The sequence below is a fragment of the Taudactylus pleione genome, unplaced genomic scaffold (genome assembly GCF_031769625.1).
Source record: "Taudactylus pleione unplaced genomic scaffold, aTauple2 ptg000707l, whole genome shotgun sequence".
In the NCBI taxonomy this organism is placed as follows: Eukaryota; Metazoa; Chordata; class Amphibia; order Anura; family Myobatrachidae; genus Taudactylus; species Taudactylus pleione.
The window spans coordinates 13,074,377-13,146,465 of NW_028285109.1; the positions used below are offsets into that span (position 1 = coordinate 13,074,377).

The following is a 72,089-nucleotide window of genomic DNA, read 5'->3' on the forward strand; positions in this document are numbered from 1 at the left end:
GAAAAAAACATATAAAATATATAGAATTAATAAAATACATTAATATACAATATAATTGCTATGCAATAAAAACTTATTAGTAATTTGAAATTTTTTATTCATCTTTTAATGAATTTTAAGGAGCCTCTTCTGTTTTTCTCTCTTTATTATCCTTAGTATTTCTTCTCATTATCCTGGTATATTTTTAATGGTATTTTAAAATGATTTTTTTATTGCATATCAATTATATTGTATATTAATGTATTTTTATTAATGATCTTATCCCCAAGCGCCAGCTCTGCCTATGCAGAGAACGGGACCCGGGTCGCATCAATCCAGGTTACCCATTCACACTGCTTCACAAGCCGGTTTGAACCCGTGTTCAACCCTGCTTGTGACTAGGGTTGAAATGCCGGCTTATTTCAACCCTGCCCTTTAACATAGCAAAATATCCCGGGTTGCGGCACGCTCACGTGCAAAGACCCGGGTTATTGCTGGCAGTGGAAAAGGGGTATTATGCAGTGCCCACAGGAGTGGTGCCTCTTATGCAGTGCTCCATTAGTAGTGCTCCCCAGTACTGTTGCCTTTTGTAGTGTTGCCCCCAGTAGTAGTGCCTCCAGTAGTAATGCCCCCAGTAGTAGTGCCCCTTACAAAAGGAATACACAATATTTACCTTAAGCCCCGCTCCTGAGTCCGCTGCCGCCCGAGTCTGACTGCTCCTCGGAACTATGGGAGAGACGTCATGATAGTCTCTCCCTTTAACCACTGCGGGAGCCAGAAGGCAGAGCTCAGGAGTGAACTCCACCCTCTGACTGGCGCTGTAGGGAAGGAGCCGGGCATCCGCTGGTAACAAAACCTCAGCGGGCGCCAGGCAAATGGAGTAGGCAGCGGCGGCACCTCTCCAGCATGGCACTGGGCTGGCTGAGAGATTGTCAGGGTTAGGTGGGCTGGAGGAAGCGGTACTCGTTCCACCTCCAAATAGATTTGACGAAATGCAGTTCCGCTCCACTTTAACCCCTGGGCACAGGTACAAATTGTATTGATATCAATAAGTATAGTGTTCCCGTTAGGCTGTTTAAGCAGAGCATGGCACCCTGCCTGATATTAAAAGGACAAAACTGCCCTTTTAGCGCTAAAACAGCCTGCCGCAAGTCTTCCCCACCCATTGATCGCAGAGTCCTAGGGATGGGAAAAGTTGAGGTGAACGATCACCGCTGGGTGTGCATGGCATCTATCCACCATGATGGGAGAGCTTGGGGGAAGCCCAGCACGCCCCAAGTGTGACAAATTGGAGGCATGTCAAAAGTACATGCCCCAGTTAGGGGGCATGACCGATCGTAGCGTGCTCAGCACTTGGGCAATCATAGTGTAGCCAGGTGCTGGGCTTCCTCCAAGCTCTCCGCTCATAGTAAATAGAGGTGTGCGCATACGCACGGCATCTATTCACCGGGTGGAGATTGGTCACCGCCAATTTTCCCACCCATGAGACACTACGGTACGTGTGTGGGGAAGGCTCACTATTAAAATTTAAAAAATTGTACCTATGCCCAGTTTTCCAGCCTATTTCATGCCCAAATCCCTGTTGGATCAGGCAAGATACAGTGGGTCACATGTAACTGATCCCCCTCTGTTGGTTGGAAGTGTCAAATTTGTGGACCAAAGCTATTTAACCCTTGTAACACTACAGCTACTTATTAAAAATGGTATAATTTGGTGCCTATGCCCACTTCGACAGCTTATTTCATGCCCAAAACCTTGTTGGGCCAGGCAAAATTCAAGTGGGTCATATGTAAGTGCCCCCCCTCTGTTGGTTGAAATTGTCAAATTTGTGGCCCAGGGTATTTAACCCTTGCAGAACTACAGCTACTTATTCAAAATGGTATAATTTGGTGCCTGTGCCCAGTTTGCTAGACTAATTCATTCCCAAAACCTTGCTGAGCCAGGCAAAATACAAATGGGTCATATGTAAGTGCCCCCCCCTCTGTTTGTTGAAATTGTCAAATTTGTGGCCCAAGGCTATTTAACCCCTGCATCAGTACAACTACTTTTTCTAAATGGTATAATTTGGTGCCTGTGCCCACTTTGCCAGCCTATTTCATGCCCAACCTTGAAAAAGCTGCCAGAGGGGCAGTGAAACGCGTTGGTGTACCACCAGGATTCAGGCAATACCAGCACCTGCACCTACACATCCCTGCACTTCATTTGGAAGTTCAACATCCGTGGATTTTTCTTCATTGGAAGTTCCTATGACCACCAGCTTAGCACCAGGAAACTGTGGATATTGACTTGTGACTTTGAGTACTCCTTCCCAGACCACCGCCACTACATATTGGACCACTCCTCAGAGACTCACAGAGGTAATATTTGTCCTAGCGGTGAGGACTATATGTGCTCAGTCCCTTATTGGATTTCCATCCTTGGTTGATCGATTCATCTGGGTCTACCAACAGAACTATTCTCATGTTTATCCATGGTGCAGTATATTGTGTAGTGCCTGAAATGGGTATTCATTGAGGCTATCCAGTTATTACGATTTTTGACATACATGTCGATTTTTTAACTCATTATTGCCTTTTTTTCAATTTTTAGTATATATTTTTTCATTTTTTATTTCATTATATTTTTTTCATTACTTGCAAGTATTGTTTATAGATTGATTGACATTTAATGTCATTTCATCTTTTATGTATTAATGTGTTTTTGGTATTATCCAATAAATTAGTTTAAGTTTTAGCGCTGCTTTTTTACATTTAGTTTTTTGGTATTTCATGCCCAAAACCTTGTTGGGCCAGGCAAAATACAAGTGGGTCATATGTAAGTGACCTCCCTCTGTATGTCGCAAAGGTCAAGTTTGTGGCCCAAGGCTATTTAACCCTTGCATCACTACAGCTACTTATTCAAATCAATACAATTTGTACCTGTGCCCACTTTGCCTGCCTATTTCATGCCCAAATCCTTGTTGGGCCAGGCAAAATACAAGTGGGTCATATATAAGTGACCCCCATCTGTTGGTTTGAAGTGTCAAGTTTATGGCCCAATGCTATTTAACTCTTTTAACACTACAGCTACTTATTCAAAGCAATACAATTTGAACCTTTGCCCAGTTTGCCAGCCTATTTCATGCCCAAATCCCTGTTGGGTCAGGCAAGATACAAGTTGGTCATATGTAAGTGACCCCCCGGTTTTGTTTGTAATTGTCAAATTTGTGGCCCAAGACTATTTACACTTGCAGCACTACAGCTACTTATTCAAAATGGTATAATTTTCTGCCTGTGCCCAGTTTGCCAGCCTATTTCATGCCCAAATCCCTGTTGAGTCAGGCAAGATACAGTGGGTCACATGTAATTGACCCCCCTCTGTTGGTTGGAAGTGTCAAATTTGTTGCCCAGGGCTATTTAACCCTTGCAACACTACAGCTACTTATTCAAATCAATACAATTTGTACCTGTGCCCACTTTGCCTGCCTATTTCATGCCCAAATCCTTGTTGGGCCAGGCAAAATACAAGTGGGTCATATGTAAGTGACCCCCATCTGTTGGTTGGAAGTGTCAAATTTATGGCGCAAGGCTATTTAACTCTTTTAACACTACAGCTACTTATTCAAAGCAATACAATTTGAACCTTTGCCCAGTTTGCCAGCCTATTTCATGCCCAAATCCCTGTTGGGTCAGGCAAGATACAAGTTGGTCATATGTAAGTGACCCCCCGGTTTTGTTTGTAATTGTCAAATTTGTGGCCCAAGGCTATTTACACTTGCAGCACTACAGCTACTTATTCAAAATGGTATAATTTTCTGCCTGTGCCCAGTTTGCCAGCCTATTTCATGCCCAAATCCCTGTTGAGTCAGGCAAGATACAGTGGGTCACATGTAATTGACCCCCCTCTGTTGGTTGGAAGTGTCAAATTTGTTGCCCAGGGCTATTTAACCCTTGCAACACTACAGCTACTTATTCAAATCAATACAATTTGTACCTGTGCCCACTTTGCCTGCCTATTTCATGCCCAAATCCTTGTTGGGCCAGGCAAAATACAAGTGGGTCATATGTAAGTGACCCCCATCTGTTGGTTGGAAGTGTCAAATTTATGGCCCAAGGCTATTTAACTCTTTTAACACTACAGCTACTTATTCAAAGCAATACAATTTGAACCTTTGCCCAGTTTGCCAGCCTATTTCATGCCCAAATCCCTGCTGGGTCAGACAAGATACAAGTTGGTCATATGTAAGTGACCCCCCGGTTTTGTTTGTAATTGTCAAATTTTTGGCCCAAGGCTATTTACACTTGCAGCACTACAGCTACTTATTCAAAATGGTATAATTTGCTGCCTGTGCCCAGTTTGCCAGCCTATTTCATGCCCAAAACCTTGTTGGGCCAGGCAATATACAAGTGGGTCATATGTAAGTGTCCCCCCTCTGTTGGTTGAAATTGTCAAATGTGTGGCACAATGCTATTTAACCCTTGCAGCACTACAGCTACTTATTCTAAATGGTATAATTTGGTGCATGTGCCCACTTTGCTAGCCTATTTCATGCCCAAATCCCTGTTGGGTTAGGCAAAATACAGTGGGTCACATGTAATTGACCCCCCTCTGTTGGTTGGAAGTGTCAAATTTGTGGACCAAGGCTATTTAACCTTGTAACACTACAGCTACGTATTAAAAATGGTATAATTTGCTGCCTGTGCCCACTTCGACAGCTTATTTCATACCCAAAACCTTGTTGGGCCAGGCAAAATACAAGTGGATCTTATATAAGTGACCTCCCTCTTTAGGTTACAAAGGTCAAATTTGTGGCCCAAGGCCATTTAACTCTCTTAACACTACAGCTACTTATTCAAATCAATACAATTTGTACCTGTGTTCATTTTGCCTGCCTATGTCATGCCCAAATCCTTGTTGGGCCAGGCAAAATACAAGTGGGTCATATGTAAGTGACCCCATCTGTTGGTTTGAAGTGTCAAATTTGTGGCCCAAGGCTATTTAACCCTTACAGCTACTTATTCAAAATGGTATAATTTGGTGCCTGTGCCCAGTTTGCTAGTCTATTTCATTCCCAAATCCTTGTTGGGCCAGGCAAAATACAAGTGGGTCATATGTAAGTACCCCCCGACCCCCTGTTGGTTGAAATTGTCAAATTTGTGGCCCAAGGCTATTTAACCCTTAAAATACAAGTGGGTCATATATAAGTGACCTCCCTCTGTATGTTGCAAAGGTCAAATTTGTTGTGTCCATCTAGGGGTTGTTGTGTCCATCTAGGGCAGAGGCTGCTGTGTCCATCCAGGGACTGCTGTGTCCATCTAGCGGTTGTTGTGTCCATCTAGGGCAGGGGCTGCTGTGTCCATCCAGGGGCTGATGTGTCCAACCAGGGGTGCACTGTCCATCCAAGTGTGCCCAGTGTATAAAAAAATAAAAGCTAATAATATAATAAAACAATTATATATATATTTTTTGTGCTGTTCCCCAGTGTACTATATATATATATATATATATATATATATATATATATATATATATATATATATAGATATATATTTAAATTTATTTTTTTTTTTTTTTACTTTGACGCTGCCTGTCAGACCACAGTGTAATATTCATACACATATTGTTTGTGACACTGTAAGTGGTAGCGCAGTGTATAATAAATATTCGGACACTGGTCCTGATTCAGAGCTGGACTCTCTTCCAGAGCGCTCGCTCTGAATCAGGGCGGCATTTTTTTTTTATGTGAGCTGGCCTCCTGGCTGCTCGCTAAGCTGTGGGTGACCACCCACAGCTTTTGCGAGCGGTCAGGCGATGGTCGCGACCATCACGACCATCGGGCTTGTGATGAGACCCTTGTGGTAGGGTCTCGTCCATCGCAAGCCCCAGTGAGCTTCCTGCTCTAATAGGCCGCCCCTACTGAGGCCGCCCCCAAATGGCAGGCGTTCCTTCGGGAACGCCTCCGTTTGGCCAGCCACCCCCCTGCCCGCCTCCAAAACAGGGCAAGCTGTCAATCAAAATCGACAGCCGTCCCCTTTTGGTGCGAGACCCGTAGCGGTGGAGCACCCATCGCTGTCCGAGTCTCGCGCATGCGCACGCTGGAGCCGGCTCCGGCGTGCGCATGCACAGTGAGGGACCTTCGACCCGCTTGCGAGCACTGTGCGCTTGTGAGCGGGTCTGTATCAGGCCCACTGTTAGTGGAAAACACTGTATTTAGTAAAAATATTGTGACACTGTAAGTGGAAACACAGTGTATTCGTAAAAAATATTGTGACACTAAGTGGAAAATGCAGTGTATTTGTAAATAATATTGTCACTGTTAGTGGAAACGCAGTGTATTCATAAAAAATATTGTGACACTGTAAGTGGAAAACGCAGTGTATTCGGAAAAAAAAATTGTGACACTAAGTGGAAAACAGAGTATTCGTAAAAAAAATTTACACTGTTAGTGGAAACACAGTGTATTTGTAAACAATCTTGTGACACTGTAAGTGGAACCGCAGTGTAATATTCAACACATATTAAATTAATTTGTGGCACTGTAAGTGGAAATTTCACAATTTTACAATTTAATAACACAAAGTTAGCAATAAAAAAATGCAACTTTTCACTTCTTTCCTCAATCATGAATAAATTATTAGTCTACACGCCGACTACAAGACCACAACAAAGTGCTAAATAACGTGCATAATATATTAAACATAATGACATCACAAACACCTCAGCTGAGATTCACATAAACATATTTTCAAAAGGTGAAAATAGAGGATATGGTTTAAACCAGGGGTGGGGAACCTTTTTTCTGCTGAGGACCATTTTGATATATATAACATAATTTGCGGGCCCGGTGCAGGCCACGCCCCCTCCGTGTGATGTCACACGGGCGGAGCCACAATCGTCGGTGATTACAGCAATGCCCGGCAGCTGTGATGGCAGCGCTGTGACTGTCTGAAGTGTCCTAAGAAAACTGCAGGCAGCACTGCTGCATAGATTCTGGCTGCAGGGTGCCAATCTAGGCACCTTGCTAGCCAGATGAGGCTAGCAGAAGAAAATCCCCGAGGGCCAGACCAAATGATTCCAGGGGCCTTATACGGCCCCCGGGCCTGAGGTTCCCCATCCCTGGTTTAAACAATGAAATAGAGCAGATAAAACTGCATTCTCTGATATAGTATCCCTACTCCCTACCCATGGCCCCTCTACCTGAATTTCAGTGAGGCAGAGGGGCAACTCCATGCAACCGTATTCCAGAGTGCCCAGGTCAGAAGATGTGTAGGGGGTGTGGTGATATGGACTAAAATGGAGCTCACATCCACTAAACTGGACAATGAATCCCCAATCAAACAGGGAGCGCAGCTGTAATTTCTACACAACACAGGATGGGATGATGATATAGACTTGGGTGCTGATATAATCTAGGGTAACGATATAAACTGGGGTTATAGGCTAGCGTGACAGCTGGGTATAAGACCAGATATCATAATGTCATCCATATTGGCGACAACAAATTCATCTAGTAGATCCCTTAAGACTTCATTGATGAAATGCTGTAAAGTTGCAGGGGCATTACATAGCCCGAAAGGCATGACCATTGACTCAAAATGTCCATACATTGTCCTAAGAGTGGCCTTCCACTCATCCCCAGGTTGACTACAAACAAGATTATATGCCTCATGCAAATCAAGCTTGGTAAAGATTTTTGCAATTATCATACTTACTCTCCTGGAAGTTGCTTGAGGCTCCAAATTATTCGGGAAGTCCCCCGCACCCGTGGAAGAGTGGTTGGATCTCCCGCATCCTGCCCAATTCCTAGTAAAGTGCTCATGATGCTGGTTCTAGCAAATTGGAAGCTTTTATATATACCCCTATGTCAAACTATCAACGCAGCCTTCTTAAAACTAGCAATCTCCATGGAACAGCAGTGTTCACTATGGGTCTGATACAGAGTTGGACGTAAGTCCTTTTATTGGATGAATCTTTTGATTTTACATGCTGTGCATGAGCCCGAGCTGAGCATACACATACATGAGCATCTATGGGCAATTCAGAGCAGTATGTATCTCAGCGTATCTCCATTTAGAACTAAATGGCTGTAACTAGGCATCAGCTGGACATTGCTCTAGGGCAGTGTTGGCTAACTTTGACACTCCAGCTGTTGTGGAGCTAAATATCCCAGCATGCCCTGCCACAGTTTTAGCTCGCCCTAATAGCAAAACTGTAGCAGTACATGCTGGGTTATGTAGTTCCATAACAGCTGGAGTGTCAAGGTTAGCCAACACTGCTCTAGGGGTATGGAATTTCGGGGTATGAGGAATTGAGCATACACAGAGATTACAGGTATAATCAAGAAATGTAAGTTCACAATCTCTTCACTACAAGCAACTGCTGTCTGTATAACCTGGACATTCATCACTGGACTCTGTTTGCTCACTATAAGAACTTAAACTTTACTTGCTAATATTTGTGCTGGCTCTCTGGTTTCACAAGTACCTCATAGCATACTGTATTATGTGCCAATTTCAGTTTATTTCTTAGAAATAATGTCTTCCTATTTTAGTTCATTGCCTAGCTTGTCATCTGTCTTCTATTACAGTTTACTTTAATATTCCATTTCTTCCACATTAAATCTCCACTTTTCCTTTGCTCATTAATAAAGTTTGGTAATTGTGCAGGCACCTTTTCCTCCACTGTACTTTTACTTGCTTCTCTGCAAATCTCCTGTACTTTCTCTCACATTCATGCTGTAATTTATTCCTACATCTAGTTTTCATCCCCCTTTTCAACTCATCCACACCATTATCATGTGTTCTTCCACTTCCCCCTCCACTCAGTGTCTACCTAATCCTCTGCTCTGCCCGCTTTTTCCACCTTTATAATTTCCCCCTTGTCTCCTCCACCTCCTCCTTCCTTTATCTCCTCTCCACTGTCTGCCTTCCTCTCTCTCCTCTCTCATTACTCCACTTTCCTTCTCTTCTACACCTCCTGGGTCCTACTACTCCACTGCTAATACCTTCTCCAAACCTCCTCTCCATATCACCCCACTCCACCTCTATCCACATTGTATTACACTCCTTCTCTGCCAACTACCTAGAGGTTCCCTTCCCAGCACTGGTCACCGCACAACCTCTCCAATACATTCATCTTGGTCACCCAAATTAAACTCACCTTCTCGTTACAGCAACCCTGATAATCTCATTCACATCTCTCTCACAAACACTGTCCCTCTATCCTGTACCCTCTGGAATGCCAGATCAGTCTGTAATAAACTCGTTCCCACCCATGACCTATTCATCTCCAAAAACTTGCATCTCCAAGCCATTACTGAAACCTGGATTTCCCCCTCTGACACCACTTCCCCTGCAGCTCTCTCCTCTGGGAACCTCACCTTCTCTCACACCCCTCGGCCCGGGGGTCGCCATGGTGGTTGTGTAGGGGCTCTTCTATCCCCTGGTTACTCCCACCAACTCCCACCCTCTGAACCATCCCTTACCTTCTCTACATTTGAGGTTCATGCCATACGCCTCTTTCAACCAGTACACCTGAGAGTAGCTGTCATTTACCGTCCCCCTGGCCCTCCTTCCAAATTCCTTGACAACTTCCCTCATTTTCTATCCTCTGAACTTCCCTCTATTATCCTAGGTGACTTCAATATTCCAGTTGATATCCCCAGAGAAGTCTCTACCTCCAAACTCCTTCTCCTCATGTCTTCATTTGGTCTCTCCCAATGGACATCCTCACCCTCCCATGTGTGTGGGCATTCACTTGACTTGGTCTTCACTCACCGTTGTGATATTTATGATTACTCCAATTCTCCTTTTTCTCCTCTCTGACCATCACCTTCTCTCTTTTAACATATCCCTCTCTCCTTCCCTTCCTCTACCTCCTAAGGCCACCATCACTAAGCGTAACATTGAAGCTATTGACACCATTTATTTTTCTTCCCAGCTTGACTCACTTCTCTCCCCTATCCTGTCTCTCTCCTGCCCTGAACAAGCCACTTCCCTATACAATGCCTCCCTTACTTCTGCTCTGGACTGTGTTGCTCCGGCGATCACTATTCACCCTCGCAGATCCACACCTCAACCCTGGCATTCTAATTGCACCAGATACCTGCAAAAGTATTCACGAACCACCGAGTGACAGTGGAGAAGATCACCCTCTAAGGCAGATTTTCTCCATTTCAAATTTATGCTCTCATCCTACAGTGCTGCGCTTTCCCTCTCTCAACAATCATATTTCAAAAATCTCATCTAGTCTCAGTGCTCAAATCCCCAGTCTCTTCACCACCTTCAACTCCCTCCTACGACCACCCCCTCCTTACCTCCCCTCCTCGCTCTCTGCCCTTGACTTTGCTACCTACTTTACATTTAAAATTTACTCCATATGTCTGGATATCATATCCCACCAGTCCCCCAGCTCGCCACCTCCTCATTTCCTGGATCACCCCTCCCCATCCATTTTACAAACTCTGACATCCTTCTCCCCTGTATCTGGAGAGGAAGTCATGTTCCTCATCCAGTCCCCTCCCCCTTCCATCTACCCCCTTGACCCCATCCCTTCACATCTCCTCCACTACCTCTCTCCTTCTGCCTGCTCCCATCTTGCCCACCTCATTAATCTTTCCCCATCATCAGGCACTGTCCCTTCTCCATTCAAACATGCCCTTGTCTCCCCATTCTTAAAAAACCTACCCTTGATCCTAACACTCTCTCCAACTACTGTCCCATCTCTCTCCTCCCTTTTGCCTCCAAGCTCCTTAAGCGTGTTGTTTACAACCGCCTTTATTTCCTCCCACTCCCTCCTTGACCTGTTTCAGTCTGGCTTCCATTCTCTCCACTCCACTAAAACTGCCCTCACGAAAGTCAGCAACAACCTCCTTTCAGCTAAATCCAAGGGCCACTACTCTCTGCTCATTCTCCTTGACCTCTCTGCTGCTTTTGACATTGTAGACCACCCTCTCCTTTTGCAAATCCTTCACTCCTTTGGTCTATGTGACTGCCCTCTCCTGGCTATCCTCCTACCTCTCTGACCAATCCTTCTCTGTCTCCTCTCATGACTCCTCTTCCCCCCCACAGCCTCTTACAGTAGGTGTTCTCCAAGGTTCTGTTCTTGGACCTCTCCTATTCTCACTCTATACGTCCTCACTAGGTGAACTCATCAGCTCTTTTTACCTCCAATATCATCTCTATGCTGATGAAACTCAGATCTACCTTTCCTCCCGACCTCTCCCCCTCACTCCTCACTCGTATATCTAACTGTCTCTCTGCTATCTCTTCCTGGATGTCCCAGCGATTTCTTAAACTTAATATGTCTAAGACTGAGCTGATCATTTTCCCACCCCCCAAAATAACCGCACTTCCCACCATTTCTTTATCAATTGATGGCACAACTATCTCCTCTAGCCCCAAAGTGCACTGTCTTGGAGTTATCCTGGACTCCTCCCTCTCCTTCAAATCACATATCAAGAATCTCTCGCAGTCCTGTCGTTTTCATCTTAAAAATATTTCCAAGATTAGACCCTTTCTCACCCCAGATTGCCACTAAAATCCTCATACACTCATTGGTCATCTCCAGATTGGACTACTGTAACCTCCTCCTATCTGGCCTCCCTGACTCCCTTCTCTCCCCTCTCCAGTCTGTCCTCAATGCTGCTGCTCAGCTCATCTTCCTCTCCAAACACTCTGCATCTGTCTCCCTTCTCCTATAAGCTCTTCACTTGCTCCCCTTCCATTTCAGAACCCAATTCAAGGTTCTCACACTCACTTACAAAGCCCTCAACCATTTACATCACGGACCACATCTCCCTTCACTCTCCTGTCTGCCCTCTTTGTTCAACAAGTGCACACTGTCTCTCATGCCAATTACTTCCTCTCACTCCCGCCTCCAAGATTTTGCCCGCGCTACTCCACACCTTTGGAACTCTCCCTCTTCCCATCACACTCTCCACCTCTCTACAATCCTTCAAATGGGTTCTCAAGACCCACTATTTAATTAAAGCCTTCCAGCTCTCATCTTAACTTGCTGTTACATACTCCTTCCTGCCTGCCTACCCCATCTGTTTGTCTGTCCCTCCCCTTTAGAATGTAAGCTCTTACGAGCAGGGCCCTCTACCCTCTTGTGCTTCTCCTTTCATCTACTTCATATTCCCCACTAAGGCACCTAACACTCGGTTGCTATGCTCTGCTGCTTATGTGGGTGTTATTGTCGCTAATGTACCAATGTATATTATTCATGTTCCTTGTCCTGTATTGTATTGTACTTAAGTCACTGGTCAACTTATTTGTTTATGTACTTTGTAAGGCGCTGCAGAACACTTGTGGCGCCATATAAATGGTAATAATAATATATGGTTAGTGCAAATGTATGCTGATCGTGATGGCGACATTCACAAAATGATTGGATGGATCTCTGAATATTAGTAAGGATACGCATTTATTTCCATGTGTACAATTGGCAGGATACTGACGCTGTCGGGATTCTGGCATCGGTATTTTGATGTTGGCACCTCGCACGCTGGGTATTGAAGAGAGTAATGGTGCGTACACACTGGGCGATTAAAGTGGACGACTGAACGATAACGATATCGTTATCGTTCAGTCGTCCACTTTATCGTCCATTTTTAACACAAAAAAGATGAACGATGACGACGACGCGCGTTCCCGCGGGTCGTTCGTCATCCTCGTTCATCGGGCTGACATGCAGGCCAACCTGACGACCTCGTCAGGTTGCTGCATGTCAGGGAATGGGTGAGAGAGCCCGGCGCTGAACGATATCGCTAATGATATCGTTCAGCGGCTGTGCTCAATGTCATGAACGACATTGAGCACAGCCTGCCGGGGACACACTAGACGATATCGCTCAGGGAGCATATCGTCTAGTGTGTATGCACCTTAAGTGATATGGGGGCTCTGTATTTGGACAGTGAATGAAGAGGGCAATGTGTATTGGGAAGAGTGAAGAGGGGGCATGTATTGGTGACAGTGAGTGAAGAGGATGGGCTGCGTATAGCAGCTGCTATGCTATTTTGGTGTCACCCCCTCAGACAGTGTTACCGAATAGCGCAGCGTCGCTGAGGGATGGCCCACTGATGGCCATCCCTAGTCATTGTACAAGACCCGGGCAGGACTGGCAGCATCCGGACAGAACATGGTAGCCCTGGGAGGTGTGATATGTATTACCGCCAGCCGCATGGCCGGCGGTTCAATTCCCGACAGCGGCTGCCCGACAAAGGAGGAAATCCTGATCGTCCTAAAGGTAAGTATTTACTAACCTAACCCTCCCTTAGGGGTGCCTTACCCTAACCTCCCCCCCCTCTAAGTGCCTAAACCTATCCCCCCTTCCCCGCTGCCTAAACTTAAATCCCCCGGGGGGGGTGCCTAACCCTAAGTCCCCCCCGGAGGTGCCTAACCGTCCCTCCCCCTAACCTTCCCGGGGTGTGCCTAACCCTTAATCCCCCCGGGAGCCCTAAACCTAACCCTCCCCCCCCCCACAGCTGTCTGCTGCGGCGCCCAGCATCCGCTCGATTGGGATGCCGGGCGCCGGTCTCCAGACGTCGGGGAAATGACAGGCGTCTAGATTTAGACGCCTGTCATTCATCCATCCCTAGTCGGGATAAAGCAGTCTGGAAGCCGGCAGTCGGCATTCAGACCGTCGGGTTCCAGACTACATCCCGCCCTGGGAGCATGGCCCTGTAAAGCTGATCCACATACCCATCTTTTAATAAAGATAAACAAATCTGGAAATAGGGAATTGCTGGGCCACATTAGGGAACTTTCACAGGCTTCCAAGTCATATCACATTGCATTTTTAGAGACTTTATTATTCCATGAGGTGGCATCTGCAGCCCCCTGCATCTGATCTCAGCATTGTGTGTGTGACTGTGCCCCAGTCCATCTTGGTGACTGGTCTCATGCCATCGCCAGTTCCTTGTAATACACATGCAGCGTGCAGCCATGTTTCATGAATATGTGTAGACCAGTAGCACAGCCGCAGGACTAGTAGTGCTGTGTAATATGCGGGAGAGGACCGATGTGGCGCTATACGGCGGGGGGAACATACTGCGGACACCGTGTAACAGAACGGAACCCTTTTCTTGTTGCACAGGAAGCCGCCGCCGGTAATAGAGCAGTAACAGGAGCGTTGTTGCTGTCGCTGTACCTGGAGAGAGCCTCCGGCTACCTGGATGATGGAGGGGGACCTACTGGACACGTTAGAGGCTTTAGGGTGAGGTACCCCCGTGACCCGGCGCTGTGTATGGAGGTGCCCGCAGGAGGGTTTCGTTACCGGGTGCACACAATGCGCACCAGCATCTACATGGTAGACGGTCATCATGGCACTTGTAGTTCTGCCTCGGGCGCAGCGCTTGCACCTTGCTGCTGGATAAATTCTGAATGACATTGTGACATTTAGTCATCAGCTGTTATGCCATGGTGTTAGAGTAATAAAACAGTTTTATCATATAAGTATAAATCCCAGATGAGCACAAATTATATTTTCGTTACATCGTTACATTAGGGCATTGCACTTTATAGCACTCATTTCTGTAGGCCGAGTGGATACACATAATAGCCCTACATTTAGTTTGTAGTCCTCGTAATTTTTTCATAATGACATTGGCATAGTGCCATATGGGAAAGGGGGAGGGGGCTTGGACACCCTCATTTTAAACATAAGAGGTGCTACCATGCTGAGACTTGTAGTACAATGCAAAGGACAGAGAATGCAGGTGCACAAATACTAAGAACAATGATAGTCAAAATAACCCTGATAAACGCTACAATTAACATGGAGTATAAGTGAAGTTCCTAGTATATGTTTGGCCAAAGATGTTTGCCCATCCACCATGTCAAGGTGAACCCCATCAGATGGGTCCCTAACATCCCTAATACTAACACATTAAGTCAAATTGTCTAGTACTTACCTGTAACATTCCCCTTTCTAATATAGGGGTCTATGTACTAAGCAGTGTTAGGAGACAGAGTGAAAAGTGATAAGGTACCAGCCAATCAGCTCCCAACTGTCATCTCACAGGCTGTGTTTGAAAAATGACAGTTGGGAGCTGATTGGCTGGCACCTTATCACTTTTCACTCTGTCTCCTAACACTGCTTAGTACATAGATCCCATAGAAATAGAATTTGACGGCAGATAAGAACCACTTGGCCCATCTGGTCTGCCCTTTTTTACCTTTTGGTCACCTCAACCCTATGTGATCCTCAGTTCCTACAGCAATGTAGGAACCTGTGCTGATTAGAAACACTTAGAGGGTTATTGAATATGGGAGCGAAAAGTCCATGCTGGATTTTTCGCTCCACATCGGAGCTTTTCCAGGGATAAAGTATTGGGCGTGCGCCCGCTTTATCCCCGTATTCAATTAAAAAGCTACAAAAACGGGAGCCGGCAAAATAAGATCGGCGGAAAAAAATGGGATTTACCTGGAATAAATTGTAGGACCCCCCTAAAGCTGTCAAAACATGGGGGATCACTATGGGTACCCCGTTTTAGCCTGCAAATGAAAGTTGGGGTTTTAAATAGCCGCAGCAAGTGATGCAGAAGAGCACTTAGGTTGTTTTTTGCATTTTTTTTAAATGATCCCATCAAATTTGGGGTACATGAAAATGGGTACTAGCATATTTTTAAGTCCCTAAAAGTGTTTTTTTTTTTTTCTTTTAATTCTGCAAAAATGCACCTGCCGCTAATAGCCTATTCTAGAATACACCTGCCGCATACTTACAGAATACCCCTGAACCTATTTCCCTATTTTGAAACACTTTTTTTTCCTTATTTTTTTTTGGTGTGTCCCTATTTTTTTAAAAAAACTTTTTTTTTTTACACCGTTATTTTTTAAATGTCATTCCCAGGGGTGCAGGCTATGTTTTTTAAGCCTGCACCCCTAAACCCCAATTCTGCACTTTTTTCGCCACCTATTCAGTGGTGAAAAGTTATCCCCGTTTTTTTTTCAAAGACTTTTCAAACCTGCGAAAAGTCTTTGAAATTGAATAAGGGGATAATTGAAATCGGTGAAAATTACGTCATCGACGATAATTTATCACCGATTCCGAAATTTCAGCTCCAAATTGAATACCCCTGTTAATGCAGGTATGTACAGAAGTTGGGGATGGGGGCTTGGACTGCACACCCTGATTTTAAACATAGGTGCTACCATGCTGAGACTTTTAGTGCAATATGGGGGCTGATACGGAGTCGGACACACCTGCGCTGAGGTAGCCTGCTTACTACCACATACTGTTTTTGTGTCCGCAACAATCCTCATTGATATTAAGAATCAATCTGTCAGAAATAGGCATCCCTACTCTATATAAATAACAAGTATGAAGAAAATGGTGCTGCCACCCAGAGAAGCCCATTTCACAGAAAGTGGTCTGTCAACAGACAGCTCAATCTCTCAGCTTTTGCTGTCTCTATGTGCATATTCATGGTCTGGGGCATGCACAGTCGGCAGTCACTTTCAAAGATGTATTCGCAGCTTGCATTTCCCCTTGCTGTCTTCCAGAGAGGACAAAGATCAGCCCCAGACACACGACACTTGTAGTTTTCTGAAATAATGTGTATCTTTTCCTAGGTACCATGGTCCCTTACTGGAGGAGGACAGTCTAAGTCCAGCTTTGGAAGGTGGATTGTCATCTCCTGAGTATTTGCAGCTCTTGTGCTGGCTCAGTTCTCAAATTAAGCTGTTGGATAACTTAGAAGAAAGTTTAATCTCTAAAGGTAAGTGACACCACACACAAGCTAATAATCGTGTTGTCAGTGTAAACTTGATATTGAATAGAAAACCTTTGTGAAGAAAGGTTTTGCATTCAATTACAAGTGCAGCGCAACTTATTGGCCGTGTCACAGTGTAGCTCATTGCTAGGAGCAGCCCCCTCTACCTGGCCCACCCTGCACTGGAGGCAGACATGGCATCCTCAACCTTCCCCCTCTCATTCCCGGTGCCCGTCCAATAGTAAGTGAGATGCCAGATGGAAGGGTGTGAGGGTGCTTAATGGTCCTCTACTTACATGCTGTGATAGGGTTCGGTCCGTATGCACCCTCCCCTCCCTCCTCCTCCTCCGGCTGCATCATAATGGCATCTGGCAAAAATAAAATTCCCGGGGGAACGCTGAGAATGTAAAGGGCAATCTTCACAAATCAATAGATGTACTGTATTTTGATCAAGAATAATGTTTCAAAGTATCTTACTGGTCCATCATCTCCCTCTATTGCCAACCAGAGTCAGGGAGAGTGAACTCCAAACTAAAGATGTTCTGCAGATCTGGTTACGCTAATATTTTCCGCCATTTGAAATGTGGGGAGATAGTGAATGCAATACATTGCCACCTATGCCGCTACTGATACGTATGATTATAGTAGAGAATGTTTGTATCCATTGTCTATATTTATTGTAATAGATGGAGATGTGGAGAGCTTGCAGTTGGAGGTCAGTGGTTTCTTGAAGGAGATCTTTTGCCCTTATGCTACGCTGGTATCTGGAGACATCAAGGGCAGACTGAAAAACAAGGACGACTGTCTGAAACTGCTCTGTAAGTACAGGATTACAAATTAGGTAGTTCAAAATAATGTATTTTTATTTTACATGACACAGATTTCTGTAATAATCACTGTGTTACTTAGCAGTATGTTAGAAAAAAAGTTCAGTACAAATTTGCTCAACTTAATGAATTAAGAGTCCTGCAGCTTTAGAACAACATTAGGTTTGTGAACATACATAAGTTCAGGATTTTTGCCAGTTAGAATATGCAGACCATGTTACATGGCTACACGGCACGAAAGCCATAAATACAACATTATATGCTTTATTAATTGAGTCCTTGCCTGATGGCTATTGTCCAGTTCATTCTTAAAATCCTTGATATGTGTAATCTATCTGCCTGCTGCATGCCCTACCTTATGAATAACATTATATTTGGGTAATTTAGCACAAATGGTGATTGGAAAGGGTCTGAGCTTGTTGCCAGTACAATGTGAAGTAACAGCAGAAAATCTTCTGCCTTTGATACGGTTACACATGTGCAACGTAACATAGCCCATTCATTGCTTTCCTACTGTAATACTATTGTAACAATCACGTAGCCATCTGAGCCACAGATTACGTAACTGTAGATATAGCCGGGACTAAACATGCTGTGGAGTAACGATAAGCGTTCAAATGGAATCTTGACCATCATTTGGTGTGAGCAACTGCATTTACTACTCTGCTGTACCACCAATGCAGTCAATTAGTACATCAAGGTTTTTTTTCCATAAAATTACAGTACATAGAAACTGTAGTTTTGCATAAATTTTTATGTATCCCCACTATGTATTAACAAGCAAATGTGAAATCTCATGTAAAGACCTCTATGTACCAGACTCTGAAAAGCGTAGCTTTTCAAAATTTGGCCTTGTTGGTTAAAACCACTTTATGCCTATGGAGGCATTATCACAGAAGAGGGATGTACGATCTCTCTCCCGCTGCCTCCGTCTGGCTCTGGTAACTGACACTGCGCGTGTGGGCAGTGTCACATTCTTAGGAGGAGTCATTTGAAAATGGGAAAGACTCCTCCGTTGCGCCTGGGATGTAACTAGCAGGGACAGCGGTTGTCACTACCACAGTCTTTGCAAGCTGCATTTAGTACATAGAAGTAGAATTTTTGTTAATGAAAATTCCTTTGCGATACAGACTGTTAATAATGGTGGCACTGCTGCTGTGATTATTAATGCATAGCCCTCTGTGTTGTATTGTATTGTGTTGTATTATCACTAATACAGTGATGCACATAAGCTATTGAGTTCCTTTTTCCTATGGCCACAAGTATATATTATATTTCAATTTGTGTTTTTATATAGTATGAGTTCTTATATTTATTTTTGCTATTGACCTTTCTATTGTTAATGGTATCTTGTTTTCTACTTCAGGGTCCATAGGGTATCCACAGGATACCTTGGGTATAGGCGATGGCGGCAGACATCCAGGCACCACAGAGTTAAATTTTCAGCCTCCCAGGATGCACTGGGGTCCCTCTCCTATACCCCGCCCCCGAGCCTCAGGCCACTTAGTTTTCGTCGGTTCCTGGCCGGACCAGTCGCACCGTACAGAGGGGGGTCTTTTCAAGGCCCCTGAATATTTCTTCGCAGCTGTGGCTGCACAACTAGAGTGCTCCAGCATAGGACAGTCAGTATTGACGACCATGCTGTCACTCCTACACCCCGCCGGTACCAGAACGCCGGTACCGATCCGGGGATGCTGGTAGGTAGCTGGGGTCACAGCTAGCGGTGACCCCGGCTACCTGGACTGTGGCCGGATGTACGGGGGACAAGGTACGCGGCGGGGTCCTGCGGTGGGCACCCGCCGGTAACACAGTCCTTTTTGGTCCCCAGGCAGGGGGCTCCCTGGGGACCGGCTGCGCGTGGGGCCAGGTACTGATCCTTCGCCTTCCACTAGACCACCAGGGACAGCGGACCGCAGCATGTGCGGTACAGCACGGTGTTCCAGGGGTTAATAGCAGGCCAGGGGAGAACGCCTTCCCTGTCTCACAGCCGGCGTCTCCCCCGCTGCACAGTGCCATTCCACAGCGGTCTGAGCGGGCCGTGTCAGCGCTCCTCCCCCGGGCCCCGCCTTCTCTCTGCTCCTCGGTGGCCATTTTCTCACTACATGTGCTGGGGATGGCCAAACGCTGCTGAAAGCTGATAAAGATGCCATTGCGGTCCGGGTCCCCCGCATACCTCTCCTTCAATTAAGGTCAGTATATGCAGCACTGTTTTCTACCAGGCTCTGGTCTGTGTAGTTGATTGCAGTGCTTGTAATGCAGGGTATTATCTGTGCATTGTATGTGACTTAAATGCTAGCGCTGTTTGCCTGTACTTTCATTTCTGACTGTCAGCCATTTTCCTATCCCTGTTCTTCTTCTGCTACAGCCCTTGCGGTGCAGTGTTGCAGGGTGTTTATTACCTTACAGTAAACGTGGTTTTTCTGTGTGGGAGGTCACATATGCTCCGTTCACACTCCTCATGTCTGAAAGTGAACGAGGATATCCTCTTCCAGCTATAATGTACTGATATAATGTGCAGTTAGCGGAGGGATATGTAGACGCTGAGGGTTTATGGAGGGCATGCTGTATTTTATATCACGCCCCATTTCTGTCACTGCGCCTGCACAAAAAGGGACCGCCCTCGGCGGGCTAAGATGCTTACAGCCCTTGTGGGCAACGCCCCCTGCGTTTCCCCATAGGGGTTATCGCAGCGAGTGGTGGTCTCATCACATGCAGGGGTCCCTGGGCAGTTGATTGTACCCCAGTGTATCATGTTTTTCGCCCCCCCAGGTCTCGCAGGAGCCTGTGTGGTTGAATTTATTGTCCAAATGGTATAGCACCTGATGGACGTTTTACAGGGGGAGTCACCATTTCGGCCTTCTAAACGGCCTTTCGGGTCTCAGACGGCTAAAGACATGACGTTTGATGACGTTGACATTATTGACTTTTTCAGACACGAGCCCCTTAGTGCAAAGCAGGGTAGTCTGGGTCTAAAGTCTATATACCTGGCCTTATACGGGCAGTCCGTTCGGCTTTGGTTATTACATATCCCCCGTGGCTAAATCCAAATATGCCTTCTTTAAGGATAAGGGTGTTGCCACTGTAATTCCTCTATCTGGTCAGGTGGATCATTTAGAGGAGGTGTGGAAAATCCGGGTAAGCGATTCCAACCTCAAAAACAGTTGACCTTTTGCATACCCCTTTGCGGATAATTACTTTTCCGAATGGGAGTTACCTTTACGGGTAGATTCTCATGTTACACGCCTAGTGAGGAGTGCTACGTTGCCCATACCCTCCAGTCCTCCTTGAAGGAGGTTACAGATTGCAAGGTGCAAAAAAATCCAATTATTCCCTTGCTAGCGGGGCTTCCAGGCCGGCTATGGCCGTGTGCTGGGGGGCCAGAGCCATGGAGCGCTGGGTAGGTAACTGGATCTCTGCACACTGACTCTCCAGCAGAGCAGGTGGATAGTGGCAAATTCTCAGAGACTTAGCCACGTTCATAATGAGACAGTCTTACATATAGCCTACTCCTTTCCAGAATCTCCTCGGCAACAGTAGCGGCTCGGCAGCAGTAGCGGCTCGGCAGCAGTAGCGGCTCGCCGCTCCCTGTGGTTGCGCTCTTGGAAAGCGGACGCATATTCCATTTGGAATGCTTTGCCTTTTACGGGACAGGTCCTGTTTGGCCCTCATCTGGACACAATTGTGGCCCCGCAGGCAGCAGCTACGTCTGCGTGTCTGCCATCGGCTACAGTCCCATCGCGGTCTGGGTCTTCGTCTTTTCGGCCCTGTGAGGCCAGGGTAAGTCTAAAATACAGCTTTCCAAGACAGTCAGTAGCCAGGAAATCTGCTCAGCCATAAGAACAGGCTTGGAGTACAAGACGTCCTACTCCCAAGTTGGACTATAAGTCTTCAGCCTCACGGGACGGGCCTCCTCTCGGGGGACCCCAGAGTTGGAGGCCGGTTTCTCCAGTTCGCCCAGTGCTGGTGTCTGACCACCACGGACACTGGGGTAAGAGAAGTATTTTCTTGAAGGTATGTCCTCTCCTCCCGGTAAAAGCCTCCCAGACGGTTTTTCGTTACAGGTTTACTGTCAATTCAAGACAAGGCCCTGTAATTTTTGAGGGTGTTACACTCTATGCTCCAGGCAGGAGTTTTAGTACCTATTCCGTTTACCCAAAGGGGAACGAGGTATTACTCCATCCTCTTTCTGGTACAGAAACCCAATGGGTCTTACCAGGACATCCCCAACCTCGAATCCTTCAACAAATTCTTAAGGGTTCCTCGGTTCAGGAGGGGGACCCTGCATTCCATCATTCAATGGAGCCTGGGATTTTTGTGGTGTCATTAGATATATTCAGGGTGACTACCTGAATATCCCTATTTTCTTAGCACACCAGTGTTTTCCTCAGGTTTGCAGTGGTCGATAAGCATTTCCAGTTTCTGGCATTGCCCCTTGGTCTGGCCTCCGCGCCTCACGGTTTACCAGGGTTATGGCAGCCCACCTGCGGATACAGGGGGTCCGCTTGTTACAATATCCGGGCGACCTCCTGTTGTTACCAGGGTCTCCAGAGATACTTCAGTGCCATCTGCAACAGACAATATCTGTGTTGCTGCGTTAGGGCTGACTGATGAACTGGAAATGGTCCTCTCTGATTCTTCACAGAGGATGCTCCATATCCCAACATCTGAGGATCTTTGTGATTGAGGAAAAGATCTCTGCATTACAGGCAAAGGTTAGTGCTTTCCCCGGAGGTTTGTCTCTCTCTGGCCTGGTGGCTACGGAAAGCTCACCTAAACAAGGGGCACCCCCTTTGGGATTGCGGATAGGGTCCTTCTGACGACGGACGCCCGTATCCGTGGCTGGGAAGCAGTGACTGGTCCACACTTGTTCCAGGGCAGGTGGACACCAGCAGTTTATGCGCTTCCCATAAACATCTGAGAACTCTGAGCGGTATTCAAGGTTCTCCAGCATGCAGGACAGGTCCTACACGGACATACCGTGCAGGTACAGTCTGACAACGCCATCATGATGGCTTATGTAAACCACCTAGGAGGTTCCCGAAGTCAGGCGACACTAACAGTGGTGTCCCGAATTCTGGCTTGGGTGGAAGGCTATATCCCTGCCTATCATTGGCAGTGTTCATTCAGGAATCCTCAGATGGAAAGCAGGCTTTCTCAGCCGTCAAGACGTGCATTCAGGGAAATGTCCTCTTCATCAGGAGGTGTTCAATCTTCTGGTGAACAAGTGGAGCCTTCAGAGATGAGACTCTTCTGGTAGACGTATGTAGGTCCAGTGGTCCTTCCAAGTTGTGTACCTCGTCCCTCCATTATCCCTTCTTCCTCCAGTAGTAGCAAAAAGGAGGCACGCTCCTGCTGATAGATCCAGCGTGGGCCAGACGGCACTATTACTCAGATCTTCGGAGCCTCTCAGTTAACACTCCGAAGCTGTTGCCTCTATGCCCGGACCTGTTGTCTCAGGATCCTGGCTGACACCCAGACCTGGGTTGTCTGTCCTTGACGGTGTGGCGGTGGAGACTGCCCTCTTAAGGTCTAGGAGTTTTTCCAGCTCTATAGTTAACAGGGGCTCTGTCAATGCTAAGAGCTTGGAAGCTTTTATCTGCAAGAATTTACCATCAGGGATGGCATACTTTCTTTCAGTTGTGTCGCCCTAGAGGCTATGCTCCTTGGGTATTCCGGATATCCAGAGTGTTGGCTTTCCTACAGGTGGGCTTAGATAACGGTCTTCGCCTTGCTTACCTGAAGGTGCAGGTTTCTGCCCTGTTAGTATGGTTTCATCGTAGGATTGCTACTCTTCCTGATATCAGCACCTTTGTGCAGGGTGTACGTTATATTCAGCATCCCTTTGTTCCACCTGTGGCTTCTTGGGATTTGGCTGTGGTCCTTGGGCTCTCTGAGGACCGCCATTTGATCCACTGGACTCAGTGGATTTCAAATGGCTTACGGCTAGGACTGTAGGATCTCAGAATGGGGGGCTCTGTCATGTAGACCTCCCTTTTTCTCATCTTTCCTAGGAACAGGGCAGTGCTTCGCACTTGCCCTGGTTTTTTTACCAACAGTGGTGTCTAGTTTTCACATCAATGAGGAAATTATAGTGCCGGCCTTTACTTCCCCAGTCCTGTCTGCTGGTGAGGCCTCTTTGGATGTGGTACGGGCTCTAAGAATTTAAGTTGACCGTACCAGTCCATTTAGGAAATCAGACTCTCGGTTTTGTACTTTCTGGTTTCCATAAAAAGGGTTGGCCTGCCACTACGCTAACTTTGGCAGGATGGATTCACAGGTCTTCCTGTTCCATCCTCTATTAAAGCTCTTCCACTAGGTCTGTGGGTCCTTTGTGGGCAGCTCGACGTGGCGCCTTAGCGGTTCAGCGGTGATTGGCAGCTACGTGGTCATCTGTCCATATTGTTGTACGGTATTATGCTTTTGATACCTTCGCCTCTCAGGATGCTTCCTTCGGGCGGCAGATTATCCTTACAGCACAGGAGCGTCCCCACCCTTAAAGGATACTGCTTTGGGACATCCCCCAGGTATCCTGTGGATACCCTATGGACCCTGAAGTAGAAAATATGAGATATGGTAAGAACTTACCCTTGTTATCTCTATTTCTACGAAGTCCATAGGGTTCCACAGGACTCCCGCCCTGTCGCACCTGTACTGCAGATGGGCTTTGATCTGGTCACCGGTTTCTCCGTCTCCTTCTGGTGAGAATGTGATTCTTGTGTGTTCCAGACTGTCTTCTCTCTCTTTTTTTGCTCCGGCCTATGGCTTGTTACGAAACTGAGTGGCCTGAGGCTCGGGGGCGGAGTATAGGAGAGGAACCCCAGTGCATCCTGGGAGGCTGAAAATTTAACTCTGTGGCGCCTGGATATCTGCCGCCATCGCCTATACCCAAGGTATCCTGTGGAACCCTATGGACTTCGTAGAAATAGAGATAACAAGGGTAAGTTCTTACCATATCTCATATTTTATTACATTTTATTATAGACTTGTCATACATCTGTTTCTCGGCTGTTATATAGTATAATGAGTGCTGACAACACTGGCAGAAGCTTTCCAATCACCGTTTTCTAGTAGAAGGGGTGATTTCATCCCCTCACTGCATCTGTTGCTGTTCCCAGTATTATTTAATTATACATCCGAAGTACTCTATCACCTTGCCCATTGAGTAGCTCTCCTTTTTTAATTTAATACAAATATGTATTTTTAGGTGATTAATATCAGTAAAGCTGATGATCTGCTTATTGTAATGCTGCTATATTATTTGTTTCAGTGTTTTTAGGCTCAGAGCTTCAGGCTTTGCAAATCCTACATAGTAAGAAGCAGAAGCTTTCATGTCCAGGTGATACAGCGCATATGGAAGTGAAAACAATCTGTGAAGCACTTCGACTTCCTGAACAATCTTTTTCCAATGTTGCATCTATGTTAAAAAGTGTGGAGGAGAAGGTAGGAAGCTTCTAAGTATCTTGCCGTCCTTTTCAGCTCTTGTCCACCACTACTTGGCCTCTAGATAGTTCCAGACATACAATAGCTAGCAGGGGCACAAATAGGGGTGTGCGACTGGTGCAGCCGCACAGAGTGCAGGGCTCTGTGGGCAGCACAGGCCCATGCTCTGGCTAGCAGGGTACCTGGAACTGCATCCTGCATCCAGTAACGCTGCGGCAGCATGCCCGCAGGATCCTATGGGCACTACAGACACGCATCCAGCCATGTGTACAGCTGCTTAGGCAGTCTTGAAGATGCTCCGGGCACTGGTGCGCTCCCGGTTGCCGGCGTCCCCGCCTTTTACGCCATAAGCAATGGGAGTGGGCCAGCACAGGGCGCTGTTAAGCCCTGTTACGGCCCTTATAGCTAGAACACATAGATTGAATCTGGAGCAAACTAGAGCAACTGTTTCATAGTTATTCAGGGGAAGAAAAAAATTAGCTTTTTATCTTTGAAGCACAAATATAGCGAGTTCTCCTCTCATGGGAACAATATATTCCTGTGCACATGTAGCTGAAGACATTGGGTGCTGAGGCCTTAGAGTAATGTGCTTAAATAAATGGCTAGGATGGCGAGGCTTCTCTCTAGTGCATCACTCTTTAAGGAAGAGGAGATGTTGGCAGAGTAAAGGTCCTACATTTATTGGATTAACTTTTGGTCTCATAGATCATTTTAGACCTTTAGAGATTTTTGGTTTGGCATAAGGACATTATCAGTGATGAAACAGCAGATATGACTGACATGCTGTGATTTGTCATTTGAACTTTTTGTCCTGTATCAGTACAGTCGCCATTTACCCACTGATTGTGATGGGCAGAAAGGCAATGTCCTTATCATTTGCCCTTTTTAACATGGCCACAGAGGGAAGCTATAGTTTAGCTAACAGGCGATTTACTTAAAAAGCTGTTTTTGTGATTTTATTTTGTATACATTCATTATAACCTAAGCATGTTACTCTGCAAATTTTTGGGTAACTACTTTCTCTGTCCTCTTGCAAGTAGTACATGACTCCAGACTGTGTATTCCCCTGCAGGTTACAGAGCTCTTACCCAACATGAAGACTAATATCATTGACTCAGCCCTGCTCAGTGTGGAAATGAATTCACAACAGCTGGTGAGAATTTTGCAGAATTTGTAGCTTGTTTGTTATATATTTTATGGTCAATATGACCAAATAAGCATAAAATGGTACATTAGCCTACATGTAAATAGATAAGCTACATTCATCTTCATTTGGTAAGGCACAGCAATAGTGCCTTTTACATTTCAAGCTGTAGCAAGATCCAAACAGGCTTTATTGCTGGGCGATTCTGATGTTCTTGCAGAGCTCATACAGAGTGATTTCTCCACTCTTAGTGTTAACATTAAACACCAAGCGATTGATAAGTTGTACTTGTAATACCACAGCTAATAGCAATGACAAGTGCTAGTGTTAATACATAGTTCTGTTGGATTGTGGGATATCTGGGCAGGAAAATCTTCCTTTTTTTTAATCTTACACCTATAGAGGTGTCGGCAAACACAAGCAATATTTCTGTACCGTAATGGCTGGAAATTGCTGCAGCCGCAGATTGCAGGAGGTTCTGTTGTTTAATTGAATCGGAATCGGACCCTTCCTTTCATTTTAAGTTAATGAATCATCAACATCTGTGTTCTGAGTGGAATCAATTGTCAGTTACTTGCAGAAAAGTCTCACGTCTGAATAGTGTGCAAGTGAATCGTTACTTCCTGCTCAGGTCACAGTTACTGCAGTGTGTAATGCAGACTACATATAACATAAAGTACACACCTTCCCCTACACAATTTAGGTTGGTTTCCACAATAACTATGAGGCTAGAAGCATATGGATAGACTGCTATAGTGAAAACCACCCTGAGGCTGATCAGTACGAGACTGTTCCCCTAGGAGAGAGGCATACCCTTCACTTCTTGGGTATAATGGCAAGTGATTTTACGGACTCTCTTGTCTATTTTGCATATACTACCACGGAGGCCACTAAGTGATTACTATTCAGTCATCAACTGGATCCCCAGTGCTCAATGAGGTCTGGAACTGCCACAGAGCTTTCAGGGAAACACTAATAATGTCTAGGTGAAGCATACCTTAATTGTAGCACCATCCCTGCACTTACTTGTCTGGTTGTTGGTTATCAACACCATAGGAGACCTGATGCTGCTTATCTCCCCATTAGAGTTAAGGTGGGTACACACCAGGCAGATCTCTTTGCCGTCGCACAGACAGAGCGGCCAGTCAGGTGAGTTATATACACTAAACCGATCAGCCTCTCAATGTGTCAGCGCTGACATCACAACTGTGCGGGATTTGACTTTGCACACCTAGCATTAGATGTCAATCACCGGCAGCCCCTGCAGCAAGTGTACCGCCCATACACACAGCAAGATGCGCCAATATGTCTGCAGATATATCGGCTGTTCGCTGACCCGCTCTCGCTGTATCTGCCGCCGGATTACACAGCCGATATATTGCCCAGTGTGTACCCAGCTTTATAGTCTGTACAGGTGGGCTAGCAGTTGGGAAAGGAATGACATTTGTTTATTTTTATTCACAGAGCTTGCCTTGTGTCAGTAGGGAGAGATGGTCTTCTTATTGTGACAGTGTTATGGGCAGCATAATCCCCGCACGCATGCAAGATTACCTCCAAAGTATAGGGCCTGATGCAGTGCTAGACAGTAATGGGACGTATGTTGCTACATAACTGTGTTCACAGGAAAATGCAGAACAGTATGCATTTTGCAGTGTAGCAGTCACCTGTGTGTACACTGGATTTTCATCATCATCGGTAGAAAAGATGAAAAGTGCCTGGAATATGGTTGTCTTGGTCTACATAGCCCACAGGGCAGTCATTGCGTCCTCACTGTTGAAAAGTTTACTAGTACACAATATGAGGCGCTACCTAAAGTCAACTCATCACGCAATAGAAGTCCATATTTAGAAAGAAAGACTCAGGCGGTAGTATATACAGATATATATGTACAAAAAGATGCTGCCGTATATCTGTGAAGTCATCCCAGGGTGTATTATCGTAAAAAAAACTATAAGAATAGATGAAACAGCGCATATATTTTATGTCTAGACACTATATTTCAATTTATGTATTATAAATCACCCTCATTTGGGATGCATACTGTATCATAAGAAAGAGAAGGACTGTGTGAGTATTCTTTAAAAGTAAAAAAAGCTTTTCTACTTCAGGGTGCATAGGGTATCCACAGGATACCTTGGGGTATAGGTGTGACGTCAGTCGCTGGGCACCATAGAGTTAAGCTTTTCAGCCTCCCAGGATGCACTAGGGTCCCCCTCCTATACCCCGCCCCCGAGCCAAGGCACCTCAGTTTAGTTTGGTGCCCGGCCGGAGTCGGGTGCACCTGTCGGAGTGGGGGCTAGAAGAGCCCCTGAAGCTTTCTTCAGTGCAGCTGTGGCTGCACACCTGGATGTACAGCATGGACAGTCAGTCCTGACGTCCATGCTGTCTTCCCTACACCCCCGCCGGTACCAGAACGCCGGTACCGATCCGGGGATGCTGGTGAGCATCTGGGGTCACAGCTAGCGGTGACCCCAGATGTTCCGGACCATGGCCGGATCCAAGGGGGACAAAGGTAAGCAGCGGGGTCCCGCGGTGGGTCTCCGCTGGTCACATGGTCCTAAGTCCCCAGGCAGGGGGCTCCCTGGGGACTGGCTGCAGCGTGGAGCCAGGCGACCAACCTGCGCTTTCCACTACCCCCTGGGACAGCGGACCGCAGCAGTGCGGTAGCGCTGCGGCGTCCCAGGGGTTAAATGCATGCCAGGGGAGCGCGCCTTCCCTGTCTCACAGCCGGCGCCTCCCCCGCTGCACACAGCCCTCTCTGCACGCTGCCGACTGGTCCTGTGGCAGCGCTCCTCCCCCAGGCCAGCCTCCTCTCTGCTCCTCGGCGGCCATCTTCTCCAGAACGCATGGTGAACGCTGCTGGAAGCGCTGGACGGAAGCATCGTGGTCTGGGTCCCCCCGCATACCTCTCCTCCGCTGTGGTCAGGTCTGTGTATGCAGCGCTGTGTCCTACCAGGCCCTGTGTCTGCGTAGTTGAGTGATCAGCGCTGTTAGTGCAGGAATTGATTTTCTTTGCATTGTATGTGACTGTGCTAGCGCTGCTGCCTGTAACTTTTCTCTAAACTGTCAGCTTTATTACTGTCCCTGTTCTTTCTGCTAAGCCCTTGCGGTGCGGTGCTGCAGGGTGGTCTCTCGCCTATTTAAGTTATAATTGGTGAGAGAGGTCACATACGTGGTGCCATCATGTCCGAAAGTGATTTTCCCCTCTGGCTACAGTGTACTACGTGTAAAGTACCGTTAGCGGAGGGGGAGGGTAGCGCGGAGGGCCTTTGCCGGCAGTGTTTGTCCATGGCGCGGCCTCTTACGGTTACAGCACCGGTACAGGAGCCGCCCTGGGCTTGTTTCGCTCAGGCGCTTACAGCCTTAGTGGGCCAGTTAGCTCCGCAGCCCGCGTTTACACCGATGGGTTTATCCCAGCAGTCAGTGGTGTCGTCACCCATGCAGGGTTTCCCACGACAATTGGTGGTACCCCACAGTCTCCCTATTTCCCCGCTCCCGGTTTCTCAGGAGCCAGCGTGGGTTAACTCCCTGACGAGTTCTGTACAGCACTTGTCGGATGTGTTGCAGGGGGAGTCTGTGATGCGGCCGCATAAACGGCCGGTGGCGTCTCTGTCGGCTCCTTATGAGGATGACGAGGGGACGTCTGATGATGGAGAGATTCTGGATCCTTACAATCAGGAACCTCTCCATACTAAGGACGCTGATGCTAAGTCCAAAGTATATATTCCTGGACTTATTCGGGCGGTCCGCACAGCCTTGGTGATTGAGGACGAAGTTCCCCCAGCGGCTAAATCTAAGTATACCTTTTTCAAAGATGTGAAGGGCGATGCCACAGTCTTTCCTCTTTCGGGTCAGTTGGTGGACCATTTAGAGGAGGCGTGGAAACAGCCTGGCAAAAGATTACCAGCCACAGAGACGCCTGGCGGTGGCTTATCCGTTCGCGGATAATTATTTTGCAAAGTGGGAATCCCCTCCACAGGTGGATTCTCGCGTGACCCATCTTGTCCGTAGTGCCACATTGCCGATGCCATCTATGTCCTCCCTTAAGGATGCTACGGACCGCAAGGTGGAGATCTGCCTGAAGTCCGCTTATTCCCTTGCGGGGGGGGGCAGCACGGCCGGCTATGGCCGTTTGCTGGGTTGCCAGAGCGATGGAGCGCTGGGCGGATTCATTAGAGGCTTCTTTTGATTCCGACTGTCCGGCCGAACAGGCGGAGTTGATTGGTAATCTCCGTGATTCGGCCACTTATATCAACGAGGCGGCCCTAGACATTAGTACTCTGGTCTCTAGAATTTCTTCAGCAGTGGTGGCTGCTCGTCGCACCTTGTGGCTGCGATCCTGGAAGGCGGACGCAGATTCCAAAAAGGGTCTGGAGGCGTTGCCGTTTACCGGAGAAGTTCTCTTCGGTCCGGATCTGGATAAGATTGTGGCCACGCTGGCGGCAGCCAAATCGGCTTGTCTCCCGTCGGCCGCTGCTCCTTCTGGTTCTGGACCATCGTCCTTTCGGTCATCTAGGGCCCAGGGCAGGCCCAAACCACAGTCGTTTCCTCGACAGGCTGGCCCTAAGAAATCGGCCAAGCCCCGGAAGCAGGCATGGAGTACCAGACGTCCGGCCCCCAAGCCAGATGACAAGCATGCGGCCTGACGGTCCGGGCCTCCCTTTGGGGGATCCCAGGGTGGGAGGCCGCCTGCTGCAGTTCGCCCAGTGTTGGTCGGCCACTACGACAGACACTTGGGTTCTGGGGGTGATTTCCCACGGATACGCCCTCTCCTTCCGGCACAGACCCCCGGCTCGATTCTTAACCACGGGTCTACCATCAGACCGGAACAAGGCTACGGAGCTGCGGAAGGTATTGCACACTATGCTCCAGGCTGGAGTTATAGTGCCTGTTCCATTCTATTTTTGGTACAGAAACCCAATGGGTCGTATCGTCCGATCTCAACCTCAAAGCACTCAACAAGTCTTTGCGGGTTCCGAAGTTTCGGATGGAGACCCTACGGTCCATCATTCTGGCGCTGGAACCTGGGGACTACATGGTGTCATTGGACATACAGGACGCTTACCTGCATGTCCCTATTCTTTTGCGCCATCAACAGTTCCTCAGATTTGCAATCCGCAGCGACCACTTCCAGTTTCGGGCGTTACCTTTTGGCCTGGCGACAGCACCGCGTGTGTTCACCAAGGTGATGGCGGTCATGGCGGCTTCTCTGCGGCTGCAGGGAGTCCGCATGTTGCCGTACTTGGACGACCTGTTATTGGTGGCAGGATCTCCAGAGCTCCTGTTACGCCACTTGGACCTGACCATTGCACTGCTGCAACGGCACGGCTGGTTAATCAACTGGCAGAAGTCCACTCTAATCCCGTCTCGGAGGATTCTGCATCTTGGAGCCTTATTGGACTCGGGACAGCAAAGGATCTTCATGACGGAGGACAAGATCTCTGCTTTACAGTCAAGGGTGCGCAGTTGTCTGCACAGCCGCCGGGTGTCCCTACACTCGGCGATGAGGTTACTGGGCTCCATGGTGTCGGTGTTCGACATGGTGGAATACGCCCATTTTCACTCCAGACCTCTACAGCACCTGATCCTGTACAAGTGGAACGGGCTGCCTCAGTCTCTGAAGTCCCAGACGATTGTGATCACCCCGGAGGTTCGCCTGTCCCTTGCGTGGTGGTTACAGACGACCCACCTCAACAAGGGACGTCCGTTCTGGGTTCCAAATTGGGTCCTGTTGACAACGGACGCCAGTCTTCGGGGCTGGGGAGCAGTTTCGGGTCCACACTTGTTCCAGGGCAGGTGGACGCCGACAGAAGCGGAGCTTCCAATAAATATCTTGGAACTCTGTGCGGTCTTCATGCTCTCCAGCAGGCACATCGGTTTCTCCAGGGTCACCCGGTGCAGGTCCAGTCGGACAACGCTACCACCGTGGCCTACATAAACAGGCAAGGAGGAACTCGCAGTCGGGCGGCTCTCGTAGAGGTCTCTCGCATCCTGGTTTGGGCGGAGCGCAATCTTCCGGCCATATCAGCGGTCTTCATCCCGGGAGTGCTAAATTGGGAGGCGGACTTTCTAAGTTGCCAGGACGTTCATCCGGGGGAATGGTCCCTGCACCCGGACGTTTTTCAACTGCGGCTGGACAGGTGGGGTCTTCCAGAGATCGACCTCATGGCGTCCCGGCACAACAACAAGTTGCCGGTGTACGGGTCTCGCACAAGAGACGAACGGGCGTCTCTGGTGGATGCTCTGTCCGTCCGGTGGACGTTCCGGTTCGCATACCTGTTCCCTCCGGTCTCCCTTCTTCTACGGGTAATCCGTAAATCCAAACAGGAAGGAGGGACGCTCCTGTTGATAGCTCCCGCGTGGCCCAGACGGCACTGGTTCTCAGACCTTCAGGGTCTGTCCGTGGACAGTCCTCTGCGGTTGCCGCCACGACCGGACCTTCTGTCTCAGGGTCCTTGTCTTCACCCGGACCTGACTCGGCTGTCTTTGACGGCGTGGCTGTTGAGACGGCCATGCTGAGGTCCCGGGGGTTTTCCAGCTCTGTGGTGCGTACCATGTTGCGAGCTCGGAAACCGTCTTCCGCGAGGATATACCATCGAGTGTGGCATACGTTCTTCCATTGGTGTCGACCGCGAGGTTATGCACCGCGGGAGTTTCGTCTGTCTCGGATTCTCGCCTTCCTGCAAGCGGGACTAGATCATGGGCTTCGCCTTGCTTCTTTGAAGGTACAGTTTTCGGCCCTATCTGTCTGGTTTCACCGTAGGATTGCTACAATCCCGGATGTGCGCACCTTTATGCAAGGTGTTCTCCGCATTCAGCCGCCCTTTGTTCCACCTGTGGCGCCTTGGGATTTGGCTGTGGTCCTGAGGACCGCCGTTTGAACCACTGGGCTCAGTGGATCTTAAATGGCTAACAGCTAAGACTGTTTTCCTTCTGGCCATTGCTTCGGCCAGACGTGTTTCTGAGTTAGGGGCTCTTTCTTGTAGACCCCCTTTCTTGGTTTTTCATAGGAACAGGGCAGTGCTCCGCACTCGACCCGAGTTTCTTCCCAAAGTTGTTTCCCAGTTTCATGTTAACGAGGAAATCGTTGTTCCGGCCTTTAACTCACCGGGTCTTTCCGTGGGTGAGGCCTCTTTGGATGTTGTGCGGGCCTTAAGGACTTATGTTGACCGCACTTCTTCATTTAGGAAGTCGGACGCTTTGTTTGTCCTCTATGGCATCCGTAAAAAGGGTTGGCCTGCTTCAAAGCAAACTTTGGCAGCCTGGATCCGTATGGCTATTTCTGAAGCTTATCTTCATGAAGATTGTCTGAAGGCTCATTCCACTAGGTCTGTGGGTCCTTCGTGGGCAGCTTGACGTGGTGCCTCGGCAGTTCAGATCTGCAAGGCTGCTACGTGGTCCTCTGTCCATACCTTCGTGAGGTATTACAGGTTTGACACCTTCGCCTCTCAGGATGCTTCCTTCGGGCGGCGGATTCTCCTTTCTGCACAGGAGCGTCCCCACCCTTAAAGGATACTGCTTTGGGACATCCCCAAGGTATCCTGTGGATACCCTATGGACCCTGAAGTAGAAAATATGAGATATGGTAAGAACTTACCCTTGTTATCTCTATTTCTACGAAGTCCATAGGGTTCCACAGGACTCCCGCCCTGTCGTACCTGTGCTGCAGATGGGCTTTGCTCTGGTCACCGGTTTTCCGTCTCCCTCTGGTGAGAATGTGATTCTTGTATGTGTCCAGATCTTTTTTTCTCTCTCTTCCTTCTCCTCCTCCGGCCTATGGCTTGATAACTAACTGAGGTGCCTTGGCTCGGGGGCGGGGTGTAGGAGGGGGACCCCAGTGCATCCTGGGAGGCTGAAAAGCTTAACTCTATGGTGCCCAGCGACTGACGTCACACCTATACCCCAAGGTATCCTGTGGAACCCTATGGACTTCGTAGAAATAGAGATAACAAGGGAAAGTTCTTACCATATCTCATATTATTTAACATGCACTCTGCGCAATCTATAAAATGATCATAAGACGGGAACGTGTCCTGCCCCGCACCAGAGGACACTCCATCTATTTCTGGACTTTTCATTGTACAAACATTCCTGAGGAAAGGATCTATATTATTAAAGAGCTGGATTATTCAGGAGAAAGCCACTTTGGATACAATTGTTCATGGGAATATATTGCATCCAAGGGACTGCACAGGCTGCAGGTTATTATTAACCCTGCTGGACACTGATAATATCTTACCATTGAACCTAGTGGTACCGGTAATTCTATGTATTTCATGGAATCATATTGTACATCATACAGTAATCCTTCTTTTTTTGGGAACTGATTTCTCCTCTGGTGGACTAAAACATACCCCTACACATGAATTATAAGGTGTAATATTTTGGTTTTATTATTGATTGCATATGTCTTACGATTTCTAGATTGCGTAGAGGGTATGCAGTCGGGAAGCCGGCGGACATAATCCCGACAGCCGGCCTCCCAACTGTCATATCCCGGCGAGGGGTTAAATGTTTTACTGACGCCAGGAGACTGGTGCCCGGCATCCCGATCAAAGGGATGCCGGGCGCCGCTGTGGACAGCCGCGCGCGGGGGGGGGGGCGGGGGAGCATTAGGTTTAGGGCTACCGGGGGGGGACTTTTGGTTAGGAACCCCCCCCTGGGAAGTTAGGGTTAGGCTAGGGGGAGGAAGGGTTAGGGTTACGCACCTCTGGGGGGACTTAGGGTTAGGTGGCGAGGAAGGGGGGGTTAGGGTTAGGCACTGGGGGGGAAGGTTAGGGTTAGGCATCCTAAAGGAGGGTTAGGGGGGTTAGAATTAGGTTAGTATATACTTACCTTCGATGATCGGGATTTCCTCTTCTGCCAGCCTCCTGCTGTCGGGATTCCAACCGCCGGGCACGAGTATGTAAATCATACCGATTCCGCGTAGAGTGCCTATTAAATAAGCTTTTTTACTTTTAAAGGATACTCACACAGTCCTTCTTTTCTTTCTTATGATACAGTATGTATCCAAATGAGGGTGATTAATAAAATATAAATTGAAATAGTGTCTATATATAAACCTATCCTATGCGCCGTTTCATCTATTTTTTATAGTTTTTTATGATTGCGTCCTCACTGAACTTACATTAGAACACTCTGTTATCACCCAGTTACATCTCTTCAGTCATAGGTGTATAGGTGATTGATTTGGCTACAACTCAGATGCAGAGCATGCACAGTGCGAAAACACCTTCACCTCGGCATCAGACTCATAGGGGTATATTTACTAAAGTGTGGGTTTTTAGAAGTGGAGATGTTGCCTATATCAAACAATCAGATTCTACTTAACATCTATCTAGCCCCTTCTTGAAGATAATAGCTAGAATCTGGTTGCTATAGGCAACATCTACACTTCTAAAAACCTGCACTGTAGTAAATATACCCCATAGAGTTCACTATAACATAAATAGTCAGTACAGACAATTGGCTCAGATGCACTATTCATTCACTAAATCTATGCAACAAAAATAACCTATATATATCAATTCTATCATAACATTAATAACGATAGATAATGAACCACACAGTAGATATGCATGAGTAGGGAAGTAAGCTCACTGTATAATTGCATACGTAAAATCAGAAACCTCAGACGGAATTGTATTGTCATGTAATGGAACGGGGATGCAGTCAATATCCCGGTGTGCAGGATCCCTGCGCTTAGAATACCGGCACTGGAATCTTGACACCTGTCAGAATACCGGCGCTGGCATCCCGAAGATAATTAGCAGGGTTAGGGCTAGGTACTAAGGGGAGGGTTAGGGTTAGGCAATAAGGGGGGAGGGTTAGGTTTAGGCACCGGGTAGGGAGAGGGCTAGGGTACCGACCGACAGGTGTCTGTATCTTAAACCCTGTTGGGATGCCAGCGCCGGAATTTTTACCACCGGGATCCTGAGTATATGTATATGTTGATAAAATGTCTAAGGCTACCACTTACTATTCCAAATGCATCCCTTGCCTTGTTTGTATAGAAAATTCATGACCATTCTTAAGTCTGTTTATTAATCATGGAATGGGTTGATAAGGCAATGGAAAATTGACCAGATAAACTCTTATGCTGGGTACACACCGGCCGATATATAGTGTTTGTACAGTCAACGAACAATATAACGCCCCGCTCATAAAGTCAGTGTGTACACACAATATATCTGTGAACAATGTCATCCACAGATATTGCATCTGCCATGCTGCACGGTAGATGTGATATATTGTGCAGATACTGTATATCATTCACATTGTTCGGTTTGTACACACGATCGAACAATATATTGGGCGCACAAACCATTGAACATGACGTCACATGTGGGCGGGCATATTCAAACGGAGTCTGCTGGGCCGACATAGCGGGTGGATGATTGGGTAGTGTATATGCACAAAATCGTTGGATCAGTCGTTGGTATGGCCGACCCATTGGCCCAGTGTGTACCCCAGATTATGCCGGGTACACACTGGACGATATATCATTCATACAGCCAAAGAATTATATATTGTCTCAACCATCGGCCAGTAGGTACACACAATTTATCTGTAAAGCACATTGTCACAGATGTATTGTGTCGGCTGTGCTGCACGGCAGATGCAATATATTTGAATGACATGTACACATCTACCTGTGTGTACCACCGGCCATCCAATATGCTGGTCACAGGAACCAACGACAATGACATCACAGCTGCATTCTGTGGCCAGACATATCAGGCGGACAAATGGTAAATGTGTATGCACATATTGTTTGTGCAGAACACTTACCAAATCGTAGGATCGGAACGAACACATCCGGGACGTGTTTATATCTGGGCTCAAGTTTGGGGACAAATTTTCAGCTTTATGAGCCCTCTGGTTCAAGACTTTGGAGGCAGTTCCAGCCCAGAGTCTAAGAAGAATATAAAGTCTTTGCCTTTTTCAGGTGATGTGTTATTTGGCCCCGATTTGGATAATATCATTAGTCAGATGCGCGCCGGATAGAGTTCTTTCCTGCCAGTGAACTTGACAAAATTGCAGGACTACAGAAAAAAGAAAAATTTCTTTCCAGTACACTGCAAAAAAACAGCAAAATGGCTTGAATACTACATGATAATAGATATCCAGAAGACTTTGTTGCATACATTTGCAAATACATGGTTAAGCGGGCCGGCCGCGTCAAGGCTCCTCTGTATCGGCGTCCCTATAGCTACATAATAATAGCACCCACTCTGGATCATAATAACATATTGTTGTGCCACATAACAGCACATACATACAAATATATTTAAGTTGCGTGCCAACTCACCTTGGAGGTACCCCAGAAACCTCCAAATAGCACTACAGGAACCAGCACACCCTCCCGATGCTGGTCCCATCCATGCCTCTCAGAACAGCAATAGAAATAGTGGTTGCTCATATCAGCTTAATAGTTTTTCACAGGTGCATTACACAAGTGCAGATCTGCCAGTTGGTTGCTGGTCTTAGCACCTAAATAGATGCTTCTCCTAACTCCGATCATCCCATGACCTAAAATACAAGCACAGACATCAGAGCTTTATCTACGATTAAGTGACCAATATCGACATAACCCAGTCTGAGAAAGCGGGCTACGAAACACATAACACTTTTATGCCACTAGCCTACATGCCAGTTTCAAGTTTAATATATATAATGTACTATAAATATTTGGACCATTTGTATATATCTTTGATGAACTCCCAATAATTTAGAATTTATTTCATACCATGGGCCTGACTGTTTTTTGGTAGAACCTGTGCCAAAAGTTTATATATTTCTTCTGAGTGTTCTCCTCAGAAAATTTTGCCAGCTGCTTGGCATTATGAAATGGCCAGGTGGGGGCAGTGTAATCTGGCTGGACGCATTATTTTTTATCTTGCAGATGTTGCCAATTTGATGACTGTCCAGCAATGCACGCTGAGACACAGTACATGCCTGTATTCTCCGTCTACCCTCTCTGCAATGATTCCACCGTCCAAATTGCACCCTGCCCCTTAAAGATGTGTGCCTGTCAGTGACATAACCGCATCTCTGATTTTGCCTGTCAGACCCCTGTAGCAGGATAGTTATGGGTGACCTAAAAAAAAAAGCCAGGTGGAGCACCCGTGATATTGATCCTGAGGAGAGCACTGCTTCTGAATACCTTAGCAGGCAAAATCCTGCACCTTGGAGTGTGGTTCACCCACCAGGACATCTTCCAACACCTGTTAAACCAGGGACCTTTTCACCATCAGTGATTGTCGGGGCCATACTACAGAATTATCATGTTTAGTACACGGTGTTTTCACCTTCTTTCACTTCCTGTAGACACATGGGAAATACATAAAAGTGTGCAATTATTCCTATTAGACCCATAATTTCTCAAGAACAAGCATCAGAGCAACACACATCTTCTTTCCAGTTAGATTACTTACACCTGTTGTTACATAGGTAACGGATAAAATGGAGTTCCTTACAGATTCACGCTGTTGTCTCCCAGAAGGGGTAGGCTCTTTACCACCCTTAAGATCTACACTAGCCCTTTTGGATCTGATTTTAATATTGGTAACCATTCCCCCTCCCCCTTTATAATGCCTACAAAAGAGGTTGGCCTGTGTCAAAACAAACTATAGCCAGCTGGATCACATCTATGATTCACCAGGTAGCTTGTGAAAGAGCTCAGTCTCTTTCATAAACATACAATAACTATCAAAAGCATAAGTCATAATGGCAATAGGTTGCAATAAAATTTGCCTCTTTGGAATGTAGTACCTTTACAGTGGTGCTTAAGATCGACTAAATATTTTTCAACCGTTTTCTAAATTACTCTATTTTTCAGCAATTGACTCAGATTCATTATTTTACCTAACTGTTGGAACAGACACTTTTTTTTTCAGTTTTTATCCCGAGATACACTCAATCCAATTAGGGTGAGGGAATTTTTTATAGCAGGCGACTTGGGAGAGGGGCATGAAAAAGTGGGGAAACCATCCTGGAACCTAAAAAAGTGGCCATTTCATTAGCAGCATCATACAGAAGATTGTTAGTGGGCATAAGGAAAGTACTGGAGATTTTTGAAATGGTGTGAAATGGCTGATTTGTGCTTGTGCTAAAATTTAAAAAAATTATAAAAAGCTAACTTTTTCACTTAATCTCAAATTAAACAAAAATTGCAAAAAAATAGTAGAAAAAAAGGTGATTTTGTGGTAATTTGAGGCCACTTTAATTAAAAAAAAATATATATCATTTTTTTTTCATTTTAAAAAAACTACTTTAAATATCAGGTGCCTAAACAAACTAAAAAATTGATTTGGGGGGTAATTTTTAACACCCAAGCATGACATGTTAATAATAGGGCCTCTATGCCTAATTAGTCATTAGGGGGCTCTATAACTGGTTCTGCACTGTGTCCTGACATTTTTACCTTGAAATGAAGATTTTCCCTACCATCTCACACCCTCCGGGAGGTGTGCACAACAGAAATGCGAGTTTTCTCAGAAAAAAAAAAAGTGAGTATGGAATTGGGTTGCACAGCGAGTTTGCGGTGAAAACGGCTCGCACAAGCCAGCTCGCACCTAGTTAGATTGACCCCTATGACTTTCAGATGTTACTGCTAATTGGTGGCCTGAAGCTAGGACATGATACGGTGGTCCCAGCATCATGCTTCACTCCTTTGTGTTGGATTAGGCAAATTGCTAATTTTGTATAAAAAAAATAATAACTAATAGTCACATTGGTGTATACTTGTGATATGTGAAATGGAATAGTGATGTATGTCTTTAGTAACTTATTCAGCTTCTTTATAAATGTCTTGCATAGGAACGCCTGGAGGAAATAAACAAGGCTCTCTGTAAAGAGTATGAGTGTCGGCGTAGAATGTTAATAAAACGCCTGGATGTAACTGTGCAGTCGTTTGGTTGGTCAGACAGAGCAAAGGTGAGTGATGTGTAACCCCTTCATGACTGTAGGTAGTCCCACCTTGTGACCAGTGAAAACGGTTAACAAAAACAAATTCTGTCTCTAAATGAATACATTTCCCAATGCTTGTTTCCGAATAGGCAGGCCTCTCATGCTGTAGCGTACTGAAATGAGTAACTGCATTACACAGGGAAAAACAGGCAAAATTAGCAAAGAGTGCCTATGTTCATGTTACCCAATTAGTGTAGACCTATACATTTACCCCAGAAATTGTCAAGTTCTGTTGAGCACAGAGACATCAATATGTGTGTGTGCTATAGCTCCTACAAATGCATCAATGCTGACTACACTGTATCAGTGTTGGGAGGCAAGGCACATCCTGTTTATAGAGTTGCATTATCTTTTGATTTGCAGTGAGCATATACAAATGTGTTTGTCTAAAATATTTTATGTCTTAGGCAAAAACAGATGAAATCGCACAAGTCTATCAGCCAATCCGATACTCCCTGCACCCGAAATCAGGAATCACCGTTTCGCATGTCTTGGCTGCCCGAGAGGATCTCTCCAGAATAGTGCGTACAAGTAGTGGCTCGGTCCGGGAGAAGATGGTGTGTCCCGTGAATAAGGTCTGTTCACACATTTTATATTTTTAGTTGCCTGTGTGATAGTGTTAGTTCAGTTATTTTTAGATTTACTATGAGACTGCCATTCTATAACTACAGCAATTGCTCTCTGCTCTTCCGTCTGAACACTATTGTTCTGTAACGTCTGGGAATCTTGAGCCAGATAGGTTTGTCACTGTGTTTTTTTGCGCTTTTAAACTATGCAGCATATTACATGGGGTTACCTCTAGTACGTATGTTCGGGTCCCATCCATTGAGCATGATTGTCTGTGTAACAGGAACTGGTACTCCCTGTGACAAGGGGATCTCTGTTATATTCTGTTGTACCACTACAGCAGAGCTGAGGTCTATCCGTTTGATCCCTCCTATAGCTTACATACATTGATATAGGAACAATTGGGCAGAGATCACCACTAAATGTAAATGTAAGTGCTGAATTAAGCAAATTGCTATGATTTAGTAGAATCAGGGGGTGTAGTAACACTCAAACACAAAGCAAAATTATACCAATTATGTAGGAAAACAAATGTTTCACTGGTTGTCCTGGGTTTCTCCACATTTTCTTATTTGTGATATGAACTCAGAAAAATATAATACTTATCCTGAGATCTTCAATTAGGTAGATTGGTACGGAGATAGCGAAGCTATTACAAAACAAACCCTTAAAACTGTCACTGTTGGTTCTGTCCTCCTCCTGTAATAGAACATCTTTATTTTTAAGACTAACTCTGGCCATAGACTGTACAATAGTCAAATTGCTTCCATATACTGCACAGTTTATGGAGGCGATCTCCAGTCACTACCTGGAGGCGGCTGATTGACGGTCAAGTGATCGGACAGGTTTTTGGTAACTAAAACAATAGACATGGGGTGGCCATTCAGTCAGAGTCAAAGAGCCCAAAAATATCTGTAGGTATGTCAAAGAGCCGAGATCATGTGCATGCCGAAGGCACACATGCAAAAATGGGTATGGTATTGTGCCAGCTAGGCCTCGTCCCTGTTATGATTTTTGTAGGATCATGTAAAACCACATGTACACAATCACCGTGGAGGTAACTATTAAAGGGAAACAAGAAGTCAGAACAATATAAAAACATCGAAATAAACAGATCCACATAAAATACACTACAAAAGCCACATCCACAAATAATACACTGAAAAGCCAGATCCACATAAAATACACAAAACCCCCCCCCCAAAAAAACAGATTCACATAATACAATCAAACCCCCCCCCCTGGTGTCACTCCAGCACCCCCACATGCCCCCTGGTGTCACTCCAGCAGACCCTCATGTGCCACTCCAGCCCCCCTCTCTCCCCAGGCCACTCCAGCAAAGCCATCTTCCCCCACACCATGGGCCACTCCAACCCCCACATGTCACAAATAATATGAAAAAACAAATTAAAAACCCTCACAGCACTTACCTTGTAGCAGACAGTCTGTGTCACGTAGGTAGGCTCTGGTGCCTGCAATTGTGTCCTTGTGGCAGCAGGTTCAGTCACAAGTTGAGCTCCGCCTCCTGTTTGCGGCATAATACCAACATGTCGCCCATACATGCCTCCGGAGCGGAGCAGAATGCTGCAACAAAGGACAAGTCTCCTCTGAACAGCTGCGCACCTATCCAGAGGAGGGAGCCAGCAAGGGAGCCGCATCAGGACAATGGAAGAGCCTCATGTGGCCACAGGTTGGCCACCGCTGCAATAGACTGTTTTTCAGCTGCTTTCAAGCAGTGAACGATTATCATTTAGGCCCATACACTTAACGATAATCGTTTATACCAGTCACTTCAATGAGTCAAGAACTTACTATCGATGAAATGGGGCAATAGTTTGTAAATATAATGTGTACAAAAATCCAGAAGTCTGAGACGAGATTGGGCCAACAGGGGGCTGAGTAGAGGGGTATTTTTACACCGTTACAATGGTAACTTGCCCCCCCTCGTGGCTAGTTGAATTGATCTCTTAATATGGTACAATAAAAAAAACACATGTAGCATCAGTGCAAGTTAGAACCTTTAGAAACCGCTTGTACAGCAAAGAAAATATCCCGTAGACTAGTGATGTAATTACAAATGTCTATTTGCTGCTCTCAGACACATAGGGATCAGTTCAATTAGAGTGCGCTATACAGGGTGCGCCTATATTTGCAATATACGGTACTTCCGTAATCACAGCAGAATCACAGATTTTTGTGCACTACTCTGTTGGGGGCGATCTTGGTGCAATGTGGAATCCTGTTCCAGAACACTTGATTGAATCAAACCCATAAACAGCTGCTTCAAAACACAGGTGTGACACCAGCATTAGTTGTCTTCAGCTCCTCTTCTGTAGCGAGTGGCTAATTGAGACCTATATATCAACCTGAGAATGGATGTGTCCTTGGTATCTGCTCCTTTCTTGCAGAGTGCTACGGTCACTGTTATCAGCATTACATTGACCATTTTATTTATTGACAACATGTGCATTATGCGTGATGATCGCTCCTTTCAAATATTCACGTTTTACTGTTTTTGCTTTAATTGCACATCCCAGTATAACGTGTCCCTTTTTTCAGATTCTGATGGGCAGGGTGCCTGATCGGGGTGGAAGACCATCGGAGATTGAGCGACCGCCACCAGAAATGCCACCTTGGAAGAAACGGCAGGATGATGGAGGAAGGGGAGGCTGGAGAGGAGGTGGGCGAGGAGGAGGACAAGGTAGAGGTGGCGGTGGATATGGAAGAGGAGGCTATAATGCAGGTGGAAAGGATTTCAGCAGAGGTGGAAAAGGAGGATACCAAAGCAGAGGAGGATACGGTGACAGCTATGGAGGAAGAGGGAATTATAGGAGATTCTAAACACTTTGTTGCCATGCTGGAAGCTTAGAAGATTATTTTGTGACATACAAAGACTACATTTTCATCCTCTAGAAATGAACTATTTGTGTCTGTCAATGCGTTTTTAAATAAACTGCCCCACTGGGCATCTGATGTTCATTATAACCTACCAGAATGTACTATTCATGGTATAAAACCAACTAATGCCAGGTAATGGATATTGCAGCGAGTATGGAATAGTTGTATCCTGTTGGCCTGAGCTCTGTATCTTTAATTCTGGACAGAAGTTAAATTCCATTCATGCTCCTTGGCCAATTTCGACAGAAATTTGGAATATTTACATCTTTTCCCGGAATTAAATTTATTTTTTTTATCAAATTATATGAAGATTTTGCAATGTAAGTGGTATAAGTAATAGTGTTTGTGTTTACTTGTGTCATATATACAGGTATCATCTGATTATTCCATGTCCAGTAGGTTTTTAATCCTATAATTACGGAAAGTGTCAATAGTACTGTGTTTTCAGGGAAAATGCTCTGTGTGTTATAGGCTGATAACAGTGTAGTTTAGGATATGTTTACAGACGGTGTTAATTCATTATCAAAGTGCAGCTAGTTACCAACATGCTCAAACCAATGCAATAAGTCATACGTTCATTTGTTGTGGGTTTTTTTTAAAGTATTGTTGACTTGTATCTCCTTATGTCTGCAGAGATGAAATGGGAGGGAAGGGTCAGCAGGTAGGTGTAGACAGGATACAGTAAGGGCATATTCTTGTAAATGTAATGGATATTCAGAACCGCCTGGCGGGGTGTATTGCAGGTGCTGGGAGGCTGCTGTAACATTACACAATGATGACTATCTGCAGCACTTATCTAGTTGCTTCTGATTGGCTAACTGTGTACCGATCCCTTCAGCTGATAGGGTCACACATCTATTATATGAAGTTGTGGCTGTATAGATTTGGTGCTTGGTTGATATTTCTATTTGGTCTACCACAGGGAAGACGATTGGCATTGGATTTGTAATGGGGAAAACATTGTTTTTATATAAGTAATTTTATATGGAAATGTCACTTTTATTAATAACTATCAAGTTACTTCTATCTCTTGGGTACGTGACAATGGTTTACAAATAGTCTGATGTGGCTTTAGCATTTACTATGGACGTTGTCAAGCTGCATCGTATATACATTGCTGGGCCGGGCATAGGACTGATGCAGATTCTATTGGTTTACACTTATACCAGCCCCTCTGCTGGGAATTGATCATAATAGGGCTCCAGAGCAATGGCACACTGACACTTAGAGCCTGATTCAGACCCGTTCGCTACGCTGCGTCCGCACGCATCTGTAAGCAGCCAAAGTATGCAAATCCTGCGATCGCTAGCAAGACATTAGCGTGCCCACTCGCGGTATGTTTTAGACACCCACCAGCTTGACACAAGACGCCCACTTTCCCTTAATAAAATCCGTAACCAGGAAGTGTATTAAGCAATCGGTAACATTGAATAACATCGGACCCATGCGCAGTACATGTGACTGACCATACCCTACCGCAAGCACTGCGAGTGCTGGTGTGTGTAATTCAGCCATGTGATGTGTATGCTGACGGTGAGTCTTAATTATGCATGGCCCTGAAACGGCATTCAGACACTCCTGCATTCGCACCAACACACCCCCGTTGCCATCGACCACCCTCTGTTGCCATCCACAAATGGCACGACCTGTCACTCATGCTTGTGGAGTGTCTGTGTAATTAGGCACCCCTGGGGGGAGCTTAGGGTTAGGTACTTGTAAGGGAGGGCTAGGAGTGGGGGGTGAGGGAAAGGGTTAGGGATAGCCTCAATACTTGCCTTGTCAGGATCTCCATCTGCCGGCCTTCCGGCGTCAGTATTTTATCCGCCGGGCTGACGTCCGTCAGTATATCATACCGATTCTGCCTTTAATACTACCCGTTGAAATAAAGCAAATATAGTTATTTTTCCCCCTCAAATAATGCTCTAATTTAGATTTATTTAGGGCTTATACTAATTATTAGTAGGGGTCTGTCTTTATGACAAGTGACAACATTCTGTGTTTTAAGTGTTTGATTATATTGCAGAGTAAGCATGAAAATGCACATGTCGTGTGAAGCACAAAACAGGTTCCATTGTACAAGATGTAATTTGCACGAGCTTCTGCAAAGTCTGTTTGCAGAGTCATTATGGTCCACTGGTCATCGTGCGCTTCTAACAATGTGTCCTCTCCACCCCTGTATCTTATTTCAGGAATCTCGCTTCATAAACTGGAGCCTCATTTCTGCACTGCTCTGCAAAACCAGGTGCATTCATGTGTCTACTTCATACTTCAATAGGAACCACTACACTCCACCCAACACCTCTCAGCCTGCTGCCATATTGCTCTGTTACTTATAGTACCATGGCAACAAACCAGATGCAGCTTGTAAATTGAGAAGCAGGCCAGGTCCTAAGTTTGTTTACAAGTCGGAGTGGCCCTTTTCCACTGTGGGGGTATATTTACTAAAGTGCGGGTTTTTAGAAGTAGAGATGTTGCCCATAGCAACCAATCACATTCTAAGTATTATCTTCTAGAAGGTGCTAGTTAAACGGTAATTACAATGTGATTGGTTGCTATGGGCAACATCTCTACCTCTAAAAACCCGCTCTTAAGTAAATACATCCTATGGTCTGTAAAGTTTTTTGTTTTAGTGCTAAATCGCTGACAATCCATTCAGTCCGTCAGTTACAATAGGACTTGATTAATTGTTGAACGCAAACTTAAATTATGCCCAGAAAAAAAAACAGTGCATTGTGATACGTATGCAGAGTTGGCTACAAATGAAGGTTGTGTCCAACTCTCCCACCTGCAAATAACAGATGGGAAATAACACTGCACAAACCTCCTACACAGTACAGTATGTGGCCGGAAAATGTAGACAAGTAACTAAGTTACATGTAGCCTGCAATAAGCAAATTGGACAGGACACAAATAAAATTACTTTTTTTTACGTCCTTACTAATAAAAATATCGACATTGTTTGCCTTCCTAAAGAGAGTGGGAATTATGCTTTATTTTTTTAAACACAGTGCTCACTACATTATAATTTTGCTATAAGATTACAGCAATTATACTTCATTTACATAATTGGGTGGGTCTTGGATGTGATAGGCAAAAGATGCAGCCAATAGCCACTGTCCTCATCAGCTCGCAGCTTGTATCGGGAGTTGAGTACCCACAAATCATCTCACTCCAAACAGTCAAATTAGCATCTTGGGACTCATTTTGCATTGGCACTCAAATACTGTGCTTTGGCTGCATCTGTAGTCCCTCTCCAACCCCCTGCCCGCCTCCTTCTTGTAGAGGGATGTAAATACAGATGAGTCAACAGGGCAAATAACACGCATTGCAAATGAATGCACAGGCACAATATTAAATAGAGCAGGTTATGGGGAAAAAAGCCGCAACTTGTGTTTATGTCCAACTCTGAATGAGGACCTATACGTTTAGCTCAGCGGGATGATCTTGTTCCTTTTTGTTTTCCCACTACATAAATGGTCTCATGGGGGCTGCTGCAGATTTGAATGTACACCTGATTGCAGAGCATGCTCAGAAAATGAGTGCACCCAGGTATAGGTGACAGTGATGTGCGGTGAGGTGAGGCAGAGCCTCTCCTGTAATACTTAGGTATACTCCAGAGTTTTGACTATAAAAATTATAAGAAAAATGTAAAGAAAATATTATAAATATCTTCTTTGTATTATTCTAATAATTTTTATAGTCAAAACTCTGGAGTAAAAAGTGTATGGCGGGTGAGGCACTGCCTCCGCCGTTTACCTTTTCTGCACATCCCTGATCAAAACACACCAAATTTCCAGCACTATATACTGCTGCACCTCTGTATAATGCCTACATGGACCCTCAGGTTCATATATGTATTTGTAAATCTGGCTCTGATACTATCCTATGCCTCCCCAGCCATTTACCTCACCGCACGTCACTGATGGGTGGTAGAGTTGCACACATTTATATTGCATCTGTATTTAAAATAGAGAAGGAGCAACTGGGATGTGACAGTTTTCATATAGGCAAGTTCAATGTGGGCGAATTTACACAAGTGTGAGCAGTGTAGACAGTGGACGGAGGTGAAAATACCCCATTTTGTTCTCTTGCACCTATTATAGGGCCCTGGTGCTAGTGTACACTGATAACGTCTTACTGTAACTAGACGGCAGGTGGGTCTTTGTGTGTAGACTAAGTGTACTGTGGGCATGTAGGCACAATAGCTATTCAGAGGTGTGCCTCTGCAGGATCCCTCTGTATGAGACAGAACTCTTGCACCAAGGATCGGTCTGAGAGTTCTGGTACAAGTCTGCCCTGATGGTGATGCTGGCTGCTGTCACAATGAATGGGGGTGCTGCGATAGTACATATCACATGTAAGTACTTCCTGTTGTGGTTTGATCTTGGCTACCAATGACATTATTAAGACTATTTTGGACAGTTGTGTAGTTGGTGTAACATAAGCATGTAGCGTCCAGAGATGGAGATTTCACATGTTTCATGAGTAAATGCAGAAATACATAACAATACTTCCATGTGTAGGTGTCTTGTTCTGTCTCCAGGAACCTGTGAGATCTGTGTTAGAATAAATGCAAATGTCATTCATTGTAGCCCTTTCCCACCCTGTGTCTGTAGGTCTCATAATGTCTATTACTAGCTTTTACTCTGCCGCTACAGATGGAGTGACTGTATAATGATCAGTGCATGTATTGCTGATGTGTTAGCACATGTCCTGCACTCTCATGTGGATGGATTGTAGTGCATTTCCGTGTTCTTCTTTATAACCCCATTCAGTTGAAAACAGAAATATCTGATGCTTCAGGTATACTCTAAAAGTGAAACAAAATAAAGTCAGTCTGGAGTGAATTTTGGTGTAACGTATTATTCATCACATTGTAAAGTATAAGGGATTTTGCAGATAAACCTTGTTTTGCACAATCTGCATTTATAAATGTTTTTTTTTACATGTAACCGTGTCTGTTATTTATAACAGTTCATGAAATACACAATGGAGATGATGGAGTAGAACATATGCCCATTTGCTGAGTGCATAATGCATGTTTTTGGACTGCCGGGGGTATTCAGGTATGAGTGATGGTGTTGTACACAGGGTGTGTGAGCCGCTGTGCAGGGCCCTAGGGATGGCAGCCTGCATTTAGCTTGCAAGGTGTCTGGAACGGGTTGGGTATGAAATCCTGGCTGTCGGGATGCTTCTTGTGAGAATACCAACACTGACATCCCGGCAGCCAGAATCCTGACAGCCATAGGGAAGATAGGTAAGTATTTTCCTAACCCTAACTTTCCCCCCTAGTGCCTAAACCTAACCTCACCCTCCCAGCACCCTAATCCTAACAGTGCCTAACCCTCCCCCTAACAACCTGATACTTACCTTCGGGATGCCGGCGGTCGGGATACTGGTGCCGGGATCCCAACCTGTTGGCATCCTGTCTGGAACGGCACTCTGCAGCCAGTAGAGCTACTGCAGAGCTGCACGGAGTGTCCACGGAATGCTCTGGCCGCGCAGCCTGTACAGCTGCCCAGATCACCCTTAGGACACTCCAGGCACTGCTCTCCTTCCCCGCCTCCTTGTTGTGATGTCTCATGTTTAAGAACATCACACGGCAAAAAAAATTGTCCTGTTAGAGTGCTGGTTGTACGCATTTCAGCCACCTCTCCCCTTGCGTCTTTACGGTATAACTGGGCTTTAATGAGGCCATCAGTGAGGCTATGCCACTGGGATTGTGAGCTATGCAGAGATGTACTTAAAGTGTAATTCTGTTTTCAGACACAACGTTTGCACCAAGGATAGGCCTGGTGCAAGTGTGCATTGATGGTGATGGGAAGCAAAGCAAGTATACGGGTAGGGGCCATCCGCTCGTAGAGATGCATACAATCTGTATACAAATATGTATTTGGTTCCATGTATACAATGCAGAAGCATCTGCGACCAGGTTGCATTCAACTCCGCATCAGACCCTAAGGCCCGTATTCAGTTTGAGGCGAAAAGTCTGGATCTGCGATACTTTTTCGCCGATGACGTCATTTTCGCTTGTTTTGCTTTTACTCCGTATTCAATTTGAAAGACTTTTCGCCTAGGTGGAAAGTCAATGCAATGTACTAGGCGAAAAAGTTTCGCCTATGAATAGCAGGCGGAAAAAGTGCAGAATTGGGGTTTTGGGGTGCAACGTTGCGGGAATCCACGTGCAGCCTTCAGACAGTCCCCCAAAGGTAAACTGTCAAAAATGTTTTAAAAAAAACTCTTAAGGACACCCCAAAAAATCACTTTGAAAAAGGGGCAAAAAAAAAAAAGTTGGGGTACAAAGTTAAAAACTAGCGAACTTGACTCTGGGGTATGCCCCAAGTGTTTTTTTTTATTGCAGGTGCTTGCGGCAGGTGGATTATTCACGATTTTTTCAACTTCACTTTAGCAACTTTTAAATATGCTGACCCCCATTTTCAAGTACCCCAAATTTACTGGGATAAGTTATTTTCAGGAAAAAATACTCCTGAATTCTATTCTGCACCACTTATACAAAAACACTATTTAGCAGCTATTGAGCCCGTTTAAGAACGCCAAATACCTTCAGCAAACCAAATCGGGGGGGTACCATAGTGAACCCCCATGTCAGAGCACCTTTTGGGGGGGTGTTAGGCTGATTTCCGCAATTCTGACAGTACTTTCTGCCTGTTCAAGTTTTGCCGGGTACCCTTTTCGCGTACTTTCAAATTGAATACGGGGTAAAGCGGGCACGTGCGTGATACTTTTCCGCCTGCAAAACAGGCGAAGTAGGCGAAAAGTCCGGGACGCGAAAAAGTATTGCGGCTCCGCTCAAATTTGAATACGAATATATTTCCTGCATGTAACAAGTCCTGTATTGTTCAATATTGCATGTATGTATATATTTCAGAGATGTATATGTGGGTATGTATGTATATATCAAGATTCACTAAGGTGCAAATAAAAATATATATATATATATATATATATATTTACAAATAAAATACATGAAGTTAAAAAAAAAATGTTAATTATAAAAAAGTGCCATTATGCATTGAAGGGGCAATATAGCTGTAGTGCAGACATCGTTCACAATCATATCACATCTGCCCTGCAACACAGCTGATTCCGATATATCCTGCAGATATATTGGCACATCTGGCTGTGTGTGTTTGTGATCCATGGACACTTGCTGCAGGGACCCGCCCGTCTTAACTGGACGGGCACATTGAAATGCCTGCCCAGTTGTGATGTCAGCACAGACACATCGGCTGAACGATTAGTAAGTGTGTATGCACTTACCAGTTGTTAGACCCGTCGGCCAGGTGTATACCCAGCTTTACATACAGCATAGTCACCTGTGTTGCTAGAGAAATATGCAAATAGTGTCACACAATGGCGCTTAATATAAAATTAAAATCCAAACCTAAGGGGAAACCTCCTTGGATTTCAAAATAACAAATCAGTAGTCAGTTCACCAGAACAACGTCTCTATTTTTCAATAGGTGTAGTCATGAAGCAACTTGTTCTTCCCAGATGTTGAATATCTCAATATAAAAAGAGAGAAACTAATAGTGCAATATTGCTAAAACAAGAATAACATTTATTTATACAAATTGCACTCACATTTAGACATAAATAAGATAGCATATATCACCATAGGTGAACTATTGGATAGGTTCACTGAAACCAGGGCATAGTCAGGGCATTCCTCACAAGATGGAACAGGTGGAGTCCTCAGTAATAGGTCCCGGAAACCTGCATTGAAACTCCTAGATGGGGTGTCCTTCATTCAGCCACTGTCAGTGATGTCCTTGTATCCCTTGCTTAACGCGTTTCGAACCTAAATGGTTCTTCCTCTGAAGCATGTGGATACAGCAAAAAGACCCCCTTTATAAACCCCTTCTAATTACCTTTAATTGAACCACATGGCATAGATACAGCCGAATATCTGGTCACCGCCATAACCGGAAGTTAGTCACCGGATGTTGTTATGCGCTCCCCCTATGGAGTGCATACGAGGGATTGAAAAATATTTGTAATGCGCTCCGATTCATGGAGTGCATACTAAAATAGCCGGAAAATATATCCTATGTTACCTTTGCCTTGTCTTGGTTAAAGGCGTAACAAAGGTACAACCAAAAATCCGTCCGTCACCGGAACCGGAAATGCAGTAGTTGATGTTGTCATGCGCTCCAGATTATGGAGCGCACATCAGACAGTGAACAAAGCCGGAAATTGTAATGCATTCCAAACATGGAATGCATATTCGGCCATCAAACCCGGAAGTCAAGTCCCGCGCTCCACATAATAGCGTGGAATGCAAACTCAAAATAATAAACTATTAATAAATTTCATATGCTAAAGCGGTTCAATTATTTACATACAATTGCACATCAATAAATATAATAAAAAATATACAGTCAGGTGCATAAATATTGGGACATTGACAGAATTTTCATATTTTGGCCTCTATTCACCACCACAATGGCTTTGAAATGAAACAAACAAGATGTGCTTTAACTGCAGACTTTCAGATTGAATTTGAGGGTAATTACATCCAAATCAGGTGAACGGTGTAGGAATTGCAACAGTTTCTCCCACTTTTTAAGGGGCCAAAAGTAATGGGACTATCAACTCAAAAGCTATTTCATGGACAGGTGTGGGCTGTTCCCTCGTTATTTCATTATCAATTAAGCAGATAGAAGGTCTGGAGTTGATTCTAGGTGTGACATTTGCATTTGGAATCAGTTGCTGTCGACTCTCAATATGAGATCCAAAGAGCTGTCACTTTCAGTGAAGCAAGCCATCATTAGGCTGAAAAATCAAAACAAACCCATCAGAGAGATAGCAAAAACATTAGGTGTGGCCAAATCAACTGTTTGGAACATTCTTAAAAAGAAAGAACGCATCGGAGAGCTCGGCAACACCAAAAGACCCGGAAGACCACGGAACACAACTGTGGTGGATGACAGAAGAATTATTTCCCTGGTGAAGAAAAACCCCTTCACAACAGTTGGCCGAATCAAGAACACTCTCCAGGAGGTAGGTGTATATGTGTCAAAGTCAACAATCAAGAGAAGACTTCACAAGAGTGAATATAGAGGGTTCACCACAAGATGTAAACCATTGGTGAGCCACAAAAACAGGAAGACCAGATTAGAGTTTGCCAAACAATATCTAAAAAAGCCATTAGAGTTCTGGAACAACATCCTATGGACAGATGAGACAAAGATCAACTTGTACTAGAGTGATGGGAAGAGAAGAGTACGGAGAAGGAAAGGAACTGCTCATGATCCAAAACATACCACCTCATTAGTGAAGCGTGGTGGTAGTGTCATGGCGTGGGCATGTATGGTTGCCAATGCAACTGGTTCCCTTGTATTTATTGATGATGTGACTGCTGACAAAAGCAGCAGAATGAATTCTGAAGTGTTTCGGGCAATATTATATGCTCATATTCTGTCAAATGCTTCAGAACTCATTGGACGGCGCTTCATAGTGCAGATGGACAATGACCCGAAGCATACTGCAAAAGCAACCAAAGAGTTTTTTAAGGCTATAAAGTGGAATGTTATGCAATGGCCAAGTCAATCCCCTGACCTGAATCCGATTGAGCATGCATTTCACTTGTAGACTAAACTGAAGGGAAAATGCCCCAAGAACAAGCAGGAACTGAAGACATTTGCAGTAGAGGCCTGGCAGAGCATCACCAGGGATGAAAGCCAGCGTCTGGTGATGTCTATGCATTCCAGACTTCAGGCTGTAATTGCCTGCAAAGGATTTGCAACAAAGTATTAAAAAGTGAAGTTAGATTTAGGATTGTTTAGTTTGTCCCATTACTTTCTACATCAGGGCCCATATGGTATCCACAGGATACCTTGGGGTATAGGTGATGACGTCAGACATCGGGCACCATAGAGTTAAAGTTTTCAGCCTCCCAGGATGCACTAGGGTCCCCCTCCTATACCCCGCCCCCGAGCCAAGGCATCCCAGTTTCGTTGGTGCCCGGCTCGGAGTCGGATGCACCTGTTTAGAGGGGGGCTAAGGTTAGCCCCTGAAGTTTCTTCGCAAGCAGATGTGGCTGCTCATCTGGAAGTACAGCATGGACAGTCAATGCTGACGTCCATGCTGTCTTCCCTACACCCCCGCCGGTACCAGAACGCCGGTACTGATCCGGGGATGCTGGTAAGCATCTGGGGTCACAGCTAGCGGTGACCCCAGATGTTTGGGACCATGGCCGGATTCAAGGGGGCAGCGGGGTCCCGCGGTGGGTCCCTGCTGAGCACATGGTCCAGAGTCCCCAGGCAGGGGGCTCCCTGGGGACTGGCTGCAGCGTGGAGCCAGGTAACTAACCTGTGCTTCCACTACCCCCCTGGGACAGCGGACCGCGGCTGAGCGGTAGCGCTGCGGCGTCCCAGGGGTTAATTGCATGCCAGGGGAGCGCGTGTTCCCTGTACACAGCCGGCGCCTCCCCCGCTGCACACAGCCCTCTCTGCATCTGCTGACTGGCTCTGTGGCAGCGCTCCTCCCCCAGGCCAGCCTCCTCTCTGCTCCTCGGTGGCCATCTTTGCTGAAGCATGTGGAGCGCTGCTGGACGCTGATGATCGGTGGCATCGTGGTCTGGGTCCCCTGGCATACCTCTCCTCCGTTGGTAACAGGTCTGTGTATTCAGCACTGTGTCCTACCAGGCTCTGTCTGCGTAGTTGAGGATCAGCGCTGATAGTGCAGGAATTGATTCCTTTGCATTGTATGTGACTTCTGCTAGCATCTGCTGCCTGTACTTTCACTTTCTACTGTCAGCCTTTTCACTGTCCCTGCTCTTCTTCTGCTAAAGCCTTTGCGGTGCGGTGATTGCAGGGTGGTTCTCCCACTATACTAACAAGTATCAGTGAGAGGGGTCACATACTTACCATCATGTCTGAGAGTGACTTTCCTCTCCAGCTTATGTGTACTACGTGTAAGGTACCAATAGCGGAGGGGGAAGGTAACGCGGAGGGGCTATGTCGGCAGTGTTATTTATTGGTGCGACCAATTACTGTCACGGCTCCGGTACAGGAACCGCCCTGGGTTTTTTTCGCCAAAGCGCTTACAACCCTAGTAGGCCAGTTAGCTCCGCAGCCTGCGTTTTCACAGATGGGATTGTCCCAGCAGTCAGTGGTGTCGTAACCCATGCAGGGTTTCCCGAGACAATTGATGGTACCCCACAGTCTCCCTATTTCCCCTCCCCAGGTCTCTCAGGAGCCTGCGTGGGTTAATTCACTGACAAGTTCTGTGCAGCATTTGTCGGACGTGTTACAAGGGGAGTCTGTGTTGTGGCCACATAAGTGGCCGGTGGCATCTTTTTCCGCTCCTTATGAGGATGACGATGGGACGTCTGATGATGGGGAGATTCTGGATCTTTCTGACCAAGAACCTCTCCGTACTAAAGAGTCGGACGCTAAGTCCATGGTTTATATTCCTGGACTTATTCGGGCAGTCCGCACGGCTTTAGTGATTGAGGATGAAGATCCTCCGGTGTCCAAGTCAAAATATGCGTTTTTTAAGGATATTAAGGGTGACGCCACAGTGTTTCCTCTTTCGGGTCAGTTAGTAGACCATTTAGAGGAGGCGTGGAAACACCCTGGTAAACGGTATCAGCCTCAGAGATGCTTGGCGGTGGCTTACCCGTTTGCGGACAATTATTTTTCTAAGTGGGAATCCCCTCCACAGGTGGATTCTCATATGACACGCCTGGTTCGAAGTGCCACGATGCCCATGCCCTCCATGTCCTCCTTGAAGGATGCTATGGACCGTAAGGTGGAGATCTGCCTAAAGTCCGTTTATTCCCTCGTGGGGGGGCAGCCAGGCCAGCTATGGCCATTTGTTGGGTAGCCAGAGCTATGGAGCGCTGGGCGGATAGTTTGGAGGCGTCTTTGGATTCCGACTGTTCGGCTGTACAGACCGAGTTGGTAGGCAATCTCCGGGATTCGGCCACTTACATCAATGAAGCAGCCTTGGATATCAGTACCCTAACTTAACGGATTTCTTCGGCAGCTGTAGCTGCTTGTCACACCTTATGGATCTTGGAAGGCGGACGCTGATTCCAAAAAGGGCTTGGAAGCTTTGCCTTTTAATGGAGAAGTCCTATTTGGTCCGGATCTGGACAAAATTGTAGCCACGCTGGCGCCAGACAAATCTGCATGTCTCCCGTCTGCTGCAGTTCCTTCCAGTTCAGGTACATCATCCTTTCGGCCTTACAGGGCCCAGGGTAGGTCTAAAGCACAGTCTTTTCCCCGACAGGCTTGCCCCAAAAAATTGGCCAAGCCCTGGAAACAGGCCTGGAGTACCAGATGTCTGGCCCCTAAGTCAGATGACAAGCCTGCGGCCTGGCGGTCCGGGCCTCCCTTTGGGGGATCCCAAAGTGGGAGGCCGCCTGCTGCAGTTCGCCCAGTGTTGGTCGGTAACCACGACAGGCAATTGGGTTCACGAGGTGGTTTCTCACGGGTATGCCCTCTCCTTTCGGCACAGGCCCCCATCCCGATTCTTCACCACGGGTCTTCCATCAGACCGGAACAAAGACACGGAACTGCGGAAGGCTTTGCACACTATGCTCCAGGCTGGAGTTATAGTGCCTGTTCCATTCTCCCAGAGGGGCCAGGGTTTCTATTCCAATCTGTTTTTGGTGCATGTCGCCATAAACAGTTCCTCAGGTTTGCAATCCGCAACGATCACTGGCCTGGCGACAGCACCACGTGTGTTCATCAAGGTCATGGCGGCTTCCCTGCGGCTGCAGGGAGTCCGCATGTTGCCGTACCTAGACGACCTTCTGTTGGTAGCAGGATCTCCAGAGCTCCTTCAATGCCACTTGGACCTGATGATTGCGGTACTGCAACGGCACGGATGGTTAATAAACTGGCAGAAGTCCACCCTGATCCCGTCTCAGAGGATTCTACACCTCGGAGCCTTATTGGACTCGGGACAGCAAAGGATCTTTGTGACGGGGGAAAAGATCTCTGCCTTACAGTTGAAGGTGCGCAGTTGTCTGCAGAGTCGCCGTGTGTCTCTGCACTCGGCAATGAGGTTACTGGGCTCCATGGTGTCAGTATTCGACATGGTGGAATATGCCCAGTTTCACTCCAGACCTCTGCAGCAATTGATCCTGTCCAAATGGAATGGACTGCCTCAGAGTCTAAAGTCCCAGACGATGGTGCTCACTCCGGAGGTTCGCCTGTCCCTAGCCTGGTGGTTGCAGCCGACCCATCTCAACAAAGGTCGTCCATTCTGGGTGGCGAATTGGGTCCTATTGACGCCAGCCTTTGGGGCTGGGGAGCAGTCACGGGTCCACACTTGTTCCAGGGCACATGGACCCTGGCGGAAACAGAGCTTCCAATAAACATCTTGGAGCTCCGCGCGGTTTTCAATGCTCTCCAGCAGGCACATCGGGTTCTCCAAGGTCACCCCATGCGGGTCCAGTCGGACAACGCCACCACCGTGGCCTACATAAATCGGCAAGGAGGAACCCGAAGTCGGGCAGCACTCGTAACGGTGTCCCGAATCCTGGTTTGGGCGGAGTGCAATCTCCCGGCCATATCAGCAGTATTCATCCCGGGAGTCCTAAACTGGGAGGCGGACTTTCTCAATCGCCAGGACGTTCATCCGGGGGAATGGTCTCTGCACCAGGACGTCTTTCAACTTCTGGTGGACAGGTGAGGTCTTCCAGAGATCGACCTCATGGCGTCACGGCACAACAACAAGTTGCCGGTGTACGGGTCTCGAACAAGAGACAAAAAGGCATCTCTGGTGGATGCTCTGTCCGTCCAGTGGACTTTCCGGTTTGCTTATCTATTTCCTCCGTTTTCCCTTCTTCCACGGGTAATCCGGAAATTCAAACAGGAAGGAGGGACGCTCCTGTTGATAGCTCCCGCGTGGCCCAGGTGGCACTGGTTCTCAGACCTCCAGGGGCTGTCCGTGGACATTCCTCTGCGGTTGCCATTACGACCGGACCTACTGTCACAGGGTCCTTGTCTTTACCCGGACCTGACTCGGCTGTCTTTGACAGCGTGGCTGTTGAGACGGCCATGTTAAGGTCCAGGGGGTTTTCCAGCTTTGTAGTGCAAACTATGCTAAGGGCTCGGAAACCATCTTCTGCAAGGATATACCATCGTGTGTGGCATACGTTCTTCCAGTGGTGTCGACCGAGAGGTTATGCCCCTCGGGAGTTCCGTCTGTCTAGAGTGTTAGCTTTCCTACAGGCGGGACTGGACCATGGGCTTCGCCTTGCGTCTCTGAAGGTGCAGGTGTCTGCCCTGTCAGTCTGGTTCCATCGTAGGATTGCTGCAATCCCTGATGTGCGCACCTTTATGCAAGGTGTTCTTCGAATTCAGCCACCTTTTGTTCCACCGGTGGCGCCTTGGGATTTAGCTGTGGTCCTGAGGGCTCTCCAGGGACCGCCGTTTGAACCACTGGGCTCAGTGGACCTTAAATGGCTGACAGCTAAAACAATTTTCCTTCTGGCCATTGCTTCGGCCAGACGTGTTTCTGACTTAGGGGCTCTCTCCTGTAGACCCCCTTTTCTGATTTTTCATAGGAACAGGGCAGTGCTGCGCACTCATCCTGGATTCCTTCCTAAAGTTTTTTCAAGTTTCCACATCAACGAGGAAATCGTTGTGCCGGCTTTCAACTCACCTGACCTGTCAGTGGGTGAGGCCACTTTCTTAAGGATTTATGTTGACCGCACTTCTTCGTTTAGGAAGTCGGACGCCTTGTTTGTCCTCTATGGCTTCCGTAAAAAGGGTTGGCCTGCTTCAAAGCAGACTTTGGCAGGTTGGATTTGTATGGCAATTTCTGAAGCTTATCTTCATGAAGGCCTTCCAGTTCCATCCTCTGTGAGGGCTCATTCCACTAGGTCTGTGGGTCCTTCGTGGGCAGCTGCCACGTGGTCCTCGGTCCATACATATGTGAGGTATTACTCGTTTGACACCTTTGCCTCTCAGGATGCTTCCTTCGGGCGGCGGATTCTCCTTTCAGCACAGGAGCATCCCCACCCTTAAAGGATACTGCTTTGGGACATCCCCAAGGTATCCTGTGGATACCCTATGGACCCTGTTGTAGAAAATATGAGATATGGTAAGAACTTACCTTTGTTATCTCTCTTTCTACGAAGTCCATAGGGTTCCACAGGACTCTGTCGCACCTGTGCTGCAGATGGGCTTTACTCTGGTCACCGTTTTTTCCGTCTCCCTCTGGTGAGAATGTGATTCTTGTGTGCGTCCAGATCTTTTTTCTCTCTCTTCCTTATCCTCCTCTGGCCTATGGCTTGGTACATAACTAAGATGCCTTGGCTCGGGGGCGGGGTATAGGAGGGGGACCCTAGTGCATGCTGGGAGGCTGAAAACTTTAACTCTATGGTGCCCGATGCCTGACGTCATCACCTATACCCCAAGGTATCCTGTGGAACCCTATTGACTTCGTAGAAATAGAGATAACAGAAGTAAGTTCTTACCATATTTCATATTTTTGGCCCCTTTAAAAAGTGGGAGGCACATATAGAAACCGTTGTAATTCCTACACCGTTCACCTGATTTGGATGTAATTACCCTCAAATTAAATCTGAAAGTCTGCAGTTAAAGCACATCTTGTTTGTTTCATTTCAAAGCCATTGTGGTGGCGAATAGAGGCCAAAATATGAAACTTCTGTCAATGTCCCAATATTTATGCACCTGACTGTATATAACCATATTAATATTATCATTCATAAAAACATCCACTTTTGATATAGTTTCTCCGGAGGTACATGCAAAGACAAAGAGAATAAATATACATAAAAAACATATAAAAATTTTTTTATCATAAAAACAAATCCATTAACTATATGATAGAAGAATAAATAGGAGAAATAAGATGAGATAAGAGTTAATTTAATTTCTAAAAACCACTTGATTTCAAAATCACTGTTAAGGCCATGGGGAACCAGAGTTTTTAATTTGTATATCCAACGCATCTCGGATTTGGCTAATCTCGTCTCCACACTTTTCTCTTTCCATGTTGGATTAATTTGTTCTATTCCCCAAAATGCTTTAATTTCATGGATATTTGAATTGTGTACATTTTTTAAATGTACTGGCACAGTATGTGTTTCTAGCTTTCATTTAATATTATATGTGTTCAGCCAAACGGATTTTGAGACACCTGCTAGTTTTGTAGATATATAAAAGGCCACAATTACACTCAATAGCATATATATAATTTTTTGAGTTACATGTTATAAATTCTTTTATATTATGTCTTTGTCCTTTGACCTCTAACTCCTTTATTTTACTTTGACCCTTAAGAGTTTGACACATTTTACATAAACCACATCGGTGGAAACCTTGACTTCTTACACTGTTTCTTCTCTGGTCTTCTAAGGCACTTCTCACGATTTTATCTTTAATAGATGCTGCTCATCTATAAATAAAAAATGGTTTGGTAGAGATCTTATCACCAATCACTGGATCTTTCCTCAAAATCTTCCAGTGTTTATGAAAAACATTTTCTACTTCTTTATACTGAAAATTGAACCCACTAATGAAAGACCATTGTAATTTATCATTCTGCCTTCCCTTATTTAAAGTATCTTTCTTATACTGTAACAATTCAGTACGGTCCATTGCATATACTTTTTTGTTTAGCATCCTGAATACATTTCTTTGTATAACCTTTATCCAAGAAACATTTACTCATTAATTCATTAATTCTATTTGTTCATTGGATATTTCAGGTTCGGTACAATTTCTTTTTACCCATAAGAATTGACCATATGGAATTCCATCAAGCCAGTTATGATGGTGCTGGCTTGACCTATCTATATATGAATTCGAGTCAGTCAGTTTCCTATAGATTCGTGTACATATATTGTTATCTTTAATATAGATCCACAGGTCCAAAAAAGATACTTCATTCTGACTTTTGATAAAAGAAACTTTAATATTCAAGTGGTTGCTATTCAAAAATTCACAAAAACTGGTTAATTCGGTTTCAGTGCCTTGCCAGATAAAAAACACGTCATAAATAAAATGTTGCCATGACACCAGGTTCGCCCCAAGCTTACCATCCAACCAAATGGTGGACTCCTCCCAAAACGCCATAAACAAATTGGTGTCGCTTGGGGCAAACCTGGTGCCCATAGCTGTACCAACTAATTGTAAATAATAAGCACCATTAAAATAAAAATAGTTGTTAGTTAAAATAAATTTAATTCCATCTAAAATAAACTGTTTAAGTTCATTAGAATAATCTGATCCATTTAAAAAGTAGGAAACTGCTTGTAGACCTTTATCCATTTCTATAATGGTATAAAGTGTGGAAACGTCTGCACTAACCAAAATATTCCCACTTTTCCATTCCATATTTTTTCATTTTTCAAGTATATCTGTTGTATCTTTTAAATAAGCTTTGGTTAGTTTAACAAAGGGTTGGAGATAATAGTCTATAACTGCTGAAAGATTCGAAGTAACACTATTTGTTCCTGATATAATCGGTTGACCTGGAGGGTGGAGGGGGGTCCTTATGTACCTTTGGTAAGACATATATTGTTGGTGTTGATGGATTTATTATATTGATATATTCACATTCTGATTTTTTTAGAACATCGTTAGATAATGCTTTATCAGTTAATGTTTGAAGATCCTTCATTATTCTATTGGTTGGATCTGATTTTAACTTTTTATATGTTACACCATCTGCTAATTGTTTATCTATTTCTGCGATATAATCTGTCTTTTTCATAAGGACCACCCCTTCCACCCTTATATGATGGTTTAATGACCAGATTAACGTCATCTTTCAATGATTTCAATGCTATCCGCTCCTTTTTTGTTAAATTAAATTTTTTCCTTTTCTTTTTTAGGATCACTTCAACTTCTTCTAAAACCATTTTGCCAAAGCAATCTATAAAACTCCCCTTCTGGTGTGAAGGGTAGAAGGAGGATTTTAATTTAAAAGAGGGTCCTCTAATTTTACTCCTTTTTAATTTTTACTAATAAAAAACTTTTTGACTGTTAACTTGCATATGAATTTTTGCAAGTCAATATAAAAATTAAATGGATCTAATTGATTAGTTGGTGCGAATTTTAGTCCTTTTTTAAGGACTTTTTCTTCTACCTCTGATAGTGGTCTCTCACTCAGATTAAAAATCTTAGTAACATTAGGCCCATCTTGTTCATTAATTTGAATAGGTTCATTTAGTTTGTTCTTTCTTTTTTTAATTATTATTGTTTTTACACCCCCCTTTTTCCCCTTTTAGTTTTTATCTTAGTTAAATGAGATTAAATTTTTTCTATGTTCTTCTTCTGGGTTTCGGGGACCATTCTAAAAATGGGGAGTTGGATTCATTAAGCTCCTCTAATACCTGATACATATTAGTGTATTGGACAGAAGGCCTACTATTCCTAAATTTATTCTCAAAAAAGGGTTCCCTCTTAGGGTAATAACCTTCCTGTCAAAATCGGAATCCATTTTCTCTATAATTATCATTTCTCCATCTCTGCGTATTATAATTTCTCCTAAACTTTCTTCTATCTACTCTCTGCCAAGGTTGTTCCATTCTGGTATTACCAAAACTATTTTTTCTCTCCTTTCTTAAAATGATTAACCAGTTTTGTTTCTTTTATAGGGCTTTCAATATAAATTTGTTCTTTTTCATTATTTATGTCTCTTTCGTATTTTTTAAAAAAAATTTCTCCCTGAGTTCTCTCGTTTCTTTATTTCATTTTCTTAGAATTTAATTTTCAGATTCTTTAAAGTCCTCCAAATCCTTAAAGGGTTCTGTTATCAACTGCAGATTATTAATTTCTTCATTCAAAGTTTTTAAATCATGTCTACATTTTCTCAATATTAAATCAATTAATTTACAAGAACAATCATGTAGAATTAAATCCCATTCTTTTTTGAAAGCCTCACTAATAGAGTTAAATGATTGTACCTTCTGTACTTTTAAACCTTTGGGAACTAGATTTTCTACCTGATACCTCTCCAGTGTAATGATTTCCCACCATAATCGGTTCTCTTTAAGTACAGCCTTTTCTAATTTATGTAATACCGAACTAAGATCTTCATCACTGGTATTGGCATCAATGATATTATTATTATCAAATAAATCTTGAAGGAGTTGTCTCCTATTTTCCCTAAAGGCAAACATAGATGCAGCACCCCCGATCAAATAGTGAAGACAAAGTAATGAAATACAGAAATAGATCTAGAATGCACAAAAAATCATAAGCTGCCTGCGTGATACACAGAGAAACCTTCACCAAGTTTCCAAATAATTAAGAGAAATATGCAAATAGTGACACACAATGGCGCTTAAGATATGTGTTGCTAGAAGCAAACTCAATTGTGTCAATGAAACCATAACAGTGCAATATAATGTGCAGACACTACCAAAGAAAAATAGTAAATAACTTGTGTGAGAATGTACAACAATTAAAAATATTTATTACTATGGAGTTTATAAAACCAAAGCAAGGTAGGAAATACCCATGTATAATACATATATCTCCATAAAAGAGGTAACTTAGGGGTAAAAAAAACACCACACTTTTTGTACTAAAAGAGCTGAGTGGCTTTATAATAAGTGTTAGAACGGTCTCTGGAAATAGATTTCCTCTATTTGAACAAAAAAAAAAAATATATGGTTTAGTTACCAGTTTCCCATATACGGCCCATAGAAGAGGGGAATTGACAGATGAATAAAAGCTTCCCTGCAGCTGTGTGCGGTCCTGTGAGGGTGGTGAGAAATCTGTAAAAAAAAATTGTCAAAGCCACAGTCGCTAACCACGATACATTTGCACCTGGCTAGCCACCCCATTACCACCCAGTGTTCTCAGTGGAACGAGATAAGATTCTTTGGATACAAAGACGTTAATCAAGCCACACAACATATATCAGTTAAAAAGACATTCATTACAAAGTAAAAGAAAGAGAGTAAAGTATAATAAACACTTAACTTGCTTTTCAGATCATCTACTCAGAAAATAAATGGTTTCATTCCCAGGAGCCTCTCCAATACATCGAGCATAGGCTTAGGCTATAGGCTGCTCATATACTGACAAATAACGTCTTATATAAGAGGAAAACTCATACATAACATTTTAACAAGTATAAAGGTCATGTTTGGAAATATACATGGACATTAATAGACAGTAGGGGACACTGTTGCCTCAAATATGAATGTTGGAAATCTCACCAACAACTGTGTTTTATAGTGTATGTATTCAGATAAGATGAAGGTAAGACCATGTTGACTCAGGATTAACTATGTCTGGCCACAAAGAACTTTGTCCTTTGCTTCTATCTGTCAAAAACACCTTATGCAATATCTGACCACCTTCTAATGTCTGACCATTATCTATTGCCTGATACATTTATAAAATCATTGCACACAATATGGCTTTCAGCAACCATTTTCAGAACTCCCATTACAGCCCAGGAACACCCATAGAAACTGCCACTCTTCGTCTAAATTCATTCTGTGGCTCTCGGCACTAACCATCGGGAGGCATGCGCAGACTAAAAACACCGTCCGCTTGCGTGCAGCATAGACTTAGCGTGCACCTCTGCCATTGATCATACATTTGTCTCTGAAAATACCTGTTGTTTTTTTTTACCCCCCCCCCCTCTTCCTTACCTCGCACATCTGAATTAAACCCATAAAGTGAAGGGTGCAGAGAGCATTCTAAATGAAAGTGTAGGATCCTGAAAAACAAATAAGGTTATGTAATAGGATCCGATGTTACTTTAAATTTTAGAGCCAATCAGTTATAAGGCAGGTTCAGCCACATAACTGGTTGCTACTTTAAATTTTAGAGCCAATCCTTTATAAGACTTTAAATTTTGCGACAATCTTGCTGAACTCACACTGGTTCCATAAAATCGGAATCTATTACATAAACCCCAAAGTTTTGTTCTTACAATACGTGTGTAACAGTAGGTGAATTCACACGTTTTGTCTGTAGCAGCCCAAGAGGTGCACTCATACATCCAAGATGTTGTAGGCTCGTCGTCTTCAGCAACATGATGTAGTCTGAAATTCAAAATATCACCTGACCTCCACTTGTTCCTGACATTTCTCAGTAGCCCTGCTAGACAGCCCATGTACAGAACGTGCCTCATGTAGATTTGTGAGTTCACTTTATGGTTAATTCATACCTTTATTTTTAATGTATTCCCATCAGAGCATGAACCAATATGTTATGTTTGGTCGACAGTTATGTCGACGTTCATAAGGTCTGCATGGTTGAAATGCCGACACGGATGACATGTCGCCATGACAGACTGTTGACAAACTGCTCCTGGTGGTCTAGTGTTGTCTTACCTGGTCCCGGCAGAGTCTCCAGCATTGATTTCCCTATCCCGGCGGTTACGTGAGGAGCAGTTCTAGGGGAGATAACAGAGGAGCAATGTTCCGTTAAGTATTCTTCCTCCCTATCCCTAATCCTAATTCCTCCCCCTAACCCTCCTTCCCTCAGCCTAACCCTAAACCTCCTGGCATTACCTAACCATAATCCTTTTTCCTATGTATTATATTTAAATTAGGTTGTGCAGCCCAGCCCCCTTTTTTTTTATATGTATGTGTCTATTTAAGGTACACTTGAAGGTGTGAGACCCTTTCTCCTGGGCTAGCACTCCTCCCACCTGCCTCAGGTGATTTTAATTAGTATGGGTCCTGTGCATGGCAGTGCACATATTTAATGGGCACTATTATAGGTAAGTCCTAGATAAATTTATACAATGTGTCAGTATTAGGGATGTTAGGGAACCACCTGATTAGGTCACCGTGACGTGGTAGGTGGGCAAACATCTTTGGCAAAACATGTGCTAAGATCCTTAATAGAAAAGCATGTTAATTGATAGTTTATTTATTATATATATTTTGATATTTAGTATTCTTAGAGCTTAGAGTGTGCATCTGCATACCCTCATTTTTTTGCATTAGAACTACAGGTCTCAGCATGGTAGCACCTCTTATTATGTTTAAATTAGGATGTGCAGCCCAGCCCCTCTCCCATTTTAATTTGTATAACCATGTCAGTCCATTCCAGCAACTTAACTGCTTAAAAGCCACTTGATAGAACAGGGAGACACTAACCTGGCCACAGGACCTGTACGTATGTATGTGACCAAAAATAGAAAACTACGGCAGTCCAACCGCAGGTTCGGACACATCGATGTATGAGCTTCACAATAACCAGCATAGCATTGCCATGTCTACCTATGAGACAGAAAAACAGAGGCAGTCTCATTCCTTTTCAATCAGCCCTTGTATATTTAACATGTCTTCAGTTTAAACTTTGTGATAGCAGTGACCAGGTTTACATAAGTATGGCTGATAGTGTAGGACCTGCAGAGAAATTGGGTCCCGTGATGTGGGCTGCAGGCTTAAATGCATTGATCAATCCATGAACTAAAACCCCATTATGTATGTACTATGGTGAATGATTTTATGATGGCGAGTGCTGAGTGTTATATAAAGTCAGGTGCATAAATATTGGGACATTGACAGAATTTTCATATTTTGGCATCTATTCACCACCACAATGGCTTTGAAATGAAGCAAAGAAGATGTGCTTTAACTGCAGACTTTCAGATTTAATTTGAGGGTAATTACATCCAAATCAGGTGAACGGTGTAGGAATTACAATGGTTTCTATATGTGCCTCCCACTTTTTAAGGGCCCCAAAGTAATGGGACTATCAACTCAAAAGCTATTTCATGGACAGGTGGAGGCTATTCCCTCGTTATTTCATTATCAATTAAGTAGGTAAAAGGTCTGGAGTTGATTCTAGGTGTGACATTTGCATTTGGAATCGGTTGCTGTTGACTCTCAATATGAGATCCAAAGAGCTGTCACTATCAGTGAAGAAACCCATCATTAGGCTGAAAAATCAAAACAAACCCATCAGAGATATAGCAAAAACATTAGGTGTGGCCAAATCAACTGTTTGGAACATTCTTAAAAAGAAAGAATGCACCGAAGAGCTCAGCAACACCATAGACCCGGAAGACCACGGAAAACAACTGTGGTGGATGACAGAAGAATTATTTCCCTGGTGAAGAAAAACGCCTTCACAACAGTTGGCCAAATCAAGAACACTCTCCAGGAGGTAGGTGTATATGTGTCAAAGTCAACAATCAAGAGAAGACTTCACAAGAGTGAATATAGAGGGTTCACCACAAGATGTAAACCATTGGTGAGCCACAAAAACAGGAAGACCAGGTTAGAGTTTGCCAAACAACATCTAAAAAAGCCATTACAGTTCTGGAACAACATCCTATGGACAGATGAGACAAAGATCAACTTGTACCAGTGTGATGGGAAGAGAAGAGTATGGAGAAGGAAAGGAACTGCTCATGATCCAAAACATACCACCTCATCAGTGAAGCATGGTGGTGGTAGTGTCATGGGGTGGGCATGTATGGCTGCCAATGGAACTGGTTCCCTTGTATTTATTGATGATGTGACTGCTGACAAAAGCAGCAGAATGAATTCTGAAGTGTTTTGGGCAATATTATATGCTCATATTCAGTCAAATGCTTCAGAACTCATTGCACGGCGCTTCACAGTGCAGATGGACAATGACCCGAAGCATACTGCAAAAGCAACCAAAAAGTTCTTTAAGGCTAAAAAGTGGAATGTTATGCAATGGCCAAGTCAATCCCCTGACCTGAATCCGATTGAGCATGCATTTTACTTGATGAAGACAAAACTGAAGGGAAAATGCCCCAAGAACAAGCAGGAACTGAAGACATTTTACAGTAGAGGCCTGGCAGAGCATCACCAGGGATGAAACCCAGCTTCTGGTGATGTCTATGCGTTCCAGACTTCAGGCTGTAATTGCCTGCAAAGGATTTGCAACAAAGTATTAAAAAGTGAAAGTTAGATTTAGGATTGTTTAGTTTGTCCCATTACCTTTGGCCCCTTAAAAAGTGGGAGGCACATATAGAAACCGTTGTAATTCCTACACCGTTCACCTGATTTGGATGTAATTACCCTCAAATTAAATCTGAAATTCTGCAGTTAAAGCACATCTTGTTTGTTTCATTTCAAAGCCATTGTGGTGGCGAATAGAGGCCAAAATATGAAAATTCTGTCAATGTCCCAATATTTATATGTGTGTGTGTGTCCCCGAAACGCATTTGTGTGTTTGCCGATGACCTGGTCTGCTGTTCCCAGATCCTGTCCAGATCCATCCAATTAGCACTTACCGTAGCTCACCTCATTCCTCATTCTTCAACACAAATAGGGTCTGAGCGCAGTATATACTTTCATTTTGAACCCGGATCCTGCTATCATCGGGGTATCCAGTGTGCCTTTTCCCTGTTTCCCAGGGTACAGCTCATTGTGGATTTTATATATTCATATTCGTTTTATATTGTGTTGTGCAAAACTTGTCAGCACCTGAATAAATGCACTGATCTTCTGTGGGCCAGATTCAGCAAGTTGAACTGCGTGCGTAATTGCTATTGCAATCGCAGTTGTGATTGGTAGTGAATCAGGCCCTGTATTGCTTATTTTAGAGGTATACATTGTGGGAAGATCCTAGTACCCTCAAGGGGTTTTACATTTACTCGTCAGTCAAACAAGGGAGGAGTTTGCTATTCGTGGGATCTGCTTATTGACATTAGGAATTATCTTTCCTATATGCTCCATGGCACCATCTGTTTGAAGCAAATGATCTACATCTAATATGGATAGAAATATGGGTCATGCCATGTGACTCATGTTACATTTCATGTTAACTTTTAGAAGTTTAAATACACCAAACACAAAAATTAAGCTGAAATTCAACATTTTAAAAATATGACAATAATATATGGGGTAGGTAGTCATAATTATTGCTTAGAAGCAGAAAACAAATGTACACTCTTATTAGTTACAGATGTGTCCTGCTACATCTTTGCTCCATACGCCATGTAGTGCACCATGCTAGTCGCGCCATGCCCTGGAGATGTATATCGCAGCAGTAAGGCGCAACGTAACGTACTGAAGCGCTGGAAAAGCCAAAGTGTGTAATACAACTTTCTGTCCACCAGATGTCACTTTTCCCAAACTGCACAGGGCCTGCGTGAAATAGCCAGCGAAACATGTGTAGCGTCATCTGCTGATTGGCTGACGGGACTGTGTTTTGTCATGAATGGTCAATGGACATCTGTATTTTTTTTCTTTTGAATCTTCACTACAGGATTTAAAAAAAATCACTTGGCTGGCAACGGATGCTCCGCTCCCTTCAAAGAAGGTGGAGCGATTTAGTCAGGAGAGATTCCCGGCGGCTGCAGCTTCAAGGGCCCAAGTTAGGCGTAGTAACACAGATACCTGTATATATTTGTATAAATGACAGAACTCACACACCAAATGAACCTGACATGATCTCTCATCTATAGCGGTTTACTGTAGTCTTGAAACAAAGTGATAATTTCAAGCACGAGGAGTGACTGCTTACACTGCCTGAACGTGATTGGCCAGCCTCTCACGGATTATCATGCACTGCTACAGTATTGTATTCAGTACTGTAGGTGTCATCCGTGGAGCATTCACCACCCAGAGGTTAAGCTTTGTACTGCATGGCGTGTAGTCTTTCGTAGCATTCAGCATGCCACCCCAAGGCATAACACGTAGTATCTGCCATAACGCGTACTGACATGTCGAGTCAGGGAGGCCAGAATACCAACCATGCTTTGAGCAAAGATGTAGCAGGACACATCTGTAAATTGTTTTGTTTATACTGTATGCATGGCTCCTGTTACAACAGAATGGACATAGGAAATTAGGGGATTTATAGATTTATTTAAACCTGCTCTCCTAATTACTTTTACAACAGGATTGTTATACTATACACTTATAAGACCCTAAACTTATGATTGACACACAAACAAAAAACTGAATGTTATCCAAACTATACTTAAAATCTATTTTGGCATGTGACTCGTGTTACATACAAATGTGACTCACGTTACTTTTCTGTCCCCAGTCAAAGGGCTCTGATACAAAATATTCAAACCTGTAGAATCCACGTGAATTAATCAATGTAGGTATGTTTATCTTCCTGATTAACTGTGAATATGTATAAAATATTTAATCTGGTGACGATGGCCACTTCCAGCTGCTGCCAGCTTGCTCCATTGTGCTAAGTATTCACCATCTCTGATGTCCTTGACCTCACCGGGGTAACTATTTTCATCATATGCAACATAAAACCAGTCACCAACGTTAACTACATAATTTGAAGTAACTGTGACAGACACACAATACTCTACGACCTTTTAGCAGCATAAATAAATATACTAAAATGTTAGCGGTTATGTGAAATTTCTGTATTTCATGGAATGACCCATATACATATCCTGATATAAGGAATATTTCTAATGTCAGTTAAGTACACTTTGGATCCGTATGTGAATATAAAATGTTGATTAGGGTTATTTCCCCATGATATAATGTATATACCTGTTTAGTACAACACTGCTGGGCTTCTCTATCTGTTTTATATTGTGTATTGTATAGGTCTGGTTTCCCTATAGAGAGCAATAGCATTCTAATATAAACGTAATGCAAAAAGTAATAAAATCTGAGTGAATTATATGTGACACACCTCAAAGAAATAGTTGAGTGGCAGCTCCAATATAGTGATAGAGTGTGGCACTCAAATTAATAAATAGAATAGAATGAAAAGAACTGGTGATAGATATACTTATCTGAGACGGTGTTCTTTGGTCATATGACCATAAAGGAGGGATATGGAAAAGAACAAAGGGAAAACAACATAGTGTGTACCATACCGCACTGTATATTGCTTCATATAACCAAGTAAATAGTTTAGACCCTTTTAGGGATCATTACTATACCCAAGAAAAGTTTTAGTTTGTATATAAACACTTTCCAGGGTCAAAATATATATATTTTTAAAAATCACGTTTTAATGAAACAGTGACAAACAATGGTAAAAAAATACATGTTCAAGAGATTAAAATCATAAATGCTTATCTGTCCATTAAGGGGGGTCAAGGTACAGCACATACATGCCCTGTAATTGGTGTGTGTAGTGGGAGTCATTAGTGACCGCGGACATTTGGAGGCCCAGCTGTGGACACAGGCGCGCGGGTGAGAGTGTCTATTCGCCCGCACCACAGTGGATGGTCTTCCACACGGTCCCAGCAGGAAACATCCGGGGCACCCAGGAGAGTGTATAAGAAGGTAACTCACCGGCCATTAAATGTTCCTGAAGCAGTTGAGTTTGGAGCTGGATGCGCAGTGGAGACTCTGCCGCCGACAGTGCTGGCGGTGGAGGAGCCAGAGGCAGTGACAGACAGAGCGGAGTGGAAGCACGGTCATCTCCTAGAAGGGTATGCAGTCGGAGGTGGGCTCCTAGTGGAGGAGACACCCATGACGACCCATCGGGGTGGAACAAGGGAGGTGGCCTGTTTTTATTTTTTGGGGGGACCCACAGCTTTAGCGGGCGGCCATCGGGCTTGCGACGAGACCCTTGTAGTAGGGTCTCGTCCACCGCAAGCCCCAGTGAGCGTCCTGCAGGAACGCCTCCATTTGACTAGCCACCCCCCGTCTACAAAATGGGGCGAGCTGTCGGCTTGTAGCGAGCCCTGGAGCGGGTGAATTTCTCAATCGCTACGGGGCTTGCGCGCATCCACGGCACGTGCGCAGTGCCCCACCATCGACCCGCTTGCGAGTGGGAATGAATCAGGTCCATAGTTACAGAGAGACCGCTCTGGGATTGCTGTTATAGTTTTTTTTCCCCCACCAGAGCTGTAACTGTATCTTTTGCAAAGACTCAACAGATCTCCCCTTTGAGACACAGGGCCTGATTCAGACCGGGTCGCAAGCTCTGTGTGCTCACAACCGGGTCGATGGTGGGCCAGTGCGCACGCGCGAGACCCAGATAGCGACGGGCACTCCGTCGCTCAGGGGCTCGCAACAAAGGGGGCATGCTGTCGATGTTGAGTGACAGCAAGCCCCTTTTGGTGGGCGGGTCGGGGGAGTGGCTGCCCAAACGGAGGCGTTCCCATGTGAACGCCTCCATCTGGGGCCGGCCCCACTGACATCACGAGTGATGTCAGTGGGAGAGATTTCGGCTGTTAGAGATGAAATCTCTCTGGGGCTTGCGGCAACGAGACCCTACCACAAGGGTCTCGTCGCAAGCCCGATGGTCGCGATGGTCTTGACAATCGTGACCATCTTCCTGGCCGCTCGCTATAGCTGTGGGTGGTCACCCACAGCTATGCGAGCGGCCAGGAGGCCGTTAAAAAAAAAATAGCCCGGCCCTGATTCAGAGCGAGCGGCTCTGAATCAGGGCCACAGAGAGAGAGGGTACACAGGACTTGAGATAGCCTCATAGAGTACCCATTTAAACCTATAGAAAAGGGCTTCTGGTCGTAAGAACCTATTGACTCAACAAGACAGTTTATATTCAGTTACGACAGGGAACCAGCTGCTAAGTAGTTAACCTGGTCTTACTCCGAGGGGAGAGTCAGGCAGTGTGAGTTCAGCATTATCACAGCAAAGCACTCCTGAGGACAGCACTGTTGTAGTATACAACTTCCATGGAGAATAATAAGAAGA

At 45.1% G+C, this 72,089-nt stretch overlaps 1 protein-coding gene across 1 annotated transcript; it reads left to right on the plus strand.

The window, feature by feature from the left end:
• The first annotated feature begins 13,978 nt into the window (after positions 1 to 13,978).
• Positions 13,979 to 45,971, plus strand: TSLIG3B (tRNA splicing ligase complex subunit 3B). Its single transcript, XM_088456628.1, has 8 exons — positions 13,979 to 14,175; positions 16,533 to 16,678; positions 17,359 to 17,490; positions 24,767 to 24,939; positions 26,012 to 26,092; positions 39,905 to 40,021; positions 40,462 to 40,629; positions 43,181 to 45,971. Exons 1-8 carry the CDS (start codon positions 14,135 to 14,137, stop codon positions 43,460 to 43,462), a joined length of 1,140 nt encoding a protein of 379 aa, XP_088312754.1. The 5' UTR covers positions 13,979 to 14,134; the 3' UTR covers positions 43,463 to 45,971.
• The last annotated feature ends 26,118 nt before the right edge of the window (positions 45,972 to 72,089 follow it).

What these genes read in the sequence shown, in the direction of transcription:
- TSLIG3B (XM_088456628.1), top strand. Translation starts at nt 14,135, where the DNA reads ATGATGGAGGGGGACCTACTGGACACGTTAGAGGCTTTAGG. An exon ending in CGACTGTCTGAAACTGCTCT is followed by an intron (nt 17,491 to 24,766) that starts GTAAGTACAGGA and finishes TATTTGTTTCAG; the next exon opens with TGTTTTTAGGCTCAGAGCTT. An exon ending in AAATGAATTCACAACAGCTG is followed by an intron (nt 26,093 to 39,904) that starts GTGAGAATTTTG and finishes TGTCTTGCATAG; the next exon opens with GAACGCCTGGAGGAAATAAA.